The 62,244-nt window shown below is 42.0% G+C and overlaps 1 protein-coding gene and 1 pseudogene across 1 annotated transcript; both read left to right on the top strand.

Annotated features, from left to right (window-relative positions):
* Positions 1 to 3,610: 3,610 nt before the first annotated feature.
* Positions 3,611 to 30,995, top strand: LOC105470800 (protein phosphatase 1 regulatory inhibitor subunit 2). The gene is made up of 6 exons (XM_011723060.2): positions 3,611 to 3,952; positions 16,934 to 17,041; positions 21,929 to 22,006; positions 23,461 to 23,555; positions 28,062 to 28,229; positions 30,295 to 30,995. Exons 1-6 carry the CDS (start codon positions 3,831 to 3,833, stop codon positions 30,339 to 30,341), a joined length of 618 nt encoding a protein of 205 aa, XP_011721362.1. The 5' UTR covers positions 3,611 to 3,830; the 3' UTR covers positions 30,342 to 30,995.
* Positions 24,031 to 24,148, top strand: LOC112424801 (U6atac minor spliceosomal RNA; annotated as a pseudogene).
* Positions 30,996 to 62,244: the final 31,249 nt, after the last annotated feature.

The following is a 62,244-nucleotide window of genomic DNA, read 5'->3' on the forward strand; positions in this document are numbered from 1 at the left end:
CCTGCCTTCTTCTTTTGTTTTTTGCCTCATAGGTTCTGAAATAAGTATTTGCCTAGAGTCTCTGAATTTAATCAGTTTTTGAAAGGATCAGGAAACATCCAGAGACTAATGAAATCTTTGTGTACCCTAGGGAGGCCTATGCTCTGTGAGTCTTCTCAGAGAAGTATTTTGGCCACTTGGTAAGGTTAAGGAATCCTTTCAGTAGATGTCTTTGAAGAGAAGAGAAACAGTGGAGCATTCTATGGTTGCAAATCAAAGCCTTTTTTTTTTTTAAGCAGAAAATGATTAATCTTTGTCCTTGGCTTTTTCTCTCTTGATACTTTCTGTATTTTGTTTAAATGATCTTGCCCCTGCTACCATGAATTTCTACAACGTATTTAATACTACAAAATCTGTGATCTTCTCTTTCCGGGGAGGGATTACGTGAAAAGGAAAAGAACAATGTGCTATTCTTGGCAGGAAAAGAGTTGCTGCTGACTCGGTGGTCTTGAAGTCACAACTTTTGGGAATTTTTCCAGATGTTAGGTGGGGGGGCACTACCCACTTCTCTACTCTGTGGAACTAGCTGATGACTCGGGCAGGCTGGGTGAGCTAACCATGGAAGCCATTGTTGCTTTGGAATTCTGTCCTTGGTGGGAAACCCAATGGTGTTGTCCACAGTCGTCTGTTCCAGTGAATGGAGAGCCAAATGACTCAGCCACGTGATGGGGTACAATAAAAGTGTCCCCTCTCCTCCTCCAAATACGTTGTGTTGGGTCAGGCAACCATGATGATGAAGTCTTCAAAAAGAGAGCAGAGATAAATGCCAGATTATCCTTAAATCATGTATATCTCTTTAAATGTATTATTTGCCTTGAGCTCAATAGCTACTTCCAGAAACTGAAACCAGAATGAAAGATTCCATCTACAATTCACCTCTTGGCAGCCAAACCCTCAACACACAGGAAATGTAACACCAGTAAAGCTAAATTCAGTGCTTGGGCTGTTTGGTCCAGATAACTTCCTACAGGAGCAAACCTCAGCAGAGGCAGAGGCACAGAAGGAGATCTCTGTTTAGAAGCATTTGAAAATCTTATTTGGGACACACTGAGGAATAAAGTGGTTCAACTATTCTGAAACATAAGGAAAAGCAGGCCAGGCGCAGTGGCTCACCCCTACAATCCCAGCACTCTGGGAGGCTGAGGTGGGCAGATCACCTGAGGTCAGAAGTTCGAGACCAGCCTGGCCAACACGGTGAAACCCCATCTCTACTAAAAATACAAAAATTAGCTGGATGTGGTGGTGGGCGCCTGTAATCCTACCTACTCGGGAGGCTGAGGCAGGAGAATCACTTGAACCCGGGAGGCAGAGATTGCAGTGAGGGGAGATTGTGCCATTACACTCCAGCCTGAGTGACACAGCAAGACTTTGTCTCAAAAAAAAAAAAAGAGCAGTACTGGCCCCTACAATTTTACAAACTTTTTTTTTTTAAGGGCTACCAAAGTCATCATCTGCTTTCATTTGTTGTGGGTTTGGGAGTGGAAGAACCAGTACCAGAGACAAAAGTTTAACTCTTGATGAGGGAAATGCGTTTCCAAGGTTCTTCAGAGAACTCTTCATCACCTCCTGTTCCAATGTTTGTTTATTAACTGTAATAAAACACTTTATGCCATACGATCATAGTTCCTTTCATCAGAGGGCCTGAAAGCAAGCTGTTGCTTAATTAAGGGCCCAGTCACAGTTGAGTCCAGGGATGCTGAGTTCAGGGATGCTGAACTCAGTGACGCTTCCCAGGCCAAGCAGGAACAAAGCAGATCTGCCCAGTAATTTAGAACATACAGGGAAGTTTGTGTATTCCCCGGAAAACAGGATTGCCATCACTGACCTAGGCGCCTGCTGACAGGGCAGGAGACGCAACACAGGTGTTGAACACGGGTGGAAAGAACTCAGGAAAGGAAGGGAGGTGGCCATCCTGCTTCCCCTGGCTGAGAACTCTCTCTCTGCTCCATGGGCTGGACAGGGCTGTCAGGGCATAGTGTTAGATTCACTGAGCAGTCCTGGCCTGGGAGGGAGAGACGGCACCAGTGGATATTTGACTGGGAACAAAGGTGGGGCCAGTGCCAAGAGTGACTGTGCAGGCCCCTGGCTGAGGCAAATCCCTGGGGAACCCTGTTTCCCTTCTCCCCTTCCAGCTCACTTCCCCTCCATTATCTCCATCCACATCCATTCCCATACTGAGGCCCTGTTCTGTGCCAGGAATTCGCTAGGGGCTAGGGGCCAGACAATAAAAACAATCAGAACCCTACAGTCATCCCTGAGGGGCAGAGTCCTAAGGACACAGAACAGGGTCGTCCTCAAAAGGCACAGAGCCTGTGTTAAAGAAGATGAGACTGTGGTCCAGAGATGAGCCATGGGAGTGAGACTGCTGCTATAGCGGTTAGATGGGGGAAAACGCTTCCTCTCACCCCCCACAGCAGTGGACAGACATTACTGAGAGCCAGGTGTCAGCTCAATCTAAGAACTCCCTGAGTCAGAGCTGTCCAAAGATAAAATGAGTTGCACAGGGTGTGGCGAGCTTCTAGCCCCTGGGGTTGTCGGAGAAAGAGGCTGAAGAGCCACCTCATGGGCCTGCTTGACAAGGTCCCTTCCAGGCCCTGTGGTCTGTGAATCCGCAGGGGCTGGTCCACCGGAGTGGCCAGTTCTGGGTGGCTCAGTCTGCTGTGCTCTAACCTGCGGTGAGAATAATAAAAAGCCCTGGTCAAGAAAGAGCCATGGAAAAGAGCCTGGTGAGGAGCCAGCTGCGGACTGGAGTTGGGGAGGGTGGTGGGGGGTACAGGGGCCATAACAAGTACCACACACGGGGTGGCTTTAAGCGATGGAAACGGGCTCTCCGCTCTGCAGGCTTGAAGTCCACATCGATCTGCGGCAGAGCTGGTTCCCTCTGTGGGGGGAATCTGTCGCGGCCTCTGCGGGCCCAGGGGGTCCTTGGCTGGGAGACGTGTCGCTGCCGCCCTCCCGCCTCCTGCGCTCTCTGCCTGGACGGCTTGTGCGACGGCGGGATTCGCTGCCCGTCCGTCCGTCGGCTTCTCCAACGGTAAAGGAGGTGAAGCGATTCCAACGCATACACTCTATGACTCCATAATAGGCCTCGAAGGACCACTCCAGTGTTGGCAGTGCATGCTTTTATCACGGGCAGTTCGGCTTTTTACACCGGGGAAACGGAAAGAGACGTCCCTTTTCTTCAAGTCAGCTAACCTCTCTGCGGAGTGACGTCACCGAGTCTCAGGCTGCTGATCCGAAAAATAAAAATAACACTACGGCCTCCCAAGGTGGTGGGACGAGGCTGCTCGAGAAACGCGCGGGTCCGGGGAGCAGCAGGCCCGGGCGCTCTCCCGCGGGCTCTCGGAAACAGCTCCCGCCTCACAGCGCCGCGGGGGCGGGCGAGGAGCGCGGGCGGGACGGAGGGGGCGGGGCGAGGAGGTCGGCTCTGTTCTCGCCCCGCCCCCTCCCCGCCCCCTCCCTAGATATCGCGAGAGGGCGGGCCCGCTTGGCTTCGGCGTCGGCGTCGCGCCCGCGCTGGAGCTCTAGGCCGGCGTCTCTCCGCGAGCGGCGGGTCAAGTGCTGGCGGCTAAGGGAGCGCGAGGAGCCGCCACCCGTTCGGCGTTGGCTCTGGCGTCGGGGTCGTTGTGTCGTGACAACCGCTCCGGTAGCCGTTTCCGAGGCAGCAGGTGGGGCCGCTTTAGCCCTGAGCGGGCTCCGCGGCTGCCTGCGAGTCTCTGCTGTGCCGACCCTTCTCTTCGCGGACCCCACGCCAAGCAGCGACCCTGAGCCGACAGCCGGAGCGCCCGGCAATGGCGGCCTCGACGGCCTCGCACCGGCCCATCAAGGGGATCCTGAAGAACAAGACCTCTACGACTTCCTCTATGGTGGCGTCGGCCGAACAGCCCCGCGGGAGTGTCGACGAGGAGCTGAGGTGAGAGCTGGGAGGGACGGCCGGGGAGCCCCTCCTTCCCGCCGGGCCCGTTACCCACCAGACCCCATGCACGGGCGGGCGGCGTGGATGCGGCTCGGGTGCCGCTCGGGTCTGTCCTGCCCGGCTAGCCGCGGGTGGGAGCGATCTTTAAGAAGGCTGGGCGATGACGTTTATCGTGTTTCCTTTTTTTTTTTTTTTTTTTTAAGCATATGTGCATATATGTAATTTTTTAAACAGATACAATCTTTGAACTTCTGTAATCGGGAACATCAAAGAATGAAATTGAAGCTTCAGATCTTCGACTGTTAAGCTTTTACTATTTCTTAACCTCATCTCTGAGGTATCTAAAATTCTTCGATAATTACAGTGTATTTTCTTTTCTTGGGAACCCTTGAAGATCTAGTCTCAAGCTAATAAAAGAGACCATTTCTCCCATTAGCATCGTGCCACACTGTATTTCTGCATCTGCAACCAGAGTTTTGGGTTCTTTCTGATTTTTGTTCCTGTTCAGAAATAGATCTAGGCTCAAAACAGTTCAAAGAGGAGCAACTTGAAATGACCCAGTGATATTTTAGTTGCTCTTGCATACGCTAAAGATACACATGTAAAAAGTTGTGGACCTGAGCGTTGTATGTAATAATTATAGTAATATAATTGGAAACCACCCGAAGTCCATTAGTAAGAACTATTAGTAAGAACTGGTGAAATATTAATTACGGTACGTTTGTATAATGGAACAATATACCAGCCTTTTAAAAAAAAAGAGGCGTTGATGCATAGAGAAAATGTTGCAGTACAGTATCTGTAGTGGGTTAGAAGTGCAAGGGGGCTTGGGCGTTGCAAGATACTAAAAATATAAGGACTCTACTTTCTGAAAATAAGGCTTAAGAAAAGTTACCATTGAAATTGGTAGTCTTGAAGCTAAAATGAGGATGTTTGTAAAATCTCAGAATATAGGAACCTAGGGCATTCCTGTATAAAGGATCTTATTTGGGACCATAAAAGGAAGTACTGCTTGGTGGTGGTAAATTTTAGGGATTTGTGTTACCTTGAAGAAAATATTGAGTAGGCTCACAAGTTAGAATCGTGGCCTTTTAGGGCTGGAAAGGACCTTAGTTTTGTCTAGCAACTCCCACGCTCATGGATGCTTGAATGTTAACATTCTCTCGCACACAGTTTTCTAACCTCTATTTGGGCTAAGCCACGTTAAATGGAGTGCTGGGGGAGTGTGATGGATAGGTCATGGAATTAAGAAGACAAAATTTCACCAGAACATAACTGAAGCAGGAGGACCAAGTTAGTTAAAAGATAAATAACGGCAGGGTGTGGTGGCCACGCCTGTAATCTCAGCACTTGGAGAGGCCAAGGTGGGAGGATTGCTTGATCGCAGGAGTTTGAGACCAGCCTGGGCAACATAGTGAGACCTCGTCTCTTAAAAAAAAAAAAGAATAAAAGAAAAGAAAACGAATTAAAAGATAAGTAACATGACTACAGAAGGCTCAAATGTAGCTTCACGGTTTTCAGCAGCAGCAATGTGGTCCTCACTGGCATTTACGTTATTTAGCTATTCTCCAGTGTGAGCTTCTTTTGGTCCATTTACCAAGTGACTTATTCTTTATCTCTGCTTCTTTAGTTTCTGTTTATTCTCAACTTGGATCTACTGTAATTTCCCATGGTCCCAATCTATGGATTGACCCCTCTCTTTCTGTAATTGGTTGGAATTGACATTCAGGTCTTTCTGCTTCAAAAGCCACTATACTAAACTGACTCAACTACATAGGGCTAGCTGCCTCTTCTGTAGTATCTGTGGCAGGGTAGATTCACTTAAAAGGGACTGACTTGTCTAGTTAGAGTTATATTCCTGTCTTTTAAAGAGAACTATCAAACCCTAATTCATTGAAGTTCATGATGTTTGGTTCCAAGTGGTAAAAAGGATGGGTTTTTTAATGGTCATTGTTAACGTGACTGTAAAGCAAATCAACTAATTCTACTAGTAATACAATATTGTTTTAGTCTGTTTTCTGTTGGTCATAACAGAATGCCTGTAATGATAATTTATAAGAAACTAAATTTATTTCTTATAGTTCTGGAGGCTTGGAAGTCCAAGGTCGAAAGGGTGCATCTGGTGAGAGCCTTTTTGCTGGTGGGGACTCTGTAGAGTTCCAAGGTGGTGCAGGGCATCATGGCAAGGGGGCTGAGCATACCAGCTGTGGTCTCTCTTGCTTCTCTTATAAAGCCACCAGAGCCACTCACTTGATAATCCATTAATCCATGAATAGATTAATCCATTCATCAGAGCAGAGCCCTCAGGACCCAGTCACCTTTTAAAAGCTGCACCTTGCAACACTGCTACATTGGAGATCAAGTTTCAGCATGAGTTTCAGAGAGGACAAACGTTCAAACCATACCAAATATACATTATTATTTATGTCACAACTCATGCAAACAGTATCATTAACTTTATGAGATCCTCTTTGAACAGAAACAATGAAAGTATACAGTTGGCCCCCTCCACGAATTCAGCCAACACCAGATAGCCCTTTACACTTGGGAGCCATTTTACACACCAAATTCACCAACAAAAATGCAAGAAAGTTAGCACTAGATAGCCCACGAAAAGGACACTTGTTTACAGCACAAGAGCCGAAACAAGAAAGCAGAGCATCGCCTTGTTTGACCCCCTCTGGGAAGATGCCGCCTCAGCTGTGAACATGTGCACTGGGCAACTCAAAATTTGCTTTGCTCTGTGGCAGTCTGTGAGCAACTGCTAAACGGACCTCAAGTGCTGGTTTTGGGATTACAGATTTTAGCAAGTAAACTTGCAAAGAAAGAATCAGAGAATAATGAGAATGAATCCTACCTTTTATCGGTGTCTTTGTTGTGTAAAATGTGATGATAGTTTGACTCTACCCATCCCCCAGTTGTGAGAGGATGTTATTTTACCTAAATATTGCCAAGCAATTTTAAAAAATAAAATTCAAACATACTTCAGATATATGTTTATAATTCATATATGTTTATACTACTATCATTAGATAAGGCTCAAAACTCAGTGTACACTTAAAGTGAGGTTTATATAAAGCCATATTCAAATAGTCTTAGCATTTCTATTTTTTTATCCAGTTGTCAGGACCGATCAAACCATCATTGAGCGGGGCGGTTATTTTTTTAGATGACTCAGTGCTGTTATTTTCTTTATTGTTGATACTTTGCATTAGTGCTTATGTCTTTGTTTGTTTTTGCGAGAAGAGCTCACTCTGCCACCCAGGCTGGATCATAGCTCACTGCAGCCTCCACCTCCTGGGCTCAAATGATTGTCCCACCTCAGCCCACCACACCCAGCTAATTTTTGTATTTTTTGTAGAGATAAGTTTTACTATATTGCTCAGGCTGGTGTCAAACTCCTGGGCTCAAGCGATCTGCCTGCCTCCCAGAGTGCTGGGATTACAGGTGAGAGCCACCATGCCCCACCAGTACTTAGGTCTTTAAGGAGTGGTTTCTACAGGTACCATTTGTCAGATACCAAGTTTTGAGGGTTAAATTAAAACTGGATAGAATCCATAAATCCACATAAGTATAGATAAATCTCAGTACATTGCAGCACAGCATTCAGCTAGTTTAAACACCACTGTCATCTTCTATGATTGTGGAATTCCCATTCTTTCAGGATACCTTGAATATAGGGCACAACTTATGAAGGTCTAATTTAGCAGGCCTAGTGAGTACATATGTGTATCTTACTGAAAACAAGACACTGGATTCTAAGATGTACCATCAAGAAAGAAAAAATACTGCCAATTATGATTATAAGATGCCATCCTTTTAAGACATATTCTTTTTCAGAGATATGAAAATGTAAAAAATGTGTTTTGGGAATTATTGAAAATATGACAGTAAATATTGCTAAAGCCTATCACTTGAGAAGGATTATGGTTTAGTGGGTAATCTGGTGCCAGATTGCCTGGGTTTGGATCTTGTCTGCTGCTTATTCGCAAACTTTATTAGTTGTGATTTTCAGTGAATTATTCATTTTATCTGTGCCTTAGTTTAAATAGTAAATGAATTAATAAATGTAAAGTGTTTAACCCAGTGCCTTACCCTCAAGTGTTAGTCTTATTGTGATAGAAATAAATATAGAAATTCATTTTTTCCACATCTCAGTGGGTTTTTTACACAGTCTGCTTTGGAGTTTACTATTCTGTTCAATTCAAATTCTATAGTAGTCTTAGATAATGCAGGCAAATTCTGCTTGAAAAAATATGCCTTATTTGATTTTCTTTGATATAATTTAAGAAATAAACACGCTTCAACTTTGTCGTTTTCTGCCTATAAAGGGATGTGGAATATTACAGTCAAAGGTTTACTGAGTAAAATAAAAAGTTTGTTTTCTAAAAGTTTCTTTTTGCTTACTTGTAATTACTTTTATTGTTAAGTCTTACTTTAATTGTTCAGTAATGATACCAGGCTTTGAAGTCTTATATTGTTATATTGTGTCAATCTATATAAGTGGAGTCTTCATTTAAAGAAAGAACCAGTTCTTGAAATATGCAATTAAAGTTAAAACACCTTGAAGCAAAATCTTGCTTCCCATTCCAGACACAGTCACAACTATCAAATGAGCAAGTCACAAGCAACAAGAAGTTCCAGTAGGTCTTTGAGGTGGCACCATATGAGCTAACAAAGTAAAAGTGAGAAGCGGTGACTTTTTCAGCACCAGATTTAGGCTGTAGGAAAACCAGTCACCCAAGAGGGAGGGGGAAAACTGAAACCAGCAGGTGCTTTCACCATCATGGCAGATCTGCCATGGAAATGGTGGTGCCCCTATTTTTGTCTGCAGGGATACTGACCCCAGAGGAGGTCATACAGTTCGTGATGATACTGGGATTAAGCTCAGGCTCACTCCTTGGGTTTTGTTATTCCACAACTAATGTTAATTCTACCATCACTTTAGAGACGCTGACTTTCATATCCAGTGTCCTCTGCTGACAGTTTCTTCTACTTCACTAACTTTCTAAGATTTCCTAGCATTTTTGGAGTCTGTTTTGTAATACCCTTATTTAAATGCTTATTTTTGCAAGATATTGTTGTCTTTTTTTGGATCTGAATAATTGTACTAATTTCTTTTTCTCTTAGTGTTCTGTTGAGAAAACAAGTTGAGTGAGGCTTTGAATATTTAGAACTTAAAATTTCATTTACAGTAGAAAGTAAACTAAGTGGCAAACAGACTGGGAAAAATTGAAGTTACATAAAATGTGGTTTATATAAATCTAAAGAGCTCAAATTTATGGGGAGATTTCTAATAGGCAAAGGATGTAAACATAATTCACATGAGGAAAGTAAAATAATATTAGTCAAAGAAACACAACAGTTTTTAAATACTATTTTATACCTGCTGAAATGGAAACACGCACACACACAATACCTAATCCTAGCAATGGTTTGGTAATTTACTGGGGACATTACAAACAGTCCTCTTTTTTAAAAAAAATAACTATATGGCAACATGGAGTGAACTATAAAGTTCTTAAACTTTAATTCAGGCTCTTACACTAGCACATTTTCTTTAAAACGTTATTGAATAACATGTACAAATATGTTCATGTCTGCCTTATTTTAAGTAGGAAAACTTATTTATCAATCTAAAAAATACAGTCATTAAAAAGGTAAAAAGAAAACACACAACTTATACTACACACATACTTACAACTTATATATCAGCATATGTATTTTATATATACTGTATGTACTTTTTATATGTATAGTTGTATATATTTTTATATGTTTTGATAGCTTATACATATTTATATGTATTATACAAAGGAAAGAATATGCAGAAATCAAAATTATGAATGACGGGATGCTGGGATTGTGATTATTAAATTTTATTTTTAATTTCAAGAAAACATAATTTCTGCTTGTGTTCTGTAGTTCTTTTTCTATCATTATCTTGTAAAAAATACTTACAGGGTGTGGACTTCTTTCTTTCCCAGTAGAGATACTTTTGAAACTCCAAAGGTCTTTCCTCATTCTTTTTTTATCCTAAGCAACGATGATCAGTTGCCTTGGTTTTTTTGTTTGTTTGTTTGTTTGTTTTTGAGACGCAGTTTCGCTCTTGTCGCCCAGGCTGGAGCACAATGGTGCAATCTCAGCTCACTGCAACCTCTGTCTCCTGGGTGCAAGCGATTCTCCAGCCTCAGCCTCCTGAGTAACTGGGATTACAGGCGTGTGCCACCAAGCATGGCTAACTTTTGTATTTTAGTAGAGACAGGGCTTCATCATGTTGGCCAGGCTGGTGTTGAACTCCTGACTTCAGGTGATCTGCCCACCTCCTAAATTGTCATTTTTAATTCAATATTGTTCACATCATTTAGGGAATAACTTGTTTTACTTTGAGATTAGGAGGCACCCCAAAACATTAATATGTGTTTATTTTTAAAATATTTTATTATAGTGTAATACACATACAGAAAAGTGTATTAAGAATAAATTTAAAGTGTCAGAAATTGTTACGAAAGCACACACTGACTGGGTGCAGTGTCTCACACCTATAATCCCAGCCCTTTTTTTTGTTTTTTTTTTTTTTTGAGACAGGGTCTCCCTATGTTGCCCAAGTTGATCTCAAACTCCTGGGCTCGAGTGATCCTCCCACCTTGGCCTCCCAAAATGTTGGGATTTATAGGCATGAGTCACTATGCCCAGCCCCCCAAAAGTTAACTACTAGTAGCCTCCTGTTGACTGAAAGCCTTACAGATAACATAAACAGTTGATTAACTTCATGTTTTGTATGTTACATGTATTTGTTACTGCATTCTTATAATACAGTGAGCTAGAGAGAAGAAAATGTTAAAATCGGAAGGAAAATACATTGACTGTTCATTAAGTGAAGTGGATCTTCGTGAAGATCTTTATCCTGGTGTCTTTCACATTGAGTAGGCTGAGGAGGAGGGGTTGGTCTTACTGTCTCGGGTGGTAGAGGAGATAGAAGGAGAGGCAGGCACACTTGGTGTAATTTTACGAAAATACATCATAATTTATGCCTAACTTTTGTGCTTTTTCATTTCTCTTAAGATGCTTCTATGTGGTACTAATAATCTTCCTTCTACTGTTTAGTTTCAGCGTCCATATCATAAAAGGGTCCATGTTGTAAAATAAGTCAGGCAATCTCAAATAGAGCTCTTTGTCAGATTGTCTAATGTCAATTTGTTTCCTGGCTTTGCTGCTTCCACATATTCTTCCTCTGGCACTGATTCAGAAGCAGTCATCTCTATCAAGTCATCTTCTGTTAATTCCTCTGGTATCAAGTCATCTTCTGTTAATTCCTCTGATGTGATGTCTATTAGCTCTTGAATTTCAATATCCATATCTTGAAACCCTTCACCCCCACCAAATAATCCACAATCTCATTATTTCCTTGCTTGACACTGTCATAAATCCTGCGAAGTCATGCGTAACATCTGGATACAGTTTTCTCCAGCAGGAATTCGTTGTTTCAGACTTGACAGCTTTCTTAGCTTTTTCTATAACAACAATGGCATAGGCAGTGGTGAAACCCTTCCAGACTTTCATGATGTTCTCCATAGAGCAGGGTTCCCCAAACCCCAGGCCACGTAGCAGGTGCCTGAGCTCCGCCTCCAGTCAGATCAGTGGCGGCATTAGATTCTCACAGAAGTGCGAACCCTATTGTGAACTCTGCATGTGAGGGATCTAGGTTGCCCACTCCTGATGAGAATCTAATGCCTGATGATCTGAGGTGGACCAGTTTCATCTGGAAACCTTCCCCCTCGACCCCACACTGTGCAAAAGTTGTCTTCCACAAAACCAATCCCTGGTGCCAAAAAGGCTGGGGACCACTGCATAGAGCACCATGTGTCCTGAATCTTAAAAGTCCTCTGTGACTCCCGATCTGGAAGTTAAATTGGAGATGTTGTGTTTGAGGACAAATAAACCACCTTGACACCTCCATAGGGTTGAACTCATAGGGTTCATAGGTGGCCAGAGAGACACATTGTCCAGAATCAAAACAACTTTAAAAGGTACTTTACTGCCAGGCACGTGGCTTGCGCCTATGGCCTTAGCTGCTCAGGTGGCTGACATAGTCGGATCACTGAACCCCAGGAGTTCGAGGCTGCAGTGAACTATGATTGTGCCACTGCACTCCAGCCTGGGCGATAGAGTAATACCCTGTCTCGCTTTTTTTTTTTTTTTTTTTTTTTTTTAAGCAGTTCTGTATTGGCAAGGTATTTCCTTATGGAACATTGATGGAACCAAGAGGGTTCTCATTGTCTAGACCTTGTACAACCACAAGACTGGTAGCTGGTGTTTATCTTTTCCCTTCAAGGCTCCGGGGTTTGCAGCTTTATAGTTAAGGACAGTCCTGATCATAAACCCTACTGCATTTGCATAAGACAGTAGAGTTAACCTGTCTCTTCCTGCCTTAAATCCTGATGCATTCTTCTTTCTTACAAATAAGTGTCCTTTTTGGCATTTTTTTTGCAGAATAGGGCACTTTTATTCTCATTAAAAACCTGTACGGGCAGATCAGATATCCTTTCTCCTTAATAATTTTTTCTTTTTCTGGACAGTCTCACTTTGCCACCGAGGCTGGATCACAGTGGCTCAATCGCAGATGGCTCACTGCAGCCTTGACCTCCTGGGCTCAGGTGATCCTCCCACTTTAGGCCACCCCCAAGTAGCTGGGACTGCAGGTGTGTGTGCGCCACCATGCCTGACTAATTTTAAACATTTTTTGTAGAGATAGTGTCTCACTATGGTTGCCCAGGCTGTTCTCAAACTCCTGGGCTCAAGAGATCCTCCTTCCTCAGCCTCCCAAACTGGGATTACAGGCGTGAGCCATTGCACCTGGCCCTTTCTCATGAATGATTTTCCTAATGGCCTCTGGGAACTCATCTGCAGCCTGTTGGTTGGCAGAAGCTGCTTCTCTGTTATCTTGTCATTTTAAAGCCAAACCTGTCTCTAAAATTATCAAACCATCGTTTGCTTGCATTAAATTCTTCAACTTTAGATCCTTCACCTTCTTTTTGCTTTAAGTTATTGTATAGTGACATCATTTTTTCTCAAATCATTTTAGAGTCTATAGTCTTGTAGCAATCCTGCACTCACATAAAAGATGCATTGGCAATACAAGATAAAAGGTATTTCACAAAATATGCAAGATTTTCATGCTGGTGTAGCTACTACAGTGACAGCTGTGTGAATTTCCTTTTATTTTATTTTTACAATGGTCTTTATGATGGATTCTTCTTTAAATGATGGGCAACCACAGTTGCAGAGCTCAATCTAAGGTACTCATCAAGCAATTCAACTTTTTCTTGTAATGTCACAACTTTGCTTCTTGGGAGCGCTTCCAGCATCTCTAGTGGCATTTTGTAATGGTCCCATGATGTTACTCAGAGTGTACAGTATTGCACTAAACAGGACAAAAAATACTCAAAAACCAAGAGAGATCACTTTTTACTGCAATAGGCAATTTATTGGAGCAACAAACTACTCACACTGAAACAACTAGCGTCATAGAGCTTTTTTTTTTTCTGAGACAGAGTCTTACTCTGTTGCCCAGGCTGAAGTGCAGTGGCATGATCTTGGCTCGCTGCAACCCCGGCTTCCAGGTTCAAGCGATTCTCCTGCGTCAGCCTCCTGAGTAGCTGGGATTACAAGCGCAAGCCACCATGCCTAATTTTTTGTATTTTTGGTAGAGACGGGGTTTCACCATGTTGGCTAGGCTGGTCTCGAACTCCTAACCTCAAGTGATCCACCCGCCTCAGCCTTCCATAGGGCTGGGATTACAGGCGTGCCTGGCTGCATCATAGAGCATTTTAAGCAAACTTGCAACACTTGAGGAGACCGCAGTAGCAACAAGAGATGGCTATGAAATTGTGACACAGAATAGTATGTACTGTAGTTAAGTTTATGCAGTTAGGATCCAACTGCAGAGGCACCACGTGTTGTATGTGCATGTTTTGATAAATTTTAACTTTACATTTTAACTAGGCTTGTTAATATGGTAGTAAATGATAAAGGAGACTGTTCTCTACATATATATTTTGCACTTATGACATAACTGACATAACTAACTTTTAAGTTTTTTTTAAATATTTCTGGGCTATGTGGTTTATCTGAGTTTCTTCAAATTGTCGCAAACCTCCAAAAAATTTTCCAGCAGATTTTTTGAAAGAAATCTGCATATAAGTGAACCCACACAGTTCAAACTCATAACATTCAAGGGTCAACTATAAATAGAGTCCAAGAGAAGATGTTTTTTTGCCTCTCTATAGGTAAAGGGTAACTGAAACCTGAACCTTCAATGTCTGTCTCCCAATTAAGTTTGTTTTTTGTTTTCTGCCACAAGCTCAACTATTACTGTGATAGGCAGAAGCCTAGGCATTTAAAGAAATCAATATTGTTAAAGCAAGCCCTGTTTACCCAGTCTAGTTCAGTCCCAGAAGAGTGTGATGAGTTGCCTTAAAAATTACACAGGCCCACTCCTGGCAGGTGACTTTTTTCAAATACTAAAGACATATTAATTTGATTAGGGCCAGGTGTGGTGGCTCATACCTGTAATCCCAGCACTTTGGGAGGCTGAGCCCGGGGAATTGCTTGAGGCCAGGAGTTTGAGACGAGCCTGACAACATAGTAAGACCCACCTGTAAAAAAAAAAAAAAAAAAAAGAAAAGAAAAGTTAGCTGGGCATGGTGGTGCATACCAATGGTCCCACCTAGGCAGGAGGATCACTTGAGCCCAGGAGTTCGAGACTGCAGTGAACTATGATCATGCTACTTTACTCCAGCCTGGGGTGACAGAGTAAGACCCAGGCTCTTAAAAAAAGAGAAATTCTGACACATGCTACAATATGAATGAACCTTGAAGACATTATGCTTAGTGAAATAAGCCAGTCACGAAAGGACAAATACTTTATGCTTTCGCTTCTGTGAGGTACCTAGAGTGGTCACATTTCTAGAGATGAGAAGTAGAATGGTGGTTGCCAGGTCTAGGGGCTGGGGAGAGTGGAGAGTTAGTACTTAATGAGTACAGTTTCAGTTGGGGAAGATGAAAAAGTTCTGGAGATGAATGGTGGTGATGCTTGCACAATGATGTGAATGTTCTTAATGCCGTAGAGTTGTACACTTCGTAATGGCTAGTGCTTGCTTCAGTAGCACATATGCTAAAATTGGAGTGATACAGGGAAGATTAACCAAAACACAAAAAGGTTAAAATGGTGGATTTTATGTTATGTATGTTTTACCACAGTTTTTAAAAATGAAGGAAAAAAGTTCTTAGTCAAAAATGGGGACACAGTGGGTATATTAGGGTAGAAAGCAAAAGAATATGAAGTCACCTGCCTGTATAATTTTTTTTTTCTTCTTTTTTTTTTTGAAACGGAGTCTGGCTCTGTCGCCCAGGCAGGAGGGCAGTGGCGCGATCTCGGCTCACTGCAGGCTCTACCTCCCGAGTTCACGCCATTCTCCTGCCTCAGCCTCCCAAGTAGCTGGGACTACAGACGCCCGCCATCACACCCAGCTAATTTTCTATTTTTAGTAGAGACAGAGTTTCACCATGTTAGTCAGGATGGTCTCGATCTCCTGTAATCCTCCTGCCTTGGCCTCCCATAGTGCTGGGATTACAGGCATGAGCCACTGTGCCCGGCTGTAATTTTTAAGGTAACTCATCAAACCATTTTGAGAGTATGGAGAAGGGAATATGTTATTAAAATGTTAAGTATGTTATTCCTAAAGACTATTTCAGGATCTGGAAAATTGAAAATACCTACAGTAAAACCTTAACAATTTAGACCAAATGCAGAAAGGATTATTTAAATCAGTGTAACATTTACATTGATTTTTTTTTAAAGCAGGTTTTTCCAAGTGCATACTAAGTAACAAACTGTATATGTAACAAAATAATGTTGGCGTGTAGAAAGGTCTTTGAGGTCTTTTTTAATGAGTATGTAAGAATTTAAAATTAAAGCATTTGAGTATTGAGCAACTTAATAGTTGTTTAAATACTTCATTGCATGAAATTTAACAGATGTTTCTAAAGTACTTATAGGCCAGGCACCATGGCTTACATCTGGAATCCCAGCAGTTTGGGAGGCCCAGGCAGGCAGATCGCGTAAGGTCAGGAGTTCAAGACCAGCCTGGCCAACATGGTGAAACCCCGTCTCTACTAAAAATACAAAAATTAGCCAGGCGTGGTGGTACGCGCCTGTAATCCCAGGTACTGGGGAGGCTGAGACAGGGGAATCACATAAACCGGGGATGTGGAGGTTGCAGTGAGCCGAGATCATGCCACTGCACTCCATCCTGGGCAACACAGTGAGACTCCATCTCAAAACAAAACAAAAATAATGGAGTACTTATAGAGAACTTCTGTTGCTCTTCAAATAAATCTGAATACACCATTCCTGAGCACACCTTTATTTTTCTAGATTAGAAATAAACAGAGCTGTAATTTATTTGCAATCTAATGATTTAGTGGTATCTGAGTTTGATGAGGTTTTCTCTGTAGTTTTATGCTTTGAATCTTTATGTTCTGACTGTTAACAGATATCTCAGAAAGAAATTATGCCAATGAAATACTCCTGTTGTGTTTTTTACCAAACAGTTACTGGTATATAGATCAAAAATGCCTACTGTCATCAGCGAATGTATAGATTTTGACTTGCATTATTTTATAGGCCAAATGAAGACTAAGCACGTCATAGTAATGTTTTGAATGCCTGATATAGATACTAAATACTGTGTTTTTAATATTTGGGCAGTAAGTGTTCTATATTTACTGACATTTTATTGTAGTTACTTAATGGTTTTTACCCTGAGTCAGCTTCTATTCTAAGAAAGTATATGTGAAAATAAAGGTTAGCCATCAAATAGAAGTTGAAATGTGAAATTTGAACATTTGTGAATTTTGACGTTCAGGTTTATCTTTTTCTGCATTGGGAAAAACGTTTTTTCTTTTTAATTTTAGCAAAAAATCCCAGAAGTGGGATGAAATGAACATCTTGGCGACGTATCATCCAGCAGACAAAGACTATGGTTTAATGAAAATAGATGAACCAAGCACTCCTTACCATAGGTAATGTCACATCGATATCATTCCTCTTGTGACTTACTTCCATTTTACATTTAATATGAACTTCTGGATAACAGCTTATTTGAATTTGTTTTATTGTAGATTAGCGTATTTGAATTTGTTTTATTGTAGATTTGTTACTGGAGCACTGGTGAATTCAGTAACCTAACTGCAATTTGTTTAGTAATTGTATAAGTGATGTCTAACTTTAAAATTATGGAACCCATTCTTTACATTATAATGATAGTAGTAAATGTTTATTTGTTGCACCTCAGTGGTTGCTAGCTACTAATAGTGCACATATTAGTTTTAACTTCCATGAAAGGAAGATGAGATAGGGGCTTGTTTGCTTCCCAAGTAGAAATCTGGGGTTTACTCAGTCTCTTTGCAGAGAAGCATAACTGCATGGATGGTAACTCGTTTTTAACCCACTGAAAGATAGGTGGTCATTATTACTGTTTATGTCTTTATTTTTTAACTTAATGTAATACTGTTGTTCAGATATTACATGTAATTTTTGGCAATTTCAAGTCTCAGAATTTTCTAAACGAATTGTGAAATTACATTATGCAGCAGTAACGAGTATGAAGACAAAAATAATGCAATAAGCATTATGAGAAGATGAAGATTCTAAATAAGTATAGATACCTAATTAAGGTAATACCTTGGGCCGGGCGCTGTGGCTCATGCCTGTAATCCCAGCACTTTGGGAGGCCGAAGCGGGCGGATCACCTGAGGTCAGGTGTTCGAGACCAGCCTGGCCAACATGTGAAACCCCATCTCTACTGAAAAAAAAAATACAAAAATTAGCTGGGCTTGGTGGCGGGCGCCTGTAATCCCAGCTACTCGGGAGGCTGAGGCAGGAGAATTGCTTGAACCCTGGAGGCGGGGGTGGCAGTGAGCCAAGATCGCGCCATTGCACTCTACCCTGGGCAACAAGAGCAAAACACTGTCTCAAACCAAAAAAAAAAAAAAAAAGATAATACCTTGGCTGGGAATGGTGACTCATGCCTGCACTCCCAGCACTTTGAGATTACAGAGGCAGAGGTGGGAATATTGCTTCAGGCCAGGAGATCAAGATCAGCCTAAGCAACATAGTAAGACTCTTTCTGTCTACAAAAAAAAAAAAAAAAAAAAAAGGAAAGAAAAAAGTTATGCCCTACCTACCTTGTATTGAAAAAAATAAAAGATTTCCAAGATTAAAATATTTTGTCATTGAATTAAGACAGCATAAATCCAGCAGTTACCATTAAAATAGAGTTAACTTCAGTTTTCCATTTGTTCTGTAGTGAAAGAAGAAAGAGTTAAGAACTACTGTATTTTAAGTCAGTGGGTGAAGACTTTGGAAGATAATTTGAAATAACCTGTTACTAACAAAAACAGTAAAAATAAAAAACATGAAATAATGAAATAGGTACAGATGCTGAAACTCAATACTAATGAAATCTGAGTGAAAAAATACACATTTTTTATGGTATATATGTAGATACCATGAAATATATATAAAAAGGAACAAAATAATGGCATTCACAGCAACCTGGATGGAGTTGGAGACCATTACTCTAAGTGAAGTAACCCAGGAATGGAAAACCAGACCTCATATGTTCTCATTTATAAGCAGGAGCTAAGCTATGAGGACACAAAGCCATAAGAATGATACAGTGGACTTTGGGGATGGGGTGGGAGGGGTGAAGCGGGGAGAGGGATAAAAGATTACACATTGGGTACAGTGTACATTGCTCGGGTGATGGGTGCACCAAAATCTCAGAAGTCACCACTGAGGAACTTACCCATGTAACCAAACACTACTTATTTCCCAAAAACCTATTGAAATAAAAATAGAGGGGAGGAAAAACAATAAAATTACAATTAGTTAAAAAAAAATACGCATGTTAAAAAGAGGTTTATATTCTTATTTTTCTCCTAAATTGCAGGTATATACTTTAAAAATCTTCCAAAAAAAATAAAGATACAAGATCTCGCTATGTTACCCAGTGCAGTGACTATTAACGGGCACAGTCATAGCACACTACAGCCTGGAACTCCCGACTCAAGTGATTCTCCCTCCTCTGCCTCCCAAGTAGCTGACTGTGGGCACACACCAGCGTGCCTGACTTCTAAAACATGTGTTAAAACCTTTATTGTGCCAGAATCCAAAATCAGAGTGTTCTTTCTTTTTATTAAATGTAGTGGCCGTCCTCACTTGTGTTAGTTGGGGATAAGTATCCTAAGAGAATTAAGATCAGACATGATTTAGAAAAATAGTTGATGCCAGCTGCAGTGGCTCAACATAATCTCAGCACTTTGGGAGCCTGAAGCAGGAGGATCACTTAGCCTCCCAAAGAACTCTTTTTTCTCCACCCAGGTTGGAGAGCAGTGGCACAATCTCGGCTCACTGCAATCTCTGTGTCTCAGGTTCAAGAGATTCTCGTGCCTCAGCCTCCCAAGTAGCTGGGATTACAGGCACCCACTACCACGCCCAGCTAATTTTTGTATTTTTAGTATTGACAGGGTTTCACCATGTTAGCCAAGCTGGTCTCGAACTCCTGACCTCAAGTGATCCACCTGCCTCAGCCTCCCAAAGTGCTGGGATTACAGGCATGAGCCACCACGCCCTTCCCCAAAGAACTCTTGCCCAGGAGTTCAAGACCAACCTGGGCAACAGAGTGAGACTCTTACCTCCACAAAAAAATTTTAAAAATTTGGCTAGGCGCAGCAGTGCATGCCTGTAATCCCAGCACTTTGGGAGGCCGAGGCAGGTGGATCACCTGAGGTCAGGAGTTCAAGACCAGCCTGGCCAACATGGTGAAACCTTGTTTCTACTGAAAATACATAACAATTTCCAGGTGTGGTGGTGGGCGCCTGTAATCCCAACTACTCGGGAGGCTGAGGCAGGACAATCACTTGAACCTGGGAGGCAGAGGTTGCAGTGAGCTGAGATTGCGCCATTGCACTCCAGCCTGGGCAACCAGAGCGAAACTGTCTCAAATAAAATAAGTAAAATTATCCAGAGGTAGTGGTGTGTACTTGTAGTCCCAGCTACCTCTAGGAGGCTGAGGCAGGAGGATTGTTTGAGCCCAGGAGGTTGAAGCTGCAGTTAGCCATGATCACATCATTGCACTCCAACCTGGATGACAGAGGGAGACCTTGTCTCCAAAGAAAAAGAAAAAAAGATTTTCAAAATAGCTATGGCCATTATTTTTTGACTTTTTATAAATATAATTTGAATGGTAGATATTTGCCATTCAAATAACCAGAGAAGTTATTTGGTCCCTAAGTAATTGAGGCTGTGTGTATGCAGAGATACCTGTGTCCTGCTTTTATCAGTTCATCACTCGGTTTTATCATTTCTTTCCATGACTTTTTTTTTTCTTTTTGAGAGTTTTATTTGACCAGCCATGGTAGCTCACCCTTGTAATCCCAGCACTTTAGGAGGCTGAGGTGGGAGGTTTGCTTGAGCTCAGGAATTGGAGATGAGCCTGGGCAACATAGAGAGACCCTGTCTCTACAAAAAATAAAAAGAATTAAGCCAGGAATGGTAGCACATGCCTGAAGTCCCAGCTACACAAGAGGTTTAGGTGGGAGTATCACTTGAGCCCGGGAAGTCGAGGTTGTAGTGAGCCATGATGGTGCCACTGCACTCCTGGGTGATAGAGTGAGACCCTGTCTCAAAAAAAAAAAGTTTTATTTAACTGAAGATACTTTTTATAGAAACATCATGTCTTATTACCTAAGAATCTTACAGTTAGTATACAAGAAGTTATTGCTTCTATATACATGTATATATATAAACATAATTCAGTAAATTTTACAACTAGAATTTTCTATACAACAATTCTATGAATTAACAAAATGTTTATTTTACCCTATTCTGCTTAATTAAACTCAATAATATAGATCAGTTTATTTAAACTTCCCTTAGAAAAAAAGAGCATCATCTAAACTGTAGGACTTGTCACCTTCATTAACCAGGAAATGTATAAACTGGCAGTATTTTATAAATAGCGGAGTTCTGCTTTATATACTTCCCAGTGGCTTAAGAATTAAGGATGCCCATTTTTGCACTGAAGTGTGGAGCAAATTTTTCATTAGAGGGTAGAGTGAGAAAGCTAAATCACTTGTAAACTTCCAGAACTAGGTCTTTGGGATATAATTTTGTTATTTCACTCAGTCTTGTATCTGCATAGATCTTTTGTTTCTATCTTAAGATTGATGTAGAAATGCATGTTCTAAAACCAGACAGTGAGTTACTTTGCATTACTTGTTCCTTCCCACTGGATGAAATAATTGGAACTTTGTAGTGTTTTTTTTTTTTCCAGATCATTTATGTTTTCAGTACAGTTTTTCCTCATTATCCATGGGGGTTTCAGGACCTCCCTCAGATACCAAAATCCTCAGTCAAGTCTCTGATATAAAATGGCATTGTAGATGTATATAATTATGCACATCCTCCTTTATATTTTAAATCATCTCTAGGTTACTTATATTACCTAATAAAATGTAAATACTATGCAAATAGTTGTTACTGTACCATTTAGGGAATAATGATATAAAAAAAGCCTACATGTTTAGTACAGCTGAAATTTTTGTTTTCTCTGGCTATTTTCAATCCACAGTTGGTTGAATTTATGGATGTGGATCCTATGGATATCGCAGGCAGACTGTATTTGTTATTTTTTTTCAATCATTTGGAGTCTTTTCTTGATTGGGTGCTATACTTTTAAGTATTTGTATTGAATAGGAACTATATAAAGTTAAACCTCAAAGATAACAACAGAGCTATAAATACATTGATATGTTAAGTAGGTTGATAGAATTGTTTTTCTACCTTGTTTTTGTGGCTGAAAATTTATGTTTCAGGTATTAATTACAATATGCTTGTCATACTAGTATGATGGGTGATGATGAAGATGCGTGTAGTGACACTGAGACCACTGAAGCCATGGCGCCAGACATCTTAGCCAAGAAGTAAGTACTAATGACTGGAGCACAGTTTCACTTAGGCTGTTTTTAATTATGCAGAGTTAAAAGCATTCTACATTGCTTTTCCTGTATAAGCAGAAAGAAAAGGCTGTTTATGTGCTAGCTATAACCTGATGAGGAAAATAAAAAGCAAGAGAGCAGAAATGGGCTGGGCATGATGGTACACGCCTGTGGTCCTAGCTACTCGGAAGGCCGAGTAGCTTTTTTATGCCAACTTTTTTTTCCTTTTTTTCCCCTTTTTTCACCTTCTGAGTCACCAACTTTTATCATCTTGTCTCTTGATTAAAATCAAGGTATGTAGGTGGCAGGAAGACCAGCTTACCTGAATTTGGGATACTGAAATGTGTCACTTCCTTGTGGATGTTTTTATTTTTATTTTTTTGAGACAGAGTCTCGCCCTGTCACTCAGGGTGGAGTGCAGTGGTGTGATCTCAACTCACTGCAACCTCCACCTCCCAAGTTCAAGCAGTTCTTTTTTTTTTTTTTTTTTTTGAGACGGAGTCTCACGCTGTTGCCCAGGCTGGAGTGCAGTGGCACGATCTCGGCTCACTGCAAGCTCCGCCTCCTGGGTTCACGCCATTCTCCTGCCTCAGCCTCCTGAGTAGCTAGGACTACAGGCACCCGCCACCGCGCCCGGCTAATTTTTTGTATTTTTAGTAGAGACGGGGTTTCACTGTGGTCTCGATCTCCTGACCTTGTGATCCGCCCGCCTCGGCCTCCCAAAGTGCTGGGATTACAGGCTTGAGCCACCGCGCGCGGCCTTCAAGCAGTTCTCATGCCTCAGCCTCCCCAGTAGTAGCTGGGGTTACAGGGACATGCCACCACGCCTGGCTACTTTTTGTATTTTTAGTAGAGACGGGGTTTTGCCATATTGGCCAGGCTGGTCTTGAACCCTTGATCTTAAGAGATCCACCGGCCTAGCCTCCCGAAGTTCTGGGATTACAGGGGTGAACCACCATGCCTGGCCCCTGCCTCCTGTTTTTAAAGGTAGCAGTGAGAAAGGCAAACATAAGTTAATTCATGAAAGCACTCTTCCTTTACTGCTTATTGATTTCTAACACCCATTCCACTGTTCTTGTTGCTTACTCGTTTCTATGCCCATTTCTACTCTTTTTATTCCTTTTTTTTTTTTTTTTTTTGAGACAGGGCCTTGTTCTGTCACTCAGGCTGGAGTGCAGAGGCGCAATCACAGCTCATTGCAACCTCAAACTCCTGGGTTTAGCCAGTCCTCCCACCTCGGCCTTCCGAGTAGCTAGGACCACAGGCGTGTACCATCATGCCCAGCCCATTTCTGCTCTCTTGCTTTTTATTTTTCTCATCAGGTTATAGCTAGCACATAATGATCTTCAGATGTTTTTGTAAGAATGAACAGTTGAATAAGGCTCTTAAATAATACCAAAACATCACTGTTAATGTCTTTTTACGTGATGGTTGCATAGGTTAGCTGCTGCTGAAGGCTTGGAGCCAAAGTATCGGATTCAGGAACAAGAAAGCAGTGGAGAGGAGGATAGTGACCTCTCACCTGAAGAACGAGGTAGTTTATTTCCTTTACTGCTTGCAGCATGATGCTAGTACTTTTTGCTAAGATAAATCCATTATTTGGAAGATGAGCAAATCGTTTTCATTTTGGGGACACAGAGTGGGGGAAAATGAAAGCAACATCTTTAAAATTCAGATACTACTTGTGTGTTTTGTTGTGTAACAACAAAATCAAGTTTTTTACCCCTGATTTCAAGAATATGGGGAAGTATTACCATCTTTAAAGTAATTATAAGTATTATTTTCTTTGTACTTTTTAGTGCAGAGTAGATATTCAGTGAATACTTTTTAAATTAATGCTTTTCAAGTCATTGAGTGTTTGGATGGTCTTCAAGTGGATAGCTGGAAGAGCTGATTTCCCAATTGCGTATGTTTTTTCTGTTGTTAGACAGTGGTGCAGCTTCACAAATGAACCAACGTGATGCAGAGTGAAGGTCTGTATTAGGTCCCACCAATCAAAAGGAGCAGGAGCGTCACAGGAAAGGAGATGGAGACAGCCCTCCCCTTCACAGGGATGGAAGAGGGTCTTGTAGGCCATTCAGCACATACACATTTAAGGCATTGCTGCCTGCTCATGCTTTTCTGTTTCCACAAGTAAAAGTGGTTACCTGTGGAGGCTGGGAGAAAAGGAATGTGTCTTATCTTGTTGCATTTTATACTTTTTGATTCATGTGAATGTATAATCTTCTCAAGAATTAAAAAATTGTATATAGTTTATTTGCAACTATTTTTAAAGGAAAATCCAAGCCTTCGAGTAGAGGGGAAAGATACAAGAAAAGCACATACTCACAAAAAAGAGGAAGAAGGAAAATACGGTAGAAACCTACCTCAAGTGTTGCAGCGTAGGGACTACCTATCCTGGGAAGAAGCTGAGAAGCTTTAGAACGAAGTCTCTGGATCTTGGTCGTATAGCTGCTAAGGTATCATTTGCTAGTCTTCCCTGTCATCTTCAGAACATAGCCTGTTCAACAGAGCTGTGGTGGTCTGAGCCTAATATTTGTACGAGAGAAATTTTACAAGTAGCATATTCTCAAGTTGTATTATATCTCTTCAACTTTGAGTGACTTCCAATTTATTTTCCCAAAATATACCCCAAAAGATCCTTGAGAAGTATTTCAAATAGAAATAGTTTCTGGAGTTTGTTTCCTCGTTACTCTTTAAAAACATGATCTGTTGAGAATAAGGAATTTTTTGTGAATGTATACTGTCAGTTGTAATTGAGGGATCTTTTTCTCAAGTTGTAATTCCACGAGTCAACCGGCAGGGGGAGCCATTTGACTAATTATAATTTCATTAATTCATGTTCCACTGGTGGGGTTGTTACTGAATTATATAGATGTTACATGGCTGAAAAATGTTTGTCTATTGACAGCAGACAGCTTAGGGAGAAAATTGTAACTCACAACATAGCAATTAAGATTATTGTCTGTGGAGACAAACCTAAGTTTGTGCTCCAGGTATGCTACTTGGCTAATTTGCATAATTTCTCTGAGCCTCAGTTTTCTCATTTCTAAATTGGGAGCTGTAAAAATATTTTGGTGACTATTAAATGAGTTAAAACAATTAAAGCACTTAGCACTGATCTTGGCATATTGTGAGGACTCACTAAATGTTAACTTTTAACAACTTCAGATATTCCCCCATAAAAAGTAAAAGTAGGTATAAAAAGAATAATTCACTTGTTGTGTTCATATAAATAGTCTACCTTAACCTTTTTAAATGCTAGTTATGACTTAATAAAGAATCATGATGGCCGGGCACGGTGGCTCACGCCTGTAATCCCAGCACTTTGGGAGTCTGAGGCAGGAGGATCTCTTGAGGCCAGGAGTTTGAGACCAGCCTGGCCAACATGGCGAAACCTCACCTCTATTAAAAATTAGCCGGGCATGGTGTTGTGCGCCTCTAATCCCAGCTACTCGGTAGGCTGGGGCACAAGAATCGCTTGAACCTGGGAGGTGGAGGTTGTAGTGAACCGGTATCATGCCACTGCACTCCAGCCTGGGTGACAGAGTGAGACTTTATCTTAAATAAACAAATAATCATGATGCACAGTTTGAAAAACACTGGCTCATACTGAGAAAATAATAGAACAAATGCACAATATATTATATATATATATGTCTTACAAACATTGAAAATTGCTGATGTACCTTCACAAAATAAAAACAAACCAAAAGAAACATTGAAAACATAAAGGGGGGAAATCAGAAATCTTTAACCAAGAATAGGGAATTAAATTATAACTCAACTTGTAATGATTTAAAAACTATATAAATCATTATGTCCATGGCAGAATGTTTACTGTATGTTCATATACTTTATTGTCTAAACTGGGTAATTATTACAGTTCTTTTTTTTTTTTTTTTTTTGAGACAGAGTCCTGCTCTGTTGCCCAGGCTGGAGAGCAGTGGCGTGATCTCTGCTCATTGCAACCTCTGTCTCCTGGGTTCAAGTGATCCTCCTGCCTCAGCCTCCTGAGTAGCTGGGGTTACAGATGCGTGCCACCATGCCCAGCAAATTTTTTGTATTTTTAGTAGAGACGGGGTTTCACCGTGTTAGTCAGGATGGTGTCGAACTCCTGACCTCGTGATCTGCCTGCCTTGGCCTCCCAAAGTGCTGGGATTGCAGGCATGAGCCACTGCGCTTGGCCTTTAGTATAAGTTTTAAAAATATAAGTATAGATATTGATAAAAGCCTAGGGAATTAAGAAAGTACTGGCCAGGTGTGTTGGCTCACACCTGTAATCCTTGCGCTTTGGGAGGTCAAGGCAGGTGGATCACTTGAGGTCAGGAGTTCAAGACCAGCCTGACCTACATGGTGAAACCCCGTCTCTGGTAAAAAACAAACAAAGAGAAAGTACTTTGGAGGCCAGGTGTGGCAGCATGCACCTGTAGTTCCAGCTGCTTGGGAGGCTGAGGTGGGAGGACTGCTTGAGCCTAGAAGTTGGAAGCCAACCTGGGCAACAGTGAGATCTCATCTCTAAAAATTAAAATTTTTAAAAAAGAAGAAAGTACTTTAAATACCTTTATTGAGGGATGTCTCTGCTTTTTAAAAAATAATTTTTGAGCTAGGGTCTCGCTTGTCAACCCAGGCTGGAGTGCAATGGCATAGTTGCGACTAACTGTAGTCTCAGCCTTCTAAGCTCAGCCAATCCTTCCATCTCAACCTTCCCAGTAGCTGGGACCACAGTCGTGTACCACCACGCCCAGCTAATTTTTTTAAATTTTTTTGTAGAGATAGGATCTTGCCTTGTTGCCCAGGCTGGTCCTGAACTCCTGGGATTACAGGCATGAGCCCTAGCATCCAGCCTCTGTGCTTTTTTGACATTGAAATATTTTAATGAAATTTTTAATAAAACAATGGTGAAGCTGGGCATGGTGGCTCATGCCTGTAATCCCAGCACTTTGGGAGGCCAAGGCAGGTGGATCACCTGAGGTCAGGAGTTCGATACCAGCCTGGCCAACATGGTGAAACCCCATCTCTACTAAAACACAAAAATTAGCCAGGAGTGGTGGCACATGCCTGTGATCCCAGCTACTCGGGAGGCTGAGGCAGGAGAATCACTTAAACCCAGGAGGCTAAGGTTGCAGTGAGCCAAGATCGCGCCATTGCACTCCAGCCTGGGCAATGAGTGAAACTCCATCGAGAAAAAAAGAAAACAACGGTGAATGATTTTAAATAGCTGGCAATTTTATATTGGCCCCCCCTTTTCTGTTGTTGCTTTTTTTTTTTTTTTTTTAATTTTCTGATCTAAGGAAGTTAAAAACCTTAAAATGATGTATTCATAAATAGTTCCTCTTTAAAGAGCAACTATTAATAAAATGTGATCAGTTGTGTTGAATTGCTGCCAGCTTTATGTTTCTATGGTGAAGACTAGAATGAAAGAATAATTTGGAGTCACTTCATCATTACTTTATAATAGGTTTTTCTTAAAATTACTCTGAAAATGAGGTTATGTTTTTAGCCAGCAATGTCTTAAATCATGGCACTTTCTTAACAGGTAAGAATTGTTTTAAAAGATTTTTTCTTAATTATAATAATAGAAGATAATAAAATATTAAAACTACTTCATTGTTCCTTGACTCAGAGTTAACCACTGTTAATTGCTGAGTCTTATTTTTCTCTGTGTGTGTGTATGTGACAGGCATTGTACATAATAAATATAGTATATGGTGGTGTAACTCGTTTTTTTTTTTCACCATTTAACTCTTTCTGGATGATTTTCCCATAGCTTTAATCTTTCTTCACAAATACAATTTCTAATGGCTGGATATATTCCTGTTTTTCCATCGAGATGAATGCCAGATAGTAAATATTTTAAATTTTGCAGGTCCAGTGGTCTCTATTACGAACTACTCAACTCTGCCATTGAACACAAAAGCAACCTTAAGCATGACAAAAACAAATGAGCATGACTGTTTCAATAAAATTTTATTTATAAAACAGGTGTGGGCCAATCCTTGAGATCAAACTTCCTAAGTTTACATTTTTCATCTTATAGAAAAAAAGCGACAATTTGAAATGAAAAGGAAGCTTCACTACAATGAAGGACTCAATATCAAACTAGCTAGACAATTAATTTCAAAAGACCTACATGATGATGATGAAGATGAAGAAATGTTAGAGACTGCAGATGGAGAAAGCATGAATACGGAAGAATCAAATCAAGGTTAGATGTTTGGAAAATGTCACTGAGACTTTTGTGATGCTCTGTGTCTAAGATCATAGACTTTATTTTGCTTTAAACTTGTGAAAAAACAAAATTTTGCTGAGATTCACTTTATTATACCAAATACTTCTAAAATTTTAACCCCCATGGCCAATTTCAGAATAATAAAGTTTTTATACCCAGAGTTGATTTGATTTTAGACCATATGTTTTATTATATGGCTTTCTTATGGTTTATTTGCCTTTAGGCCAGGATGTTTGTCTTCATATTAGGCTATATTTTGTTTTGAATATTTTAGGTCATGTTGTATTTGTCATAACGATCTAACGTTTAAAATTTTTTAAATGAAGCATGTTTTTAGTATGGAATATTTGTTTTTACATCCCTTTAGGTACAAAATATGTCATATCTTTCTAATGTGGATTCTTTTGACTATTGGATTCACAGTTATTTAACTGTTTTTGGTTTTGTTTTTATTTTTCAGTCTTAGACACCCAGCCCCTGCAGCCTAGCAACTCCTAATCTGTCCTAGGAAATAGGCTTTAGTTAACTTTTATGAACCGTCATTCTGGTATTTAATGAAGGTGAATCTTCTGCACCACTAATGAAAATTTTTGTCGGCCGGGCGCGGTGGCTCAAGCCTATAATCCCAGCACTTTGGGAGGCCGAGGCGGGCGGATCACGAGGTCAGGAGATCGAGACCATCCTGGCTAAGACGGTGAAACCCCGTCTCTACTAAGAAATACAAAAAACTAGCCGGGCGAGGTGGTGGGCGCCTGTAGTCCCAGCTACTCGGGAGGCTGAGGCCGGAGAATGGCGTGAACCCGGGAGGCGGAGCTTGCAGTGAGCTGAGATCCGGCCACTGCACTCCAGCCTGGGTGACAGAGCGAGACTCCGTCTCAAAAAAAAAAAAAGAAAATTTTTGTGCCCACTATCTACTCCTTGTACTTACAAACTTCATACCTTTCAGTGGAGGTGTAACATTTTATTTGTGGTGCCCAGAGTGGTTAAGTCTGAGGAAATTAAATTATTATTATATTACCATTTTGGTAAGCATTGTATGAAATATGAATAATTCTATGATACAGCCTGATGAGTCACTGTCTCATAGTGTCAGGGTCACAGTCCTTTTTGTTATTCCATAATATGCTTCAGCCTTTTAGTCTATTTCATATAGCCTTTCATTTCCATTATATACTCCATCGTCTGTTTAACTTATATTAATTTGAGCAAATTTCATCTTAAGTAGTAGCTGTTGTATGTTTCTATTATCCATTTTCATTTTTATTTTATTTTTTGTTACAGAGGTAGGGTTTTTTGTTTAACGCCATTTCTTTGGAAAAATAACTATGGCATTTTGTCCGTCTCTGCTTATAAGATATTACATTTCACACATTTAGTACATAAATGTATTTTTTTGTTTAAGTTTAATGGAGGATTAAAATTTTGTATTAGCTCAGTGCCTGATTTTTCTTAACTGGAGATGAAGTACACCTTGCAAAGGAGTATATCCTGCTTAGCATTACAAAACCCACAGGAATAGCATAAGACTTAGGGAAATAAGTACCTTATTTATCCCCTACCCTTTTTGGGCCCTTAACATTTTACCAGCTTTTAAGATCTCTGAGTTCTATAGAACCCATTAGTTTTTGGGCAATGTCAGTCTCCTCCCTTCCCCCCTTCTTCCCCCATTCACACAATTCATTGGAGAAAAATGACATGTTTGGACTCTTAGGCGATATTTCATAGCTTTGAGGTAATAAATATATATCTTTTTATAGCTCTGGACATTTGAGTTGTCGTAAACTCTTACCTTTCCAACTGTGATTTACAGAAATGTTCAATCTGAAACCTGTTTATCAGAAAGTAGACACTTCTGTTCTTTAGACTATTTAGGGGAGTGTATAGATTCTTCTATTTCAGTCTAAATCAGCCTACATGAAATACACCTTATTTGTTTTTAAAATTTTTATATTTGCTTATCACGCATGCTAGTAGAAGGGAACTTTAGCCGGGGTTGACAAAATATAACAATTTATGTTGACTTTTTCTTTTATCTTTGCAGGATCTACTCCAAGTGACCAACAGCAAAACAAATTACGAAGTTCATAGAAGAGATTTGTTCAACACTGCAATTGTTTGTTAGATATAAACCCTGTGACTGTAATACATTGCTTCTTGCTCTCCACAATTCATGACTTAAGTACCAAAATGCATACCAGTTATTATATATTGCCAAGAATTAAATGATAAACTTAGAGACTGATTAGACTGAAAATGCCTAATTGATATATATATTCTTGTGCCTAGTACTTTACCACAAATACAGTGTAATATCATCAGTCCAAAACTGCATTACTTTTGTAAAAACACTGGTTAATTTGTATAAGATATATAGCTTTTTATGCTTTAGAAGTTAAACAGTATCTTTCCGGGGGGGGGGACTAATTTATTTTCATCACTCTTAACTGTGGTGGTAGCTCTTATAAAGTTTGTTGATCTGTTGTTTTTTTTAAATCAAAAGCCAATTGAACAACAGGATATATAGACTGATAAATATTCAGGCTGAATAGTATTTTAACACTCGTCTTCAACTTGATTTATCTGTTTAATTGAAAAGAAGTATAAGAGTTACTGTCGCATTTTCTGGCCTACTACCTTTAAAATTCCTGTTGAGTTTCTTTGTATTTACAAGGAAAGGACTGAACTTTTTCTCATCAAAACTAGCTTTTTTCCCCACAAATAAATTATCAGGTTAAACTTTCACCAATGTCTGCTCTGTTTTTTGGGTTTCTTTCTTTTTTTTTTTTTTTTTTTAACCTTTTTGGTACACTGGGCAGACTTCAGAGCAGTTTTTTAAAAAATAAATATTCTAATGTAGCTATCTCACCATTCCCTTTAAATACCGGTCTTAACCTCCTGCTTTTATTTCCTACTCCTTTCTACACATACGCACACAGTCCTTTACCTTTTATTTCCTACTCCTTTCCACACACACACACACAATCCTTTACCTTTTATTTCCTAGAGTCCTTTCCACACACACGCACACAATCCTTTACCTTTTAAAGGTCATTAAGATTGTCACGACATTAGGGACTTTGTCACTCTTCTGTTGTTTGCTGCAATGTTGAAATTCTTACTTTGACCATCGATGCCTATGAATTCTTCTAAACGTGAAGAAAATAGATTGAGGAGCAGCAGCACTATAGGCAGGAAATAACAGTTTAACTGCTGAATTTCTATACCTCTCTGATTTAAGCTTACTAATTAAATTGCTATTATTCGTTTGGCTTAATTAGACTTAAGAAAACAACTGAGGGGTTGTTTGTTTTTTGAGGTTTTTTTTTTTGCATGAGAATTGTATGTAACCAGTGACATGATTATTCCTGAATGTACAGACAGAAGTAAGCCTGGACATTGTTTAATTTAAAAACTTTAAATAGTCCCTGCTTTAAGGGAATACGATAATGTATACTATGACAAATGTACTTTATTCTTCTAACACAGTAAGAATTATGTGGAATTTTTTCCTTAAACAAAGTGCAGGAAAGCCGTGTGTCTTGGTTTAGTGATGGTTTCATTTCTAGCCATACAATTGATGGATTGTATACAATTTTTGTTAGTACCAAAATAATCTGTTATATGAACAGAACAGACTTCTAAAATAATGTCTGTATTTTATATATATATATGTATATATATGCATATATATGAAGGCTTTTATTGAACAGCTTATCTTCCACTTGCAGGTTTATGGAAATACCAGTGTTTCAAAATAAAAAGTGGGAGAATTCTTTGCTGTTAGAGGAATATGGTTATTATTTTGATTTTTTAAATGACATATAATCAAAGTACTGCTGAACTATAAGTGCAGTATTCTACTAAACATTTCAGCTAGTAATACCACTGATTTAGAAACAAAACTGTTTATCTCTGCTTTCTGAATTTGGAATGTTGGGATTACCTGTTTAAATCTGTCTTGGGGGATTAGAGATTCAGTCTGTAGAAGTGCACATATATTCATGCACCCTCTGATTTTGGTTTTCTTGTTTCTGAGTTCTTAGAAAGTATCCACATACTCTTTTTTTTTGTAGAAGTAGCTGTTGTAGAGTGAAGGAAAGGATAAGACTTTAAACGGTTGATTCTTTTTGTGTTTTCTACCAACTATTTTTTGAAATTTAAATCACAAGCGAACTCGTTTTCTGGTTTTTAGAAAGTAGATGATTTCAGAGGAGTAAGACATGCCAAGCAGCATTGCCCAGTGGGGTTTTAGGTTGTCAGGTGCAGCTGAGAAAAGGTATGTTCAAGTCATAAGTAGCTAATTGATAGGGTATGAACTAGTCAAAATATGAACCGTTATGATTCAAGTTAGATTTTTCCTCTGGAGAGACAGATCTGAATGTTCAGTTCTAGCCAAGGTAGATTTTACTTTCAGCTTTTTGATCAGTATCACTTTCTGTGCTTAACTCCTTGGTGTTACATTGTCCATTTTCATTTGTCTAAAATTCTGCAGAGAAGACTACAATTTGACATAATGGTATACATGGATTGTTAAAGGTAGCTTTCAGTTGAAGATTAAAGCAAGATGCCATTTTCCCAATGACTTTCATTTTGTTTACATTTTTTTCCCTTTAAGTTAGTATACACTACACATACTGTAATAAAATACAATAATATGACAATTGCCTGTGTGTGGATTTTGTTTTATTGTTAACTATCTCAAGACCATAATCCATTGACCAAGTGTTCTGGATACCAGGAGTGGATCATGGATTACGTTGTGGCAGAGTAGTTTTTTTATTCGTAGTGGCATTGTGCTCAGTCCCTTACATCTAATCCTCAAAACCGCCACACAAAGCAAGCATTCTTATCTACACTTTGTAAGTGAGGAAAATGCTCTTGGTCACTTACATATTAATAGTTTTAGGGCCTCACATATGCTAAATGACAGGATTTAAATCCAAATCTAAATTTCATGGTCTTTATTCATACATTTTTAGATGTAGAAAACATTTTAGAAATTGTACCTTACAAATAAATGTATATGGATTATTGATACATAACTGTATGCTTTAGGAGTAGCATTTTTCAGGTGTTTGAGCTTCTGGGATTTTTTAAAATCTGAAAAAATGGAAATAATTTAATTTTGTTTGCAGTTTCTGTGCCATCTAGGAAAAATCGCTCAAAAGCACAAATAGCCAGTGGCTGGAGATGAATGCATGTCATTTGGTTGTGTTTTGCAAGTTTGTTTCTTAGCAGACTGTTTCAAGCTCGTAACATGATTTTTTTCATAGAATACGTCTTAACAAGTCAAGAACCATGCCCGCCTATAAAAACCAACATGTACCTAACCCAGGACTTCCCAGTGTGTTCCATCAAACCCTTATCCCACAAAGTGTTCCATGAAAATGGTATGAGAAATAAGCTTTGCACATACTATGTACTTTATTCCCCTACCCCTTGGAAACTTATGTACATTATTATAATAAAGAGTCTGGGCCGGGCGCGGTGGCTCAAGCCTGTAATCCCAGCACTTTGGGAGGCCGAGACGGGCGGATCACGAGGTCAGGAGATCGAGACCAGCCTGGCTAACACGGTGAAACCCCGTCTCTACTAAAAAATACAAAAAACTAGCCGGGCGAGGTGGCGGGCGCCTGTAGTCCCAACTACTCGGGAGGCTGAGGCAGGAGAATGGCGTGAACCCGGGAGGCGGAGCTTGCAGTGAGGTGAGATCCAGCCACAGCACTCCAGCCTGGGCGACAGAGCGAGACTCCGTCTAAAAAAAAAAAAAAAGTCTGGGCAGTTCTGCTTATAGGAAACGATTTAAAACTTAGTTTTACCTTTTTCAAATATATTTCACTATAGCCACCCCACTTTGCCCATCAAATAACATCCCAAGTAGGGCAATAGGCCAGGGTCTCTAATATATCAAACTTGGACTTCCTCCTAAAGAAGGAAGAGAATGGTTTATCAGTGAAAGAAGGAAGACATGGTAGCAATAACCACAGAGGATTGATGGATTGGATACAACTTGCCAAACATAAGGTTTTAATTTTTGGTAAGTTATGCAAGAAACTGCAAACTATATATTCAGGACAGATGAATCTGTAGTTGTGGTTGGTTCTAAGCTGCAGTGGTTTTGTACTGATAGAACTATTATTCCAAAGACCTGCTGCTCAAGCCGTTTTCTGGAATGTCTTGTGCTCACTATCAACTCTTTGCATAGCTGGTTGGCAAGAGCACATCTGCTACCCATCAAGAAAATAGAAGAGCAGATAACAAGTGTCTCTGGTCTGTGGCTCATACCCCCAAACTTGGTTACTCCAGCCAAGTGGTTTTGGGATTTGACTCATCTGGTTTTTTATTTGAGGAACTATTTGGGGGAGGTAATGCTGCGAGTAGGTAAATGAGGGTGGATTTGGCAAGTGTTGAGTCATGATTTTATCCCAACTGCCCAACCTGAAATTTTTTTCAGTGAAGTCTGCCAAGTGGTTAGCATTTCAGTTCTATTACCAATGGGAATTGTTGCAATTGGAAGATAACTCCTATAAATTGTTCCTATCTGTTTAATTGTGTGTGGATTGATGACAGTGTTGACTAGAAATAGAAGAGGATTCTGCAGGCTCATTTTTTATATCTTAATATCATTTGACCTCACTTATTAAGCAAAGAGGATTCTAAGCAGCTTTTTCTGAATAGAAGCCTTGTTCTAATAAAATGGTTCAGTCTGAAAAAGTGTTACCAATAATAGAGCTAATGAACATAGGAAGCCACGTTTACATTCTTGTTTAGTTAGGCTCCTTGGTCTCGGAAGTATCCCTATGTAAGCAGTTACTTAGCGTCAGAATTCTGTATTTTTATCTTCCTATGTAAAAGACACTCCCAATTGAAAAATAAGCAAGCACTTGATCGTAGGGCATTGTGCCAAGCTAAATCAGGAAATACGAACATCAGATTATTTCCCTGGCTTTAAAGAGTTTCAAGCTTAGGTGTGCAGAGAAGAGAGAGAGAGCACTGCTTTGCAAGAATAAGGAAGGAGTAAGGAGACACTCGCCCTCTGCAGCCATTCTCAGGAGGCCTTTCTGGTAGGCGAGACTGAGAAGGGTGGGCTAACAAGACACTACTATTGATCAGTTTTAGATGGATTTTCTTAATACCAAAATAAGATCTCTGATGTGGTTTGACTCTGTCCCCACCCAAATAGCACATTGAATTGTAATCCCCACTGTCGCAGGAGGGACCCAGTAGGAGGTGATTGGATCATGGGGGTAGATTTCCCTCTTGCTGTTCTTGTGATAATGAGTGAGTTCTCAGGAGAGTTAGTTGTTTAAAATTGTGTAGCACTTACTCCTTTTCTCTCTGTCTCCTGCCATCATGTGAAGATGTGCCTACTTCCCCTTTGCCTTCCACCATGATTGTAAGTTTCCTGAGGCCTCCCAGTCATGTTTCTTGTTAAGCCTGTGGAACTGTGAGTTAATTCAACCTGTTTTCTTCATAAATTACCCAGTCTCAGGTAGTTTTTTATAGCAGTGTGAGAACACACTAATACAATGTCTCTAGTCACCTACCTCAAAATTTTTACTAAGCAAGCTAGTTCTCACAAAAATCAGAAATGTCAAATGATTTTTTTTTTTAACACAAAAGCCTAGTACAAATGTTGGGTTTCAGAAGTTGAAGCAGATTTGTGGATTGTTGCCATTTAAGCTTGTGCTGCTGTCTTAATAATCCCTAAGTTGATTTACTGGGCGACAAGGGGCTGGGGAAGGAAGGGCTGGCTCAAAACCACAATATGGAAGTCCTGCTTTAGCTTGAAACTATCTTAGGAACTGTGCTTTGGTTCACTGCTAACTTTGAAAAGCAAACTGGTTCCTGCTTCCCCAAGTAAGAGTGTCTGAGTCTTTGTGTGTATTTTAGAGACAGAGGCTCACTGTGTTGCCCAGGCTGGACTCAACTCCTGGTTTCAAGTGATTCTCCCACCTCAACCTCCCCAGGAGCTGGGACTACAAGTACACACAGCTGCACCCAGCTTTTTTTTTTTTTTTTTGAGAACAGAGTCTTGCTCTGTCGCCCAGGCTAGAGCACAATGGTGTGATTTCAGCTCACTGCAACCTCTGCCTCCCAGGTTCAAGTGATCCTCCCACCTCAAGCCTCCCACGCAGCTGGGACTACAAGCACGCACCGCCACGTCCAGCTAATTTTTGGTATTTTTAGGAGAGATGGCATTTCGCCATGTTGGCCAGGCTGGTCTTGAACTTCTGGCCTCAAGTGATCAGCCTCCCAAAGTGCTGGGATTACAGGTGTGAGCCACCGCGCCCGGCCAATGCCCAGCCTTTTTTTTTTTTTTTTTTTTTTTTTTTGATACAGAGTCTCGTTCTGTCTCCCAGGCTGGAATGCAATGGCACAATCTCAGCTCACTGCAAGCTCTGCCTCCCAGGTTCACGCCATTCTCCTGCCTCAGCCTCCTGAGTAGCTGGGACTACAGGCGCCCGCCACCACGCCCAGCTAACTTTTTTTTTTCTTTTTTTGTATTTTTAGTAAAGACAGGGTTTCACCGTGTTAGCCAAGATGGTTTTGATCTTCTGATCTTGTGATCTGCCCACCTTGGCCTCCCAAAGTGCTGGGATTACAGGCGTGAGCCACGCGCCTGGCCCTATGCCTAGCTTTTGAGTGTTAGTTTTTCATGGTAAATCACAAAGTATATAATCCAATCTAGGACTCAACAGGCCTGAGAGGAGGTTGGAACTGACCAGATTACTAAGTGAATTGAACCCAGAATAATAGTCTGTATTATTCTAAGCTTCAAACATTGTTCTGTAGACCTAGAGTCTGAAATTTTATGAACTAGATGAGGACACATTGATAATGTGTAAAGTTGAGAGGAAAAGATGTTTGTTTTTTAGAACATTATTAAATATTTACTAAGCACCAAGTATGTGCTCAGGAATTTTGCTGGGGAATACACATTGAAAAGGTAAATTTAAAAAATGGTTCTTAGAACAAAGGTATATAATCACTGTGACAAAAAGCAAATTACATATAAAAGAGGAAGAACAGAAGAATCACGATGTCTATTGCTTACATGTCTTACATATATCATAAACATCATGTTCAAAACTGAGTTATTTTTCCTCCAAACTATTCTTTTTTTTTTTTTTTTTTTTTTTGAGACAGAGTCTTGCTCTGTTGCCTAGGCTGGAGTGCAGTGGCAGGATCTTGACTCACTGCAACCCCCACCTCCCTGGTTCAAGCAATTCCCCTGCCTCAGCCTCCCGACTAGCTGGGATTAGAGGTGCGTGCCACCATGCCCAGCTAATTTTTTTGTATTTTTTAGTAGGGACGGGGTTTCACCATGTTGGCCAAACTGGTCTCGAACTCCTGACCTCAGGCAATCCTCCTGCCTCGGCCTCCCAAAGTGCTGAGATTAGAGGTGTGAGCCACCATGCCTGGGCCCTCCAAACTATTCTTAATAGCTCTATCCCCCACTCCAAACATTCTCCCAAAATCAATAATTTAGCACCACATTGTCTACCTTGATTCATTTTTTTCTCTCAAATACTCAAAGCCAGTCCGTACCTTCATCATGTATCTAAATCTCTTACCATCATCAGTCACTACTGTAGGTACCTTAGTCAAGCCATCACACTTCGTAAAAAACATTATTTTAAGAGGCAGAGTCTTGCTTGGTTGCCCGCGCTGGAGTACAGTGGCACAATTATAACTCACTGCATCCTGAAACTCCTGGACTCAATTGATCCTCGCACCTCAGCCTCCCAAGTGGCTAAGACTATAGGGATGTGCCACCATGCCTAGCTAATTTTAAAACAGTTTGTAGAGAGGGGGTGTTGCTAGGTTACCCAGGCTGGTCTTGAGCTCCTAGCTTCAGGTGATCCGCCTGCGACAGCCTTCCAAAGTGCTGGGATTACAGGTATGAGCCACTACGCCCAGCTTTCCAGTCCTTTTTTTTTTTTTTTTGAGACGGAGTCTTGCTCTGTGACCCAGGCTGGAGTGCAGTGGCACAATCACGGCTCACTGCACAGGCTCAGCCTCAAGACTCAAGCAATCCTCCCACCTCAGCCTCCCAAGTAGCTGGAACTACAAGCATGCACCACTGTGCTTGGCTAATTTCTGTTTTTCTTGTAGAGATGGGGTTTCACCATGTCGTCCAGGCTGGTCTCGAACTCCTGAGCTCAAGCAATCCTCCCACCTCAGCCTCCCAAAGTATTGGGATTACAAATGTGAGCCACCACACCCAGCCAATTTTTAGATTTTTTTTTTTTTTTTTTTTTTGTAGAGCCAAGGTCTCACTATGTTACCCAGGCTGGTCTCCAACTCCTGGGCTTAAGCAATCTTCACACCTCCCACAGTGCTGGGATCACAAGCGTGAGCCACCATGCCCAGCTGGTTGTTTTATTATTGTTAAGCTTGAAGAGTTCTTTGTATATTTTGGATAACAGTCCTTTATCATATAAATCTTTTGCAAATATATTCTCCCAGTCTGTGGCTTGTTTTCTTTCTCTTGAATGAATTTTGAGAACTGTACTTTGAACATTTAGTTTTCTTTTTTGCCCAGACTCCAGAAAAATAATATTATATATGTTGATGAGACTTTTCTGAAGAATTAAAAATAAGAGATAAATGTTGATGAGGATGTACAGAGAAGAGAACCCTTGTAAACTGTTTGGGGAATATAAATTGGTACAACCATTATGGGTAGCCATATGAAGGTTCCTCAAATAATTAAAAATAGAACTACTGTATGATCCAGCAATTCCATTTCTGGGTATATATCCAACGCAAATGAAACTGGCATGTGGAAGAGATGTAAGTGTCCACCAACAGTTGAATGTATAAAGAAAATGTGTATATACACAGTGGAATATTATTCAGACTTGAAATGCTGTCATTTGCAAGAACGTGGATGAATCTGGAGGACATATATTAAGTGAAATAAGTCAGGCACAGAAATACAAATACTGCATGACCTCACTTATGTGTGGAATCTAAAAAAGTAAAACTCAGAAGAGTAGAATGGGCCGGACGCGGTGGCTCAGGCCTGTAATCCCAGCACTTTGGGCGGCCAAGGTGGGCAGATCACGAGGTCAGGAGATCGAGACCATCCTGGCTAACATGGTGAAACCCCATCTCTACTAAAAACACAAAAAAAAATTAGCCAGGCGTGGTGGCGGACACCTGTAGTCCCAGCTACTCTGGAGGCTGAGGCTGGAGAATGGCGTGAACCCAGGAGGCAGAGCTTGCAGTGAGCCGAGATTGCACCACTGCATTCCAGCCTGGGCGACAGAGCGAGACTCTGTATCGAAAAAAAAAAAAAAAAAAAAGAGCCTGGGTGACAGAGCGACACTCCGTCAAAAAAAAAGAATAGAATGATGGTTGCCAGTGGCTGGGGTTTGGGGTTGGAAAGATGTTGGTCAAAGGGCATAAAGTTTCAGTTAGATGAAGGAATAACTTTAGGCAATCTATTGTTAAATATGGTGACTATAGTTAATAACAGTGTTTTGGCTGGGTGCAGTGGTTCACCCCTGTAATCCCCTATAATCCCAGGCCGAGGTAGGAGGATCACTTGAGGCCAAGAGTTCAAGACCAGCTTAAGTAACATGGTGAGACCCTGTCTCTAAAAAATAAAAAATAAGATGAGTTGGGTGTGGTGGTACATGCTTGTAGTTCCAGCTACCCGGGAGGCTGAAGCGGGAGGATTGCTTGAGCCTAGGAGGTCAAGGCTGAAGTGAGCTATGATTGTGCCACTGCACTCCAGCCTGGGGGACAGAGTGAGACGCTGTCTCTAAAAAAAGAAAAAAAAATTAATAATAGTGTTTTATGTACCTGAAAATTGCTGAAAGAGCAGGTTTTAAATGTTCTTAGAATGAATGAAAAAATAAGTATATGAGGTGATGGATGTGTTAGTTTGATTTAACTATTCCACAATGTATACACATATATCAAAAACGTGTGTATACACCACAAATATATAATTTTTATTTGTTAATTTAAAAAATTAGAAGGGTAATAGAAGGGTATATTCTTCTTTTAGAGATCTTCTAGATTTTTTATGTAAATGCAAGTGAGTAAAAATGTGATGACTTTGTTGTTGTTTGTTGGTTTGTTTGAGATGGAGTTTTGCTCTTGTTGCTCAGGCTGGATTGCAATGGTGTGATCTCGGCTCACTACAACCTCTGCTTCCTGGGTTTGAGCTATTCTGCTGCCTTAGCCTCCCAAGTAGCTGGGATTACAGGTGGCTGCCACCATGCCCAGCTAATTTTTTTTACATTTTTAGTAGAAACAGGGTACATTTCACCAAGTTGGCCAGGCTGGTCTTGAACTCCTGTCCTCAAGTGATCTGCCCACCTTGGCCTCCCAAAGTCCTGGGATTACAAGTATGAGCCACTCCCCCAGGGCTCTTTTTTTTTTTTTTTTTTGGAGACAGAGTCTCACTCTGTTGCCCAGCCTGAAGTGCAGTGGTGCAATCTCGGCTCACTGCAACCTGTGTCTCCCAAGTTCAAGTGATTCTCCTGCCTCAGCCTCCTGAGTAGCTGGGATTACAGGCATGCACCAAGACGCCTGGCTAATTTTTGTATTTTTAGTAGAAACGGGGTTTTGCCATATTGGCCTTGAACTCCTGACCTTAAGTGATCCACCCACCTCAGCCTCCCAAAGTGCTGGGATTACAGGCTTGAGCCACAGCACCCAGTCGACTTTTCTTCTCTCCTTCTCTCCTTCTCTCCTCCCCCTCCCTCCCTCCCTCCTTCCCTCCCTCCCTTCCTTCCTTCCTTCCTTCCTTCCTTCCTTCCTTCCTCCCTCCCTTCCTTCCTTCCTCTCTCCCTTCCTTCCTTCCCTCCTTTCCTCCTCCTTCTCCCTTCCTTCCTTCCCTCCCTCCCTCCCTCCCTCCCTTCCTTCCTTCCTTCCTTTCCTCCCTTCTCTCTCTCTCTCTCTTTCTTTCTTTTTCAAGGTCTCCCTCTATCTCCCAGACTAGAATGCAGTGGTGCAATCACAGCTCATTGCAGCCTTAACCTCCCAGGCTCAGGTAATCCTCCTGCCTCAACCTCCAAAGTAGTTGGGACCACAGGTGCACACCACCAAGCCTAATTTCTAAAATTTTTTGTGGAGACGATGTCTCACCATGTTGGCCAGGCTGGTCTCAAACTCCTGACCTCAAGTGAACTTCCTGCCTCAGCCTCCCAAAGTGCAGGCATTATAGGCATGAACCACCATGCGTAGCCTAGTTCAATTTTTTAAATGACAAAAAGATCCACTTGCTGGATTTACCTATATTCAGAAGATGTGGATAGACCAATACAAGATATAAGTTCAGAACATATCTTGAACATTTCAGATACTCTACTAAGTGTATTACATGAATTAGTTCATTTAATCCCCAACACAATAGAGCTAACATGAGAAAGACTTCGTTAGATTTAGGGTCACCTAGATCATTGACGATCTTAGTGAGAGTGTGCTCGTTGGCCTTTTGAGGGTGGAAAGCCACATTGCATGGGGCTGAGGAATGAGTCGAAGGTGTGGAAAGGGATACTGCATGTATAGGTAGCTTGTTTTAAAAGTTTAGTTGTGAAACTGAAGACAGAGGCTGGGCACTGTACAGATTCATGCCTGAAATCCCAGCACTTTGGAAGGCCGAGGCGGGCAGATCACGTGAGGCCAGGAGTTCGAGACCAGCTACTTGGGAAGCTAAGACATAAGAATTGCTTGAACCCAGGAGGCGGAGGTTGCGGTGAGCCGAGATTGCGCCACTGCACTCCAGCCTGGGCGACAGAGTGAGACACAGTCTCAACAAAAAAAAAAAAAAAAAAGAAAAAGAAAGAAAGAAAAGAAAAGAAAAAAGAAAAAAAGAAAATGAAGACAGAGATAGAATAGACAAGATAGGGCAGGGATTTGTATGTTTATATTTTAGAAATTATTTAGTATAGGATATGGGAAGAGAAGTTTCACTTCATATATAGGACAAGTGCTCACATTTCTAGATACTGTTTAAAAATTAATCACCAGTAATAAGTTTGAAAAAAGAACTATGAAAGTACCCAGCCAAGCCGGGCGCGGTGGCTCACGCCTGTAATCCCAGCACTTTGGGAGGCCGAGGCAGGCGGATCACAAGGTCAGGAGATCGAGATCATCCTGGCTAACATGGTGAAACCCCATCTCTACTAAAAATACAAAAAAATTAGCCGGGCGTGGTGGTGGGTGCCTGTAGTCCCAGTTACTCAAGAGGCTGAGGCAGGAGAATGGCGTGAACCCAGGAGGGAGAGCTTGCAGTGAGCAGAGATCACACCACTGCACCCCAGCCTGGGTGACAGAGCGAAACTCCAAGAAAGAAAGAAAAGAAGGAAGGAAGGGAGGGAGGGAGGGAGGGAGGGAGGGAGGGAGGGAAAGAAAGAAAAGAAAGAAGGAAAGAAGGAAAGAAAGAAGAAGGGAGGAAGGGAGGAGGGAAGGGGAGGGGAGGGGAGGGAAAAGAACCCAACCAATAATTCTGCCTTCCTGTTCTTTGAATCAGCTACCTCCCTATCTGTGCATGTTATTTTTTCCCTATGCTTCTGTAGGCACTAAAGCTGTGCATATTATACTATGCACATAATGTTAAGTTTTTCTTTTTCTTTTTTTTTCCGAGACGGAGTCTTTCTCTGTCGCCCAGGCTGGAGTGCAGTGGCGCAATCTTGGCTCACTGCAACCTCCGCCTCTCAGGTTCAAGCAATTCTCCGAGCTGCCTCCTCCTCCTGAGTAGCTGGAATTACAGGTGCCCACCATCATGCCCGGCTAATTTTTGTATTTCTGGTAGAGACAGGGTTTAACCATGTCGGCCAGACTGGTCTCGAACTCCTGACCTCATGATCTGCCCACCTTGACCTCCCAAAGTGCTGGGATTGCAGGTGTGAGCCACCGCGCCCAGCCTAGTGTTAAGCATTTCAGAGTGGCATCTTCTCAGCCTGGTTTTTTCCTTAAAGCAATGCCTAAAACACATCACTGTTTTCTGTGCTGTAGGTTTATGAGATCTATATTAATATTTTCCATTATTTTCCTGTTATTTGCCTTCAAAAGTTCATCTATTTTTAAACCATTAATTAGTTTCCAAGCAGATGGCACAACAACTGAAATCTTTTTCAGAGTTAGAGGCTTTGGTACATATTGTTAGAACCCCAAACTTTGTGGCTCTTTGTTCAGACATCTTATTAACAATAGGTATTGCATCCAAATTTTAGTTATAATACAAATTAAAATAACTACTGGTGGCAAAAAAAAAAAAAAAAGAAAAAGCTACTAAAAATTTTTAAATCACCACCCCCTATTTTTTGTTAAATGACATTTTGGACGGTAAAATGGCAGGTCTTGTAGGAAGGCGATATTCCAACGCCCCATAACAAAACACTTGAGCACAGAGCTAGACAGCTCAGAGCTAATTTTGGAGCTCAGCCGTCAAAGCCAAATTTTTCAAAATGGTATCTGAGAAAAAACAGGGCTTAAGTTTACATTCTGTTGTTTAAACTCCATGTGTACAAAACTAAACTCAAACTTTCCCCACCAAATAATGCCACAACTGTGGAGGAGTGTCTTCCTGACACCCATGCCAGGCACCAAGTCGTCTTTGCTGCTCTTCTTGCCCTCACGCCTACATCTCATAGGTTTCTACGCTCTGTCAATATTGCCATCAGAATGACCCTTGACTCTGTCCTTGTCTAGCTTTTCAGTATCTACTCTTTCTTTGATCCTTTATTACCCACCCCCCAATTAGTCTTTTTCAGTTCCTCCTCTGTCACCCTCGCTCATCCTGGATATGATTATCCAGGATATTCCTGGATATGATTATCTTTTTAAAACAAATGTAATCATACATGAAAATATTCCCGGCCGGGCGCGGTGGCTCAAGCCTGTAATCCCAGCACTTTGGGAGGCCGAGATGGGCGGATCACGAGGTCAGGAGATCGAGACCATCCTGGCTAACACGGTGAAACCCCGTCTCTACTAAAAAATACAAAAAACTAGCCGGGCGCGGTGGCGGGCGCCTGTAGTCCCAACTACTCGGGAGACTGAGGCAGGAGAATGGCGTGAACCCGGGAGGCGGAGCTTGCAGTGAGCTGAGATCCGGCCACTGCACTCCAGCCTGGGCGGCAGAGCGAGACTCCGTCTCAAAAAAAAAAAAAAAAAAAGAAAATATTCCCAGTTTTACCACTTGTGGTTCCCTATAGATTGCAGGATAAAATCAAAATTTAATTTGCCCGTAGTCCCTTCATGCCGTGGCCCTGGTCCACAAGCATATTTCCAAGCCATATTTCTTTCTGCCCTCTATATGTCCCCTGGGTTCGCACGAAGCTCAGCTGTTCTTTTTTTTCTAACACAGGTCTTGTTTCCTTACTTTCTTTTTCTTTTCTCTGAATAGCAACTCTCTAACATTCTGGTATTTTCTGCCTTTTAGGTCAAATTCCACCTCCTACATTAAGCTTTTTGTGTGTGTGATTTTCTTCCTTTGAATCCCTATTATTATTTTAGGCTTCTTTCTCCCATATCGCATCTGCTGCTCTGCATTGTAAAATTATGTCTACCTGTCCTGTCTTTCCCTGGACTAATCACATCTTTCTTCAATATTTTCTAACTCATAGGAAGGTACACGCTGAATGTTTAATTATTCTCGAGTCTTGAGGTACAATAACTAGTGAAGCATTAGTATGTGATTCCAATCTGTAATGATGGAGCCCTGTTGCTCATCTACAGCTGGATGTAAATGGACGGGCCAAGAAGAAGTTTGCATAGATTCCAATGCCTTAGATTTTTTTCTCGATTGGAGATAAGAAGATATTCCAGCTGCGCTGCTCTTCCTCTCTTTTCTCTAGATCTGGACACAAAAGCAAACTTGCTGGACTGTCAAGGTATGCAAGGATGCAAGGTATATGTAGATTCTAACAGATGGGATTTGGCCTAACACAGAAACTTCTATTCCATTTACTTTGAGCTGAGTTTATCTACCCTGTGGTCCTACGGTATTCAAAGGTGATGGGGATCAGTGCTAAATTAGTGATACTTGGATCCTGTCTCAGGGAGGACTGGAATAGTTTGGTTTGAAGAGCCCTCTATTTCCAAATGCTGCTTAGCAGGGAAACATGGTGATATTTTATATTTTTTACTGACATGTCAGTGTATGGAGATACAAATGTTAATTTCAACAGATGTGTCCATTTTGCTCAGTAAAAGGTGTCAGGACACTGTACCATCACCAAAAATAGCTTCTTAAAGGCAATGGGTCCCTGGATGTAGAAAGGTTAAAAATAAAACAAAAACATTTTTACATATTTTTCAAATGCTGGTAAAATACGCTCTACACGAGCACTTTTTCAGTGTACTTCTTATCGGGATAGTTTCTTGCATAACCCAAATGACAAATATCTCTGCCAAGTTTTCACAAATTCCCAGGGAGCTTTCATCTGCTTCTTTCCTTTCGAGCTGTTTATTGAGACGGGAAGGCTTATTTAATAGCATTTTGTTATCCGTGTGCATCTTCATCCAGCTTTGAAGATAATTTGGTTTTGGCTGCTATTCAATTCCAAGACAACAATTTAAGGTAGGTGACTGGATAGCCGGTTGGCAGCTGGGGTTTAGAATAGCTTTTTTCTTAATTTGGTTTGCTTCAGTTAGACATTACTCTAATTTTCTTCTTACATTCAAACAGCAACAATAAGATTTTACTAAGTATTGTCAAAGTAAAGGAGAACTGACGAAAATAGGAAATAGGGTGAATTTGTGGATATGGAACCACACTACACCTTTGAAAACAGAGGATGCCTTTTTATGACATGAAGTTGGCCACAGTAGCGGCACCATGTCACTACCTATATTAGGTTTTACTGTAACTATAATCATTTCCCCTGAAAATTAACAAATGCAGTTGGCCCTTTGTATTCCTGGGTTCCACATCCATGGATTCAACCAATCTTGGGTAAAAAATATTTGGAAAGGAAATTACATCTGTACTAAACATGTGCAGACATGTGTTCTTATCATTATTCCCTCAGCAATACACTATAACCACTATTCACACAGCATCACATTGTATTAGGCAGTATACGTAATCTCAAGATTACTTAAACTTCCCCCCTCGAGATGACTGAAAGTACCTGGGAGTCAGGCACGGTGGCTCATGCCTGTAATCCAAGTGCTTTGGGAGGCCATGGCAGGAGGATCACCTGAGCCCAGGAGGTTGAGGCTGCAGTGAGCCATGATTGCACCACTGTACTCCAGCCTGGGTGACAGAGTGACACCCTGTCTTGGAAAACAAAAGTGAAGCATATGGGAGGATGCGCACAGGTTATATGCAAATACAGTGCTATGCCTTTTTTTTTTAAATCACGAATTTGAACATCTGCAGATTTTGGTGTCATAGGAGGTCTTGGAACCAATCATCTGTGGACATGAGGGATAACCACACAATGAAAACTTGATATGATGTAGTGTATTAGTCTGTTTTCAAAATGCTGATAAAGACATACCCAAGACTGGGCAATATACAAAAGAAAGAGGTTTATTGGACTTACAGTTCCACATGGCTGGGGAGACCTCACAATCATGGCGGAAGATGAAAGGCACATCTCACATGGCAGCAGACAAGAGAAGAGAGCTTGTGCAAGGAAACTCCCCTTTTTAAAACCATCAGATCTCCTGGGACTTATTCACTATCACGAGAACAGCACGAGAAAGACCTGCCCCCCGATTCAGTTACCTCCCGGGGGTCCCTCCCACAACAAGTGGGAATTCAAGATGAGATTTGGGTGGGGACACAGCCATGTATCACACAGGTCATTTCCAAGGTGCCTCCACTAGGTACGGTGCATCCGATATTCCAACCCAGGTAGCCTCTGGAGCCTGTGCTCTTGAAGCAGGTGCGCCAGTGTTGCCACCTAAATCCATGGTACACCTCTTTCATCTGCTATTTGTTTGTATTGCTCTTTGCATATTTGTGTTTCTGTTATCTTCTGGGATATACATAAAATCCAAGGTCTCTACCACGGCCAGCAAAGGTCTACATGATCGGGGCCTGACCTGCGTCTCCAGCATCATCCATTGCTCTTTCCCCGTGCTCACTCTTTGCCATTCCTCAGATAGCCCCAGCTCATTCCTACCGCAGGAGCTTAAAGCACTCTGTCCCTTCTGCCTGGATTGCCCTTTCCACAGATTACTATCACTTGCTCACTCAGTTTACTTAGGTTGCTGTCCAGTGTTACCTCCTCCTTGATTAGTCTATAACCCCCACCCTGTTTTATTTTTCATTGTAACATTTATCACTCTTGAAATTATCTATTTGTTTATTCTCGTTTTTGTCAATCTCCCGTTCCACTAGAATGCAAACTCCATGGAGGTGAGGATTTTGTCTGTTAATTGAATCATGGGGGCAGATATTTCCCATGCTGTTCTCATGATAGTGAACAAGTCTCAGGAGATCTGATGGTTTTCAAAAGGGGAGTTTCCCTGCACCAGCCCTCTGCTCTTGTCTGTTGCCATGTGAGATGTGCCTTTCATCTTCTGCCAAGATTGTGAGGTTTCCCCCACTACGTGAAACTGTAAGTCCTATACACTTCTTTCTTTTTTGTCTGTTTTGTTCATGACATGACTCTGGTGTCTAGAACAATGCCAGGCACATGATAGATGCTCTGTATTGATAGAACAAATAAATTTAGTTTCTCCCAAGAGTCCATGAGGTAGATAAGGCAGATAGTATCATATTCCCTTTAGAGTTGAGATGGTCTCAGAGAGATGAAGTCAATACCTCAAATGTATTGGCTAATAAGTGGTTGGGACTAAAGTGAGACTAAAATCTCTCCTTCACTATCAGGTCTGGGCATTTTTCACTGAACCAGCATCGTCTCTCTGATGTCATCTGTTTTTCTCTTCTTTGCCTCCAGTGTGGTTACAAAACATTTCTGAAATTACTGCCTGCTTCACTCATGACATCAACCATACCACAGGTAAGACTGACTACAGAGTTTGACAATTCTGAGTTAGTGGCTCTAACTTTTGCTATTTCCTGACATGATTCTTCTATGACTACAACTTTGACAGGTTTACAAATCTGTATCCTTTTCCCCATCTCCCATTTCATATGCAGTCAGAATATTTAGATAAACCCAAATTTTTGCTGAATTTGAATGAATTTATTTATTTAATATGGATTAAATCTCAGTTCTTCTATTTACTGTTATAAGTCATTCGATCTCTCTGGGCCTCAGTATCCTCAGTTAGTAAGTGGGGATAATAATAGTAACTACTTCATAAGGCTGTTCTGATTTTTTTTTTTTTTTTGAGATGGAGTCTTGACCTGTCGCCCAGGCTGGAGTGCAATGGCACGATCTCAGCTCACTGCAACATCCCGCTCCCAGGTTCAAGCAATTCTCCCACCTCAGCCCCCTGAGTAGCTGGGATTACAGGTGCACACTATCATGCCCAGCTAATTTTTTATATCTTTACTAGCGATGGGGTTTCACCATGTTGGTCAGGCTGGTCTCGAACTCCTAACCTCAAGCTCCACCTGCCTCGGCCTCCCAACGTGCTGGGATTACAGGTGTGAGCCACCGTGCCTGGCCGGCTGTTCTGATTATTAAATAAGAGTACATAAAGTGCCTACTGTATAATAATGGCTCAATAAGTAGTAGCTCTGCACTGTTTTGTTGTGTTCCGTGCACTCATAGATGTGAGGATACAACAATGAGGAAGCTAGATTTGGGGCCTTCTCTGTCAGAACTTTTAGTGTGACAAGGAAGACGGTTGAACAGTTGAATAAAGGAGGCATCTGTTAAGTACTATAAGCGGGTGGAGGGTCAGTCTTGGAGTTATCCTTGACTCCTCTTCTCTCACACTCCACATCCAGTCCCTCAGCAAATCCTGTCAGTTCTACCTTCAGAAAAAGGCCAGACCTTGATCATATCCTGCCACTTCTTCTACTGGCACCCGGGTCTGGGCTTTGATCAACTCTTGAGAACCTGGATTATGCCAGTACTCTCCTAAATATCTGTCTCCCTGCCTCTACCCTTGTCCCCTATAATTTATTCCCCACAGAGCAGCCAAGGGTGATCCTGTTAAAACTCTTCAGATTATGTCACTTGCTATAGGCAGAATACTCCCTCCCCATCACCAAACATGGCCGTGTCCTAATCCCTGGGGCTTATGAATGTGTTGCCTTACATGGCCAAAAAGATTTCACAGGCCAGGTGTGGTGGCTCACACCTGTAATCCCAGCACTTAGGGAGGCTGAGGTGGGTGGATCACAAGGTCAGGTGTTCAAGACCAGCCTGACCAACATGGTGAAACTCTGACTCTACTAAAAGTACAAAAATTAGCAGGGCATGGTGGCGTGTGCCTGTAATCCTAGCTACTTGGGAGGCTGAGGCAGGAGAATCGCTTGAACCTGGGAGGCGGAGGTTGCGGTGAGCCAAGATCATGTCACTGCACTCCAGCCTGGTGACAGAATGAGACTCCATCTCAAAAAAAAAAAAAAAAATTTTTTTTCACAGATATGATTAAGGACCTTGAGCTAGGGAGATTATTCTGGATTATTCAGGTGGGCTCAACCTAATCACATGAATTCTTAAAAGAGGATAACCTTTCCTGAGTGTGGTCTGAGGAAGACATGACCACAGAAAAACAGTCAGAGAAAGGCAACGTTGCTGGCTTCGAAGATAGAGCGAGGGGACCTTTAGAATGTGGAAGAGGCAGGGAAACAGACTGCCCTAGTGCCTCCAGGAGGAATGCAGCCCTGCCAACATACTGATTTCATCCCAGTGAGATAACTTCTGACCTCCGGAACTGTAAGATAATAAATTTGTGTTGTTTTAAGCCATTAAATTAGTGGTAATTTGTTCTAGCAGGAATAGAAAACTAATACATCAGGCTTCTGCTCAAAATCCCCCAGCGGCTCCCCAGCTCACCACAGGGTAAAAGACAAAGTGACCTCCAAGGCCCTAAGCCATCTGGGCCCCGGTATCTTGCGGATCTCACTTTCTCCAGTTACCCTTGGCTTACTCTGCTCCAGCCACACTGCATTCCTGGACCATCCAAGCATTCTTTCCACTCAGGGTCTTTGCACCGGCTGTTCTCTCTTTCTGGACTACTCCTCCCCCAGAAATCCACAAGGCTGTCTCATACTCCCTTTGGTCTCTGCTGGGATGTCACCTCCTCCATGAGCCCATCCTCAGCCTCCCGACAAAATAGGCACGTGTCCAGCCCACCTAACCCTGCCTTTTCTCGTTAACACCTATCACCACTTGACATATTATTTAATCGTTTATTATCTCCATACTCCCCTTCGGAAAATATGAGCTCACAAGGGCGGGGACTTTGTCTTCGTGGCTGCTGCATCTCCTTGCATGGGGTAAGTGCTCAGTAAATAATTTATTATCAGATAAATTGAATGGACAGGCCGGGCGTGGTGGCTCACACCTGTAATCCCAGCACTTTGGGAGGCCGAGGCAGGTGGATCACATGGTCAGATTGAGACCATCCTGACCAACATGTATGAAACCCCTTCTCTACTGAAAATACAAAAATTAGCCGGACAGAGTGGCATGCGCCTGCAATCCCAGTTACTCGTGAGGCTGAGGCAGGAGAATCACTTGAACCTGGGAGGCAGAGATTGCAGTGAGCCAAAATTGTGCCACTGTACTCCTGCCTGGTGATAGAGCAAGATTCCCTCTCAAAAACAAACAAACAAAAAATTGAATGGATGGATGAATGAGGGACAGAGAAAGAAGAAAGGAGAGAGTGTTATGGGAACACTGATATCTCAGGTAGTATAAGAAAATAGGGGAGGACCTGAAGTGAAGCCTGTGTAGGAATTAACCAAATGCAGAGGGGACATGTTTTAAACACAGGGAACAGCAAGTATGAGGTCATGCGAATGGCCAGCAGGCTGGAGCATACAGAGGCAGCATGATACGGCTTGGAAACTTATTTTAAGCAGTTGGATTCACTGTTAATCACTGTGGGGAATTCTGGCCAAGATTGCTTAGTCTGGAATTACACTGCTGCTTGGGTTCAAATCCTGGCCCCGTCTCTTACTAGCTGTGTGTCTTTGGGCCGTTACTCATCATCCCTGTTAAGAGGAGTATGATAGTAACCCTACCTCCAGGGCAGGGATGTCCAATCTTTTGGCTTCTCTGGGCCACACTGGAAGAAGAATTGCCTCGGGCCACACATAAAATACACTAAAACTAATGATAGCTGATGAGCTCAATAAATAAATAAATAAATAATAGCAAAAAAAAGTCTCATATTGTTTTAACAAAGCTTACAAATTTGTGTTGGGCTGCATTCAAAACCATCCTGGGCTGCGTGCGGCCTGCAGGCCACGGGTTGGACAAGCTTGTTCTAGGGCTGCTGTGAGGAATAGATAAGCTAAATGTAAATAAGGTGTTTAGAAGAGTGCCTGGTACTTGGCCAGGCACCGTGGCTCACGCGTGTAATCCCAGCACTTTGGGAGGCCGAGACGGGCAGATCACCTGAGGCTGGGAGTTCCAGACCAGCCTGACCAACATGGAGAAACCCCATCTCTACTAAAAATATAAAATTAGCCGGGTGTAGTGGCGCATGCCTGTAATCCCAGCTACTCAGGAGGCTGAGGCAGGAGAATCACTTGAACCCTGGAGGTGGAGGTTGCAGTGAGCCAAGATCGCGTCATTGCACTCCAGCCTGGGCAACCAGAGCAAAACTTCATCTCAAAAAAAAAGAGTACCTGGTACATTGTAAGCATGGCGTGAGTGTTAGCTAGTATTATTACCAGCAACAGGGGGATGCTGGAATTTTATTAAAAGGATTAACTTGATAGGCCTTAAGTTTTCTGTTTGTTTTTTGAGAAAGGGTCTTACCCTGTTCCCCAGGCTGGAGTGCAGTGGTGCAATCTTGGCTCACTGCAGCCTTGACCCTTTGTGCTCAAGATCGTTCCACTTCAGCCTCCTGAGTAGCTGGAACCACAGGCCAGCACCACCATGCCCTGGCTACTTTTCTTTAATTTTTTTTTTGTAGAGACAGGGTTTCCCTATGTTGCCCAGGCTGGTCTTGGACTCCTGGGCTCAAGTGATCCTCCCACCTTGGTCGTCCAAAGCATTGGGATTACAAGCATGAGCCGCTGTGCCCAGCCCTGTATGGTACTTTTTTTTTTTAATTCAATTTTATTTTATTTATTTATATATTTATTTATTTATTTATTTATTTTTTGAGACAGAGTCTCGCTGTCGCCCAGGCTGGAGTGCAGTGGCGCGATCTCAGCTCACTGCAAGCTCCACCTCCCGGGTTCACGCCATTCTCCTGCTTCAGCCTCCCGAGTAGCTGGGATTACAGGCGCCTGCCACCACGCCCAGCTAATTTTTTGTATTTTTTTAGTAGAGACGGGGTTTCACCATGTTATCCAGGATGGTCTCAATCTCCTGACCTCGTGATCCGCCCACCTCGACCTCCCAAAGTCCTGGGATTACAGGCTTGAGCGCCTGGCCTTAATTTTATTTTATTTTTTAGAGATGAGGTCTTACTATGTTTCCCAGACTGGTCTCCAACTCCTGTGCTCAAGCAATCCTCCCGCCTTGGCCTCCCAAAGTGCCGTATTACAAACAAGAGCCATTGTGCCCAGCCCTGTACAGCGTTTTTTAAACTTAAGGTTGTGACTCATTAATGGGTCATAAACCAATTTAGTGGATCAAAAGCAGCTAAAAGATCCCCAACAAGAGGCTGGGCGTGGTAGCTCACACCTGTAATCCCAGCACTTTGGGAGGCTGAGGCAGGTGGATCACCTGAGGTCAGGAGTTCAAGACCAGCCTGACCAACATGGAGAAACCCTGTCTCTACTAAAAATACAAAATTAGCCAGGTGTGGTGGTGCATGCCTGTAATCCCAGCTACTTGGGAGACTGAGGCAGGAGAATTGCTTGAACCCAGGAGGCTGAGGTTGCAGTGAGCTGAGACCACGTCATTGCACTCCCCTCGGCAACGAGAGTGAAACTCTGTCTCAAAAAAAAAAAAAAAAAAAAAATCCCCCACTCAAGAATAGAAAGTGGAACATAGGATTAGGATTTAGAAAGGGTAAGTAATGTGCGTGACATCTCTGTTTCAATTATATATATATGTGTGTGTGTGTGTATATATATATATACACACACACACACATAATTGAAGGATATATTATAGATATAATTGAGGATAAATATACATATATATACACACACATATGTTTATCCTCACACATATGTATATTTTATACTCATTGCTCATCAGGTAAAATGTATACCTGCCTATGGATCCCAGTTTCCCAAGTTTAAGAAATGCTGCTTCATGGGACCTGCTCTAATTCTTGTTCTGCAAGCTAGCTGTGCCAACCTGGGTGAGTCCTTTCCAGGATCTTTGAAGTTCTTACAGCTCTGTAAGACGATGACTCTAGATGTAGGAAATCCTCCCTGTTTGGGAGTGTGGCTAAATGTCTTGCTGTGATGTACAGTGAGTTACAAGGCAAAACCTAACCACTCCTCAAGGGACAGCCCTAAGGAAGCATTTGGCAAAGCATAAGTCATAGCACAACAGCTGAGGGAGGCTGATTCCAGAGCCCAGAGCACCTTGTGTTTCCAAGTTAGGGAGTGGGAGGAAATATGGGGAGGTGTGAATTGCTTATCTCCATAGTGCCACCCACCTCTGCTGTGTTTGAGAGTCACATCGACAAGCTGCCGACAGCTCAGTGGGCAATGCCCCTGCCTACCCAGGCTCCCCTTTTAGTTGCCAATTATGGAGTCCACTGAGGAGGAAAGTAGGGCTGGTATGATCACCAGAAGATTGGAGGCCCACAGGCCCACTGGTCATCTCTGCCGAACTCCTTTGCCAGATAGTTGCCTGGCAGGTCAGCTGTTCCATGGGTGGAGGGAAGGGTTGACTCTGACTAATTGCATGTATGTAGCAATTTAGCCAATGCAGTAGTGCTACACCCGCTTTGTCAGTGGCAGCACGCCCTTGGCACTAGCCTACCAATTAGTTTTGCTCTAACAAATCTAATTATCTGAGAGCAGTTAAGAAAGCCAGGAGACGGAACCATGAGGATCCAGAGCAGTGGGAGCTGGGACCAGGGGAGTTGGACAGTTTCTGTTCTTTGAATTAACTATGTTGTGACCAATCATGTAGAAATCGCAGTTCACTGAACAGCAGTGCACTTGGGGGCACAGAGGCTCAAGGGTGGGGGTGGATCACTCCTGGCACCTCTGGACTCCGCCATTTCTCTAACAGTTTATTCCTCACTCTGGCTATTTTTACTAACTCAAAACATCATTCTTCCTATTGCATTCCCAGAGCACACACATTTTTTTTTTTTTTTTTTTTTTTTTTTTTTTTTTTTTTTTTTTTTTTGAGACAGAGTCTTGCTCTGTCGCCCAGGCTGGAGTGCAATGGCGCAATCTCAGCTCACTGCAACCTCCACCTCCCGGGTTCAAGTGATTCTCCTGCCTCAGCCTCCTGAGTAGCTGGGATTACAGGTGCCCGCCACCATGCCGGCTAATTTTTGTATCTTCAGTAGAGAAGGGTTTCACCATGTTGGTCAGGCTGGTCTCGAACTCCTGACCTCAAGTGATCCGCCTGCCTCAGCCTCCCAAAGTGCTGGGATTATAGGCATGAGCCACTGCGCCTGGCCACATCTTGTATTTTGAATGTGTAGTTTTGGACTTGTAGCATTTTAGCAAGCATTTGTTTTGGTGCAAAGGGCTATTAGTAATGTCAACATTAGAACATTTTAAAAACGAATACTTCTTTTTTTTTAGGACTAAACATGCTCTACATGGTATTCTACTGTATGGATATACTGTAATTCATTTAACCCATCTATTAGTGAAAATTAAGGATGTATCCTTTTTTTTCTCTAGAAACAACATTGCAGCAAACAGCCATATTTGTGTGTGTGTGTGTGTGTGTGTATACTTATTATTTGTCCTGTCCTTTTCTGAGGATAAATTCAAAAGATAAACATATTTAAAATTTGGATATATATTGCCAAACTAGAAAAGTTATATGATCCCACCAATAGGATGTATGAGAATCTTTATCCACAGAGTCTCACCAATACTTACATAATGTTTCCTCTTACATGTTTCCTGTTTCGTTTTTGAAGGTAACTTATCTTCTCCTGAACCAGCACTTTCAGAACTGTGCAGCACAGCAAGCCAGGCTTTTTTTTCAGAACAGGCATTTCCTAATGGACTGTGTGTGTGAGAAGGAGGGCTGGAGGATTTGGATTTGCTCACCTCTCAGCAATAAGGAAAGCTCATATCTGGCAGGTGTGCTAGTTGTATATTAAATATTAAATATGAATTGAGCCTAACTATTGGCCAGGCCCGATGCCACATGATAGGGATATGATGGTGAAAAAAGCAGCTGGTCTCTGCTCTCAGGAAGTACACATTCTCATGCAGTATTTTCTAAGGCATTATCTTCTATCTTGACCATGTGATAGGGGACGAAGAGGTGCACCTTTCTAACTTGCATGTGTTTGATTTTTGAATTCAATTTTTTTTTGTCCATTTGTATTTCTTCCACTTTTTAACATAACTACTTTTTGGGCTTTTCCTTCTTTCCCTTTTGGATTTGTAAGAGTTAAATGCATTAATCCATTGCCATTGTAACAGACACCAGCCCCTGTCTTTGTCCTTGGTAACGGAGCTCTGATTTTGTTTCGGGACTGTGTGACCGGGGTAAGTGGAGCTGGACTCAGTGCCTGGAGTTTGAGGAGAAACAGGAAGTGATGCACTGAGCCCTGGCCCCAGCACCGAATCATGTGAGCTCACAAATGCACCGTTTACTCTTACAGGGCCTCCATTTCCTCACCGGTAGAATAAAGGCACTAAACCAAGATAATGCTTTTGGGTTCCTTCTAGCTCAGGTGGTCTATGGTATTTAGGAACTTAAGAGTACAGAAACAAATTTAACAACATTTATAGAACGTTTGCAGTGCAAGAAACTATTCTAGGCATTGAGAAAACACTGAAAACTAACACACTGTCCCTACTTTTAAAGAATTCATGGGCCGGGCGCGGTGGCTCACGCCTGTAATCCCAGCACTTTGGGAGGCCAAGGCCGGCAGATCACAAGGTCAGGAGATCGAGACCATCCCGGCTAACACAGTGAAACCCCGTCTCTACTAAAAATTAAAAAAAAATTAGCCAGGCGTGGTGGTGGGCGCCTGTAGTCCCAGCTACTTGGGAGGCTGAGGCAGGAGAATGGCGTGAACCCAGGAGATGGAGCTTGCAGTGAGCCGAGATGGCGGCTCCAGCCTGCACTCCAGCCTGGGCAACAGAGCAAGACTCCATCTCAAAAAATAATAATAATAATAATTCATGATGGCCGGGCACAGTGGCTCATGTCTGTAATCCCAGCACTTGGGGAGGCCAAGGTGGGAGGATTGCTTGCATCCAGGAGTTGGAGACAGAGTGTGCAACATAGTGAAACCCTGTCTCTAGAGAAAATAAAAAATTAGCCAGGCATGGTGGTGCATCCCTATAGACCCAGCTACTCAGGAGGCTGAAGCAGCATTGCCTGAGCCCAGAAGCCCGAGGCTGCAGTGAGCCACAATTGTGTCACTGCACTCAGCCCAGGTGATAGAGTGAGGCCCTGTCTCAAAAAAGACCAAACCAACACAAAAAAGAATTCATGAGCTTGTAGAGGAAATAGAGCTATAGACATGAATGGATTTTCCAATGCACAGAATTAGAAAAAATTAATTATCAATTTTTTTTAAGTGTTATCTTTTGGCCAGGTGTGGTTACTCACACCTGTAATCTCAGCACTTTGGGAGGCCATGGCAGGTGGATCACTTGAGGCCAGGAGTGAGAGACCAATCTGGCCAACATGGTGAAACTCCATCTCTACTAAAAATACAAAATTAGCCAGGCATGGTGGCGGCGCCTGTAGTCCCAGCTACTCGGGAGGCTGAGGCAGGAGAATCGCTTGAACCCATGAGGCAGAGGCTGCAGTGGGCAGTGATTGCATCACTGCACTCCAGCCTGGATGACACAGCGAGACTTTGTTTCAAAAACAAAATAAGTTATCTTTTTATATTGAATATTGACAATGAAAAGAAAAAATGTTATCTTTCTTATACCATTGACAGAAATTGATAACGTGGGATTGAAGACTTACATGAGTAAAACAAAACTTTTAAAGAACATATAAAAGAAAGTCCTCAGAACTTCAGGGTATGAAAGAATTCCTTCAGGCACAAGAAGCACAAATCATAAAGAAAAAGATAGATTTGACTACATTAAAATTAATTACTTCCGTTTATCAAAAGACACCATAAAAAAGAAGAGTATCCTGGCCGGGTGCAGTGGCTCATGCCTGTAATCCTAACATTTTGGGAGGATTGTTGTAGTCCTAACACCAAGGCTGGAGGATGGAGCCCTGGAGTTTGAAACCAGTCTGGGCAACATGGCAAGACCGTGTCTCGACAAAAAATAAAAAATTAGCCAGGCATGCTGGAGCATCTGCACTCCCAGCTCCTCAGGAGGCTGATGCAGAAGGATTGCTTGAGCCCAGAGTTCAAGGTTGCAGTGAGCTATGATAGCCATTATATTCTATCCTGGGTGACAAAGCAAGACTCTGTCTTGAAAATCAACCAACAGGCCAGGCGTGGTGTCTCATGCCTGTAATCCCAGCACTTTGGGAGGCCGAGGCAGGTGGATCACAAGGTCAAGAGATCGAGACCATCGTGGCTAACATGGTGAAACCCCATCTCTACTAAAAACACAAAAATTAGCTGGGCATGTGTTGCGGGAAGTCAGGGACCCCCATTGAATTATTGGGGGCGGGTTCCCCCGATAGCATGGTGGCATGTGCCTGTAGTCCCAGTTAGTCAGGAGGCTGAGGCAGGAGAATTGCTTGAACCCGGGAGGCGGAGGTTGCAGCGAGCTGAGATGGCACCACTGCACTCCAGCCTGGCAACAGAGTGAGACTCTGTCTCAAAACAAAACAAAACAAAAACAAAACAAACAAACAAAAAACCCCAAACCAAATCAAAACAAAAACACTTGGCAAACAAGCTGCCTGTTATAAAGTTGAAGACATGCATCCTTCCATGGCTCAGCAGTTCTACTCCTGGGCGCAGGCCCTGAAGATATCGGGTAAATGTGCGCTAGGGGGTATGGACAAGAATGTTCACAGCAGCATTGTTTCTGAGAACAAAGAACTGTAAACAATTCAAATGTCCAGAGGAGAATGGATCAATAAATTACACTCATAGAGCAGTGAACATGAATGATGTAGAACTATAGGATCAACATAGGTAGGCCGGGTGTGGTGGCTCACGCCTGTAATCCCAGCACTTCGGGAGGCTGAGGAGGGCGGATCACTTGAGGTCAAGAGTTCAAGACCAGCCTGGCCAACGTGGTGAAACCCCATCTCTACTAAAAATACAAAAATTAGCTGGGGGTGGTGGTGTGTGCCTGTAATCCCAGCTACTCGGGAGGCTGAGGCAGGAAAATTGCTCGAACCCAGGAGGCGGAGGTTGCAGTGAGTTGAGATCGTGCCACTGCACTCCAGTCTGGGTGACAGAGTGAGACGCCATCTCAAAAAAAAAAAAAACAAACAGGCCGGGTAGGATGGCTCACGCCTATAATCCTAGCACTTTGGGAGGCTGAGATGGCCAGATCATGAGGTCAGGAGATCGAGACCATCCTGGCTAACACGGTGAAACCCGGTCTCTACTAAAAATACAAAAAATTAGTCAGGCATGGTGGCGGGCACCTGTAGTCCCAGCTACTTGGGAGTAGGCTGAGGCAGGAGAATGGCGTGAAGCCAGGAGGCGGAGCTTGCAGTGAACTGAGATTGCGCCACTGCACTCTAGCCTGGGTGACAGAGCGAGACTCCGTGTCAAACAAAACAAAACAAAACAAAAAAGCAAAAACAAACAAAAAACAAAGTGGGTGAATCTCACACGATTTTTTCGTTAAAAAAAAGTTACAGGTAATATATACAGTATTATATCACTTATATAAAGATCCAAAATAAAACTAAATAATATGGTGTTTAGGGATACATATAAAAGTAGAAAGAAAAGAAGGGAGTAGTAAACACCAAATTCAAGATAGTGGATATTTCTGAAGAGTTGGTAAGGACAGGCAGTCAAGGAGGAATTCACAGTGGGGTTCAACAGAGCAGGTAATGTTCCATTCATAACACTGGTTGTGGGTATGAGGCATACACATATGCACACACACAGGCACTTACAGAGGCTTTTGGGGGTGGCAAAGGGGGAAAAGGTCATTTCTTGGATGAAGGGACCCCAAAGCCTTGAAACGACATGGTACACCTGGGAAACTATAGGCAGTTTGTCACTACTTGAACATAAAGTGTGCAAAGAGGAATGGTGAGAAACTCCTTCGACGTACAATTGTAGAACGTGCACTAAGAGCCGGGCGCTGTGCTACACTCTGGCACATGCAAGTAAAAGGGTCGGTTCCCGCCCTTGAGCTCACACTCTATGGATGGACAGACTAGTAAGTGCTATGGTGGGGAGGGTACAGAAAGTGTATGGAGAGAACAAATAAGGAGCCCAAATCCAGAGGAAGGTTTTCTGGAGAAGAAGACATTGCAATGGATTTTGAAGAATCGGTGGCAGTGATCCTGCTGAAGACCCGAGGAACACTGATCCCAAAACAGGGAATGCTGTGTACTGGTAAGAAAATAGAGTAGAGACCGGGTGTGGTGGCTCACACCTGTAATCCCAGCACTTTGGGAAGATGAAGTGGAAGGACCACTTGAGCCCAGGAGTTCCAGACCAGCCTGGGCAACATTGGGAGACCTTGTCTCTGAAACATATAAATAAATAAGTAAACAAATAATCAAATTTACTCTGGTATGGTTTACAAATTAAAATACACCTATTTTAAATGTGTAAGTTGACAGGTTTTGATGAATGTCTATACCTGTATAATTATCACTACAATCAAGATGTAGATCAATCCCATCATCCCAAAAAGTTCCCTTGTACCCCACTGTAGTTAGTCCTTCCCCACCCCCTGTCTAGACAATCGCTGGTATGTTTACTGTCACTATAGATGAGTTTTGTGTTTTCCAGTATTTTATAGAAATGGAATCATACAGTATATACTCTTGTGTCTGGCTTCTTTCATTCGGTGTAACATTTTTAGAATTTGCCCATGTTACCTTTTTAATTGCTGAGTATTGTTCTGCAATTTGTTTATCCTTCTACCTGCTGATGGACATGTGGATTGTTTCCAGTTTGGGGCTACCATTAATAAAGCTTCTAGGGACACCTAACAGCATTTTAAGGAATACTTTTCCTGCTTAGACTAGCCAGAGTTGGTTTCTGGTGCTTGTTAAAGGCCATGGCTGAAATGGTTTGTATGATTGGAGTTTTAGAGGTGGCAGTGAGAGGATTAAAGATGGGGTTGGTGAGAAAGGCCAGTGACTGCTCTTGTGAGCTGGTAGCAATGAGAAGACACTACAGACACTACAGTATTTTGAGTCTGGAAATGAGTGACCAGGATGGCTTTTAAGTTTTTTTTTTGTTTTTTTTTTTGAGACAGAGTCTTACTCTGTCACCCAGGCTGGAGTGCAGTGGTGTGATCTCATTCACTGCAACCTCCGCCTCCTGGGTTCAAGTGAGTCTCCTGCCTCAGCTGCCCAGGTAGCTAGGATAACAGGCACCCACCATCACGCCTGGCTAATTTTTGTATTTTTAGTACAGATAGGATTTCACCACATTGGCCAGGCTGGTCTCAAACTCCTGACCTCAAGTGATCCACCCGCCTCAGCCTCCCACAGTGCTGGGATTACAGGTGTGAGCCACCACGCCCAGCCCTAAGATAGTTTTTAGTAGCAGAGAGGGGCTAAGTTGGAGAGAGTGAGACTATGGCAGGGAGACCAGTTGGATGCCATTTGGAGTAATCCAGGCAAGGAAGAATAAAGGCCTGAATCAAGGAAATGTCCCTGGGGTTTGGAAGGAGGACACAAATGGAAGAGTTGTCACATGAAAAGAGTTCACAGGATTTGCGGGTCAATTAAATGTCATGGTTACGAGACAGGAAAACTTTTAGAAGGGCTCCCAGAGGGTAGGCTGCAGCCAAATCAAGACATTAGGAAGCAAATTCTTAGAAACCTGGGTGTTTTGGGTTTTGGGGGTTGTAGCTGGGTGGAGTACATTTTTTCCTTACTATGTAATAAAAGCAGGAAGAGGGGCAGGGGTAGAAGGAAGCAGGAGCAGCAGAGTTCACTCGCACACAGATCCAGCAATAAGGAACCCAATTAAATTGTGGTCTGGGTCCCATCAGCCTCAACCTACCTTCTTACCTCAACCTCTTGGCTTGTTAGATTATAAAAATAGTCACGTTTTGAAAGTGGAAAACGTCTTTCAATTTAACTCCACCTATATTTAGTGAATACCTACTATGTTCCTGGTCTCTGTGCTAGGTCCTAGAGTTACAAAATGAGCCTAAGCACCTGAGTTTCAATTGTGAAGGCTGGGCATCAGAGTCATCTGTGAGACTCACGTCCAGGCCCCACCCCTGGAAAACTGGATTCAGGAGGTAGGACCCACTCATCTATATTAAATCAAACAAACAATAACCACAGAAAATGATATAGACAGTTCTGTTATATGGTTGTAAACCACTGATGAATCAGGCCCTGTTATCTGTATCTTACCCTAACAGCCACCCTAACAGGTAGGTATCATCTGTTAGGTAAATATATGCATGTGCATAAGTAATTATAGAAGCAGAGTCATACTGGGAGAAGAATATATCTATTTATTCAATATTTATTAGGCACCTAGTGCTATGGTTTGACTGTGTCCCCCAAATCTCATGGGTTGGAAACTTAATCCCAGTGTGGCAGTATTGAAAGGCAGGGCATTTAAGAGGTGGTTGGATTGTGAGAGCTCTGCCCTCATGAATGAATTCATGGGTTAATGGACTAATGGGCTAATGGATTAATGGGTCATCAAGAGAGTAGAACTGGTGGTTTTCTAAGAAGGGGAAGAA

This window comes from Macaca nemestrina, chromosome 2, assembly GCF_043159975.1.
Source record: "Macaca nemestrina isolate mMacNem1 chromosome 2, mMacNem.hap1, whole genome shotgun sequence".
NCBI classification, from domain to species: Eukaryota; Metazoa; Chordata; class Mammalia; order Primates; family Cercopithecidae; genus Macaca; species Macaca nemestrina.

What these genes read in the sequence shown, in the direction of transcription:
- LOC105470800 (XM_011723060.2), top strand. Translation starts at nt 3,831, where the DNA reads ATGGCGGCCTCGACGGCCTCGCACCGGCCCATCAAGGGGATCCTGAAG. An exon ending in CCAAGCACTCCTTACCATAG is followed by an intron (nt 17,042 to 21,928) that starts GTAATGTCACAT and finishes TTGTCATACTAG; the next exon opens with TATGATGGGTGATGATGAAG. An exon ending in TACGGAAGAATCAAATCAAG is followed by an intron (nt 28,230 to 30,294) that starts GTTAGATGTTTG and finishes TTATCTTTGCAG; the next exon opens with GATCTACTCCAAGTGACCAA.